Source organism: Setaria italica, chromosome II, assembly GCF_000263155.2.
Source record: "Setaria italica strain Yugu1 chromosome II, Setaria_italica_v2.0, whole genome shotgun sequence".
Classification (NCBI taxonomy): domain Eukaryota; kingdom Viridiplantae; phylum Streptophyta; class Magnoliopsida; order Poales; family Poaceae; genus Setaria; species Setaria italica.
This window is the reverse complement of record NC_028451.1, coordinates 41,201,033-41,271,638: the sequence shown is the minus strand read 5'-3', so window position 1 is coordinate 41,271,638 and position 70,606 is coordinate 41,201,033. Positions and strand designations below refer to the sequence as shown.

Here is a 70,606-nt window from a genome sequence, read left to right as displayed (position 1 = left end):
GGTAGCCGAAGCCCGTCGTCGGTCGCTTGGGCCTTGTTTAGTTGGTTAAATTGGAAGATGCAAAATTACTGTACCAGCACTGTAGCACACTGTAGCATTTCGTTTGTAATTATGAATTATTGTCCAAATATTGACTAATTAGGCTCAAAAGATTCGTCTCGCAAAGTACAATAAAATTGTGCAATTAGTTTTTAATTTCATCTACATTTAGTACTCCATGCATGTACCGCAAATTTGATGTGATGAGGAATCTTCTTTTTGTATAATGTCAAAGTTGGAAGTTGGGGTAACTAAACATAGCCTTGGCTTTGCTTCGCAGCGCGTGCCTTGGAAGCATCCACTGCTGCTCTCTGCTGCGGCTAGCGATGGTTCTGCTGGCCCTCCGCGTAGCTGATCGACATCGACCCGATCCGGTGCGGTTGCTGTCCGCACGTCGTCGATCAGCCCCAGCCCAATCAGTGCGTGCCGACCTCTAGCTTCTTCTCGGCTCGGTCGCTCGGCATGGTTCGCCAGACCAAACGGCCAACGGGCTGGGTCGGCGTCGACGGCTCACGTCAACTCGTGACGGTCAATTGGCCACATCCTCCGTGTATAGCGAGTAGAGTAATTGAAGGGACACGACATGATTATTTGATTACGCCGAGTGTGCCGGGAGCTCTAGCTAATCATCGCCCGTTGTATGTTCGCATCTACTATTTGTTATATGTCGTGCATCACTCTTTAATCATAATCATGCTTTTTTTAAAAAACAAATGTGAAGGTAGATGGAACTTTAAGTGCTTTTACCTTTTTTCAAGAATAGTATAGTTAATTACTGAAATCAATCTAAAAATAAATGAGTGTCCGTGCTAGTCAAAAACTCCAACTCTGACGGGAGTTACACTCAGTTCGTCATTTGGTTGCCTTTGGTACTCGTCAAAACAGTTAAGTCCCAATCCAAATCGCTGGAATTTATTATTGGGACCATTTACTCAACACTTCCTGGCCATGATAATCCCTAATTTTATTCCACGCAGTACGAATGGCGAATGAGAACGATGGCTAGTAGTGACACTATGAGAGGTTGTTCTCTACAAAAGAAAGGGGGAAGGCATAACGGGCTGAAAGAGATGTCCAAATGCCATGGCCTTACAATGAACAACTGTGACACGACATGTCATTCTCTTAAGAAAAAATGTAAAGCATCTAGCAGCAATAAATCATACATAGTACTGACTAATTAAAGAAAAAGTTCAGTATATTTGGCTAGCTAATTGCATAGCACCATTTATTATATTCTCCTTGCATTGCCCTAACCGTAGGTCTAAAACATGGACGAAGTCTTGGTAGACAAACAATCGTTTGGTTTGTGAACAAGCAAAATATTGGCAGGCAAAGTCCATTCTTTTTTTTTTGGAAAAATGGAGGGGGTTTTACGCAAGCCAAATAACTTTTTAGTTTTTAATAAGGACCGAATGATGGTCTAATTTTCTGATGAACGTTAAAATTTAGCCTGATGTTGACCAAACAAGCTCACATAGTCCTCCAGGATTTGTTTGGCCTGGCATGCAGAAATTTCGTAGACTTTATCTTGTGAAGCTGGTGAGCTTCCATTCATTTTGCTGGAAATTAGGAGCCCCAATTAGGTTCAAGAAGAGATGTGTGGTTCTAAGACCACACTATTCCAGTCACACCTTTAGACAAGTTTGATCCAATAAGGCCAATAAATGTGATTGATACCCGTCTTGTCCTGTAAAAGAATATCTACAACCAAACATGCGGCAGTGATTGATATGCTACCGTGTAAAATTCTTGATGGTGCGGTGAAACCACGAAAGCAACACACCTTACACAGGCAGGAATCCTGAAAAAAGGTTAAAAAAAAAAACGGCACCTTTCTTTGTACTGGACACAGGTAAACATTTGTTCTCCAAAAGGAGGCATAGCCCAACATTTAATTACCAAAAATGGGAAGGCATCAGCACTACCTCACGAGTGCGCCAAGTCACTCATCAAGGCATGGAGCAAATGTAAACTGACACGCAACTTACCGTATCTCTCCTAAATTACCTAATACAGTATGAGCATGCATCCATTTTCCACAATTATCAATTTTCAGAGTGGGTGTGCTAGTGTTGCCAGCCGGTGACTTTGACGGTTATAAGAATAGATGCATGTTATTGGATTGTGTTATCTATATATGAAAGTAACCTTGAACTTCATAAACCGTATCCTTTGACTTAGTTAGTCGTTGGGAGTTAATGTGTGTACTCTTATAATCCATGTTCAAAGCTATCTTAAGCTCATGTTTAGCTAGGTGTGTATTTTCTTCGAAAGTCCCGCATTTCAAAATGAAAAGAAAAGGAAACCCTGAGCATCAGGTCTAGTAATTAGTATCGTACTCCTACTTTAGGGTTACTGAAGAGAAAGAAACAGGCCTGTTCGCTTCAGCTTATAAGCCGGCTGAAAAGCTGAAACGGCTAATTTTTTTGAGAGAAAAACACTGTTTGGTGGCTGATAAGTCGGCTAAATAAGCTGAAGCGAACAGGCCGACAGTCTGCTGGAACATTCACATAACACAAAATCCGTTTCTAAGTTAAAAAAAGGTACATTTTTGTATATGATGATGTTGCATTATTGCATAGACAAAGCGCTGACCGAGGTCCACCGCCGGTAGTCGTTCGGTCGCTGCACCACCACCACTGTTAATTTCCCCCGGAAATTACCACGGTCATTTGGCATCCGAGCCGCGGAACAACAGCAGCACCCCGGCGCAGGGCCCGTCCGGACGTCCGGCCGGCCGGGTCCCTCCTCCGTCCCCGTCCGTCCATCCGCCCCCGTGCCCCTCGTCGTCACCCGCCCCGCTGCACTCCATCGATCAGGGCCACCCTCTCTCCACGGCTCCACGGTACGGCGCCCGGCCGCCCAGTCGCCGGGCAGCAACATGGCGGGGCCCCGGCCGTCCCGGCCGCGCGCGTCAGCTTCGGTGGCGCCCGCCCTCCCGGTACGAAGAAGGAGCCGAGCCAGTCACCGGCCTACGACGCGTCGTCGCTCCCGTACCAGTCAGCGATGAATGCGCCCCGGCCCCGGCCCCCAACCCCACGCATCAAAGCGTGGTACGCTTCGATCTGCGGCTCCCTTGCTCGATCGGCCCCGGCACTCCCTTTCGATCGCTTGCTCGCCCATGTCGTGCTCGTGCGATGCTCTGGCGTCCGGTCTCGCACGGGACGCGGGTAATTTCCGCCAGATGATTGGGAGCGCCCCGTCTCGTCACCGCTGGAATAATGTTGCGCTCTTGTGCTCGATAGCTACGTCTTCGTGGAGTAGCTTGCTAGGCGACCGTGGAATTCCTACGCGACCGAATGGCCATCACCCGGCCGGCTGCCTGCAACCACACGACGACGGTGAAGGAAACATGACGAGATGCGAGCAACTGTAGTGGTGTACCGTCCTATAAGGCTATAACTCCTAGCTGCTACCTCTCTAGTTTGTTTTGGTGCTTCGACGGCTGAACCTAGAGCTTTGGTCTTGCAAGTTGCAGGCAGCCTGAAGCCCTGAAAGACCAAACTCATCAAGAACCCGGCAAGTCCGCAAGTTGAAGGTGGGGCCGAACTAAATCCTAGGTAATCATGTGGTTATCGGCTTAATTCGTGCATGAGTGGTTGAGAACGAACCAGAGTAGCGAGTCTCATCGAATTATGTACTTATAATCATCATGAGAAACTTCGAAAATGCAAACCTTTATTTTAGTCATTATATTTTGTATATCTTAAAAAAAAGAATTATGTTTTGGAGAACCAAAATGACATTCCATGAATCACCCGTCTTAGCTAGTCATAAACTCTAAACCGCTCCACTTACCGACTAGAACGCATCATCAGGTATCTATTATCTTAATATAATAGTATTAAAAGAAGCCACCACATTCGTCGAGAGGATCTAGAAATTACCACATTAATAAAAAAAGGAAGAAGAATATACACCGTTTGAATTTATGAAGATCTAACGGCCTAAACAAATTCAAAGAGTCTGTACCAAATACAACTAATAAATATATCTAATTTCAGAATTTTAAAGAAAGAAACTGGCAGTCGATTCCTATACAAATTGGGAAGCAAAATAGCTGAATAAAGAACCTCAAATACAAATAACAAATAACAAATTTTAGAATAAAAATAATGCAAATATCCTAATTCATGTAACATGCATTCTACATCTTCATCCCTCTCTTTGTTCTGTTGGGGAGTACACATAATGCCACGTAGCTATTTGTCCACCCAATTAGTGTCGATGTTTCGTACCGCCGACTAGTGATTATACGCCGCTCTCTCCTCACTTCCGATGGCTTGGAGCACGCTGTGGAGTTGGGCTAGGAGAATGTGGTGCTTGAAGTGGACTGCCATAGCTTGAAAATTTCTTTGGAGTCCATAGATGATTCTTGTTCCTTGATAGGCGGTCTTTGGCATGATATCATGGAGCTTAGTAGGAGTTTTTCTTCTTTTAAATTTGTATGGGTTCGCAGAGAAGCTAACTCGGTGGTGCACTCCTGCGCAAGTGTGGTGTCATCCACCGAACATTCATGCTTCTGGCTAGACGCTATTCCAGACTGGCTTACATGTTTAGCGGTTGGTGATTGTACTCCTACTTCAGATTAATGAAAGCTCTATGATGCTAAAAAAAACTGAGAGCTGATAGAACCATATTTATCTTACGTTAAAACACAAACATACGGGATAGTTCATGTAGGTATTCGGAACTGTCTCTATTGTTTATGTTGGTGCCGACTCGAGCAGCATCTCTTCATATTGAGAAGATGAGGTATCCCAGTTCATGCCTTTCCATGCAAACTGTTTCCAGACTTCAGATTTCCTATGATAGTGTAAATTTCAAGGTAAAAATAACAATAATAAAATAGTCTGATGGCCACATAGATTCAAGCAAGAGTAAAATTAATGATAGCAAAAGTGGCAATGTCGTTGGTGTACATGGGCCTTGAAAATAAAAATAAAAGCATGCTTATTAATCTATTATCTTATTATATAATAGTGTTAAAAGAAGACACCACGTCGCCGAGAGGGTCCAGAAATTATCACGTGAATCGAAAAAAGAGAAGAATATACACCCTTAGATTTTATGAAGATCTAACGGTCTAGACAAATCGAAAAAGTTCATGTCAAATATAATTAATAACCAATGAAAAAGGTCTCTAACATCTATTTGGTAGGCTATATTTTAAATTTATCAATTCTAACTTGATTGCTAAAAATTCCTTAACATATATTTTTTTTGAAACGAACTGGCAGGGGAGCTGTCTTTTTCAAAGAGAGGCTAGAAAGCCCAAAGTAATTACAGGTGCTATACAAGCTAAGTAAATTACATCTTATACACAAGTTTTGCCAAATGTTTCGCACCTGCTAAAATCCAGTTGGCAGACTCATCCTTGATTCTTGAAGCAACCACTGATGCTGATGACTCTACTCGATCAAAAACGCGAGCGTTGTGCTCCTTCCACACTTCCCAGCAAATGAGAATGATAAGCGATCGTAGTCCCTTACGTGATAGTCCTGTAGTTGCCGCTCTAGCCGTCCACCACTCATGGACCGAAGTGGCCTGCTCCCAGTTTGCTGGGAGAATCTCCGGTATCTCAAGCCAAGTAGCTAGTAGTGTTTATCTTGGACCGTAGTGTTGGAGGCATATCCAAGTGTATCTGGTCACACAGGGAGAAATTGCCTCGCGGTTACTCCAAAATACACACGTGTATTGACTCAACCCAAAGGGAGATGTTTTAGCAAAAAGGCCATGAACAGCTTGCTACATAACAAAATTCTATACCGTTATGTATCCTCTTATTTCTAGTCGAATGTTTGTTACATGATATTGCAAAAAAGAACTAAGCAGCTATACATTGGGACGTTCAGTATCCTAGAGGCACGTTTGGACGACATCAGAGGACAATGCGTCCAGGCTCTGTCCGTGCCCAACCAAACGCTGGCCTGAGCCCTGAGCCCTCAACTGCGGGACAGGTGTAGTGGGCAGCGGCACTGTTCGCCTTTGAACCAAAGAGCCAGGTCCACCTGACCTTTGCTTCTATGCAGTGGCAGAGCTTTGTGATGGCCAAAGTTGACCATGCCCACGACTGATTTACGCAATTTCTTTAAGAATCACTACCACTTAAGCACTAATAAATTATTAATCTAATTCCCTCTAGTTCGCGCTACTGCTTCTATGACAGTGGACCTGTTCGCTTCAGCTTATAAGCCGGCTGAAATGCTGAAACAGTTGATTTATTGTAGAGAAAAATACTGTTTGGTGGCTGATAAGCCAACTGATAAGCTGAAGGGAAGAGGCTCACTGTTTGGTGACTCTAGCTGGAAATGATCGTACGTGTCTAGACACGCAGAGGCACGATGGCAAGGCATGTACTATATATACATGCGCAAGTGTATGCATACATGTTCGTACACGAAGCCGCTGCGATACCGGGCCCACATGTGCGCCCTGCCTCCACACACACGGTACCCGCCTTTATATCCCTTTCAGCCTTTTTCCCAGCCCCCTCTACTTCTTCGTCTTCCACTCATGAGTGCTTAGCATAATTAGCTCTAGCACAGCTCCGGAGCTCCACCCCCCACCTCGCCAGCTCTCGGGCCTCGTCCTCGGTCGCCTCCTCCCTCGCCGGCACCGCCATGGACCGCAAGGACAAGTCCCGCAGGGGCTCCTCGAGCTCGGCGTCGGCATCGTCTATGGCCGCGCTCGCCGCCGCCGCGGCTGCCGGCGAGGGCTCGAGCTCCGGGTCGGCCGGCGAGGCGCTGACGCCGAACGGGGAGGAGGAGCAGAAGCCCGCGAAGCTGGCTGCCGTGGGCGGCGCCTCCAGCTCGTCCCCGGTGCCGGCGAGGAGGGGCGCTGCGGCTGGCGGCGGCGGCGGGCCGAGGTGCCAGGCGGAGCGGTGCAACGCCGACCTGAGCGACGCGGCGACGTACAACCGGAGGCACAAGGTGTGCCAGACGCACTCCAAGGCCCCCGTCGTGCTCGTCGCCGGCCTCCGCCAGCGCTTCTGCCAGCAATGCAGCCGGTAAGCCCCGCTCCCCGCCGAAACCCTCCCCACACGGCGCGCGCCGCGCGCCACATGGCTGGCGATCCGCGCTCGGCCTGCTCGAAAGCGCGCGCCGGCCACTTTCGGTCCGTACTGCTAAATTAAACGAGCTTAATTCGTTGATGAGAGGAAAAGAACATCACCCCCTGAGGTGCATGATTCTCCTAAAGCTTCGAGCTTTTCTTCGATATATCATGGATTACATGATGAGCTAGCTAGCTAGCTGTTAGATTCTCGTCCTGGTCTCAGCTCAAGATCTTGCAGCTAGCCGTTTCTCTCATGCAAGCTCTTGCTCTGACCATGCTCTGTTTTTGTTGTTCTTGGCTCTCCAACACAGCTGCAAAATAACCCCTCACAGAATCAGGCGTCACATAGACATAGCAGGGAGGATTTGGATATAGCAGTTCCTCTTTTGGTGACTGCAGCAGGCACAGGTCTATAGCTAGTGATCTGATCCTGTGAGCCAAACTGATTAGATGGTCCGTACGTCACACACCCTGACGCACTCAAAGAATGGATCAGTGGAACTTACTGTTCTAGTAGTAACTAGCGAGTGGTAGCATCTCTTTTTTTTTAGCGGAATCATGTGTGCATTTCATTTCCTCCGGCAGTGTAGTAATTTTAGAAAAGAGCGAGGAAGCAGGGTAAAGGGACTGACTAGGTTTTCATGCTTTCGCCTCAGCTGATTCTTGCTTTGCTGGTGCACCAAAGCATCGCCGTTCCCATTTCAATTCGTTCGTCTACATGAGAGCGTACATGGTGGACATCATTGTCCTTTCCCCTTGCTTGCTTTGAAAGGCTATAGTGGGTTGTGCTCTCCGTTGGGGCCCTGGCGTTACCTTTTTGTCGGTGGGGGTGTGAGAGCTGAGCATGGCGATGGAAAGAGCTGAGCTTGACCGGCCAAGGAGGAGGGCCGCTCTCCCGGGTAGGCAGATTCGGCCTTCCCAATTCAGCTTCGAACCTGCACGTCTTTGCGATATCTGATGAGTGATGAGCTCGCTTTCTAATCAGTGGCATGTGTGTGTGTGTGTGCTAATCATGTGGAACGTCGCTAGTTGTCTTAGATGAGTCAAGTTGGGGACAACAAATAGTTCCGGTCTCTGCCCCTGATGCTTTCTTTACATATGCTTCTTGGGCCATCTTGTTGCTCTATGTTTCAGTCTTTCAGAGTATAACTGCAAGTGGCAAGCACTTGGAGACTAGGATGCCATGCTGGACTGGATTTTCTAGATCGGATTATGTCACTTCACTGTTGATCTTGTTCTCCTGCATTTCGGAGACTTTTCTAAGTCTTCATGTGCACCACATGAGCAGGGCGTATGCAAACTTGGTGGTAGCTATGTAGCCTGATGCTAATGTGCAGGAGCAGGACTAGTTCTTGCTGGTCCCTGGTTGCAGACTGTGGTACTGTTCATGCTGTCCTAGCGCTGTTGAGGCTCTCATCGATAAGGACATCACTGTGTATGGCGTTTACACTAGTTGCTTCTCGTATTACTAGCTCACTAGTCATCAGGGGTTGTTTTAAGTAGAACAAACAAAATATGTGTGGTCCTTTGGTGGATTTAGTGCTAGAGTGTACGTCCTAGACAGAGTCCATCATGTTCTTTAAGCCTCCATGATGCTCCTAATGAACCTAATTAATCAGTTGCAGGTGCGTGACTGTGTCCTTAAGTCGTAGTGGTTGCTAAGAATAACTTTATATATGCTAAGGTTCTCATCAATGAAAACGTACCCTATTATATAGCATGAAACTAAAAGAAAACTCTAGATGTTAAAGTAGCATGCTCATGCACCATTGAGTAAAGTTTAACAACTTTTTGCCTGCTGGAAACGAGAATGGGAAGCAGACAAGACAACACTTTGCTCTGATCTTCTTCAGGTGCTCTCTATCCAAATTAACGTCCCTGAACTGAAATGCTAAAGGAAGTTTACTGTTGAAACTTGGAAGTTTCAACGTTGCTTGCTTTTCGATCTTTATGCTGATACAGACAGGCCCTTACTTCAGCCCTTGGTTGGAGTTGGGGTCGGTCGTGGATCGTCGATAGGACTGATACGGCCTCCACGCTCGCTTTTGTTGTCGCCGCTTTTGCGCGCACGCGCATGTGCCCACGCACGCACGGCACCAGATTCCGGGCAGTGAAATTGAAGCCCCCGGGATGCCATGGCCGGCAGGCAGATAGCTTTCGGCGATTCGTTTTGAATGCTCGCCGGTGCACTTCGTACCTCGCCGTACGGGAGCTAGCTGCCGCGGCGCAGTCCCCTCGTGGTCGCGTCGCCGGCTGGTGTCGTCCCTCCGATGAGATTTGACGGAAGTAAGTGCGTGCGTTTGGATCGACCGACGACGTACCCTAGCTAGTAAAAGTTACTCATACTGCTTTCAGATAAATGCCCGTGGTTTTCTTTCATCCGTTGCCATCCATGGTACCCATCTGCTGGTACTAATAACTTTATTTGTTGGCACTCACAATCTCTGTTTTTTCTTGTGCAGGTTCCACGAGCTGTCGGAGTTCGACGAGACCAGGCGCAGCTGCCGCCTGCGCCTGGCGGGGCACAACGAGCGCCGCCGGAAGAGCTCGGCGGACACGCACGGCGGCGGCAGTGGCGGCAGCAACAGCGGCGGCGGCGATGGGTGCCGCCACGCCGACCAGGACGGCCGGGGCCACCAGGGGAACCCGCCGCCGAACCACTTCCAGATCAGATAAACCTATCTAAGCATGCTCTCTCTCTTCTGTCATGCAGCTAAGCGCAAATTAATCCCCGTGCGTGTCTCTACCCTACCACTGTGTTGTGCACTACTACGTGCTAATTAACTTGGCAGTGCACATCACCTCCTGTAATAACGTGACGTGCTATGTGTGTCGATCTGCCACAAAATCCTAGTAGACTACGCTGATTGTTGTAAGCTAACCTGCAGGCAAATTAAGCAGGGACTCTTAGAGTAATTCTGTGTGTGTGAGTGTGTGTGGATGGATTGCCGGATGGCCTGTGCTAAACAGTAATCCGTGCAGGCTGTGTGTTGATGATGATGTTGTGTTCTGATGATAATCGTGGTAATATGTGCTATTTGTTCCAGTGGTATATTGGGTGGCTCTCACGCGTATTGTTTTTGGTACATGTCAATCAGATGGGTACCAAAGTTTTTCTTGTCCATCCATCTAGCTGCTGTCCAGATGTCAGATACATAACATTTTGCTTATCTAGATGTGGTGAATGAAATGGCAGCAGGGAAAAGACTCTGCAGGTGGTCGAGTGATCTGAAAGTAACTTCACAGCTTTTATAAACGTCAACGAAAAGGTCCATGTGTTCTGTTCGTTTGAAAAAGGAAAAAACAAAGGTCCATGTTTTACTGAAAATAAAGGGCTAGACTACCGGAGCAAGCTGATGCGTCTATGTTGAGCAAGGTCATCTTGGAGCTCAAGAATTGCCTTGCTCCCATGAGATAGCCAAAATGGCTCGCAAGGTCCTCGTTCCCTGCGCCAACAAAGTGAGGCGAGACGAGGCTAACTTGCGCAAACAACCAAATATGCTCTAACTCTCCACTTGTAGACGGCAATATAACTTGTTACTCCATGTTTTATTGTCAACATCAAGTCCTTGAGTCAATCGATAAAGGTCTGCAAGGGGCGTCATGATCCTCAATGGTGACTATGGGGTGTTTTGAGAAGTTTAGCTCGGATCACATTGAATGCTTGATGCGAATTAAAAATATTAAACATAGCCTAATGATAAAAAAATTGCATAAATAAGAGCTAATTCATGAGACGAATCTATTAAGCCTAATTAATCTATAATTAGCACATGTTTACTGTAGCATCACATGTGCTAATCATGGACTAATTAGGCTTAATGGAATCATCTCGTGAGTTAGCCCTCATTTATGCAATTATTTTTATCATTAGCCTATGTTTAAACTCCTAATTAGTATCCAAACATCCGATGTGACACCCAAGGATCCAAACACCCCCTATACTAGCATGAAGTAGATTACTATGATGCGTAGGGTTTACATCTATCGTCGTAACTACATTTAGACTCTGTTTGAATCCACCAGCTAAATTTTAGCTAGCTAAATTTAGCTGCTATGAAATCCAAACAGGACCATGCTAAATTTTAGCTTTAGCTAGTTGAACCCAGCCAAACCACCTAAAGTGATAAAAGACCGAACTGCCTCTCCACCTTCCTCGGGAAAATCCCCTCCCACCGACTGTCTCATCACCAAGAGATAATATAGATGAGAGGTGGGAGGGATAAGATAGACAAATAACTCCTCAACCACCATTTAGCTGGTGGATCCAAACACACCTAGCTAAAATTTAGCTAGTTGACCTTTTAGCTAGCTAAAAAGAAACACTAAACTTTAGCCAACTAAACTTTAGACCCTGTTTGGATCTACCAGCTAAACTTTAGCAGCTAAAGTTTAGGTGCTAGGGATCCAAACGGGAGCAGCTAAAACTCAGCTAGTTGGAGGTCAAAATGTACACAATCCCTTTAGCTGTTGCAACCTAGCTAAACATGTTTAAAGATGAAATTGCCCTTCTATTTTTCTGTGTCCGTATCAGGCTCAACAAAAGTAAGGGCAGCATGGTAAATAAATATCAATTAGCTAGATGATCCAAATAACCCCAGTTAAACTTTAACTTGCCTTATTTAGCCGGCTAAAGTTTAGATGGGGTGGATCCAAACAGGACCTTACAACTACTCTTTTACTACTCCACACACCTCTTGCCACATTGTTGGCAACGGTTAGCGCGCTTGTTTGTGAATCGCAAGTGCACGGATCATCATAGCTTTTTGTCTTAGAGTATTCCATCTAAAGTTTATCAATCTATGGAATCAGCAACGAACTGGCTAGGGTTTTCCATCTAGTCTAACGGATCTACGCTAACATGATGCATTGATTGCATACGAGGGGTAAACCTGATGTAAAGATGAGTGATAAGAACACAAGTTGATCACATCCTACCATCTTCTAGTTGCAGATCTAGCCAATAAGCAAGTACATCATGCATATCATCCAAAATAATCTTTAAACTACTACCTCCGATCAACCTCCGAAAATCCCCACCTTACACGGAAGCAGACCCTGTCACGATCCCTCCTATCAGTGCAAGCTGTTTAAGGGCACAACCACAAGTGAACATGTCTAACTATTATGAAGGGTCGACATACAGATCTAATCACCATGATTACACAAAGCATGCTAGATAATCTAATCTGGAACTAGACTAGGAACAAATATATCCATGATAGATAGAAAGCATCAAAGGAGGCACTAAGTTGCTAACAGATCGGATGACATGAAGAACATTTCTCACATAATAGATGTATTTAGATCATCACCTCCGATTACATACCATCGATGATCTACTACTGCTCCTGAACTCCTCCATGGTACAACCACACAAGGAGGCCATGACGGCTAGGGTTTGGCCCAAGCCATCTCCTAAACAACTCCGAAGACTTGCGGTAGCCCTCAGCTCCCTCTAGTGAATGTTCTAGGTTTCGTCAAGTTTTGGTGGATGGATGCACATGCCGATGGAGAATGGGGATTCTATAGTCTAGAGGTGCCTTGGGGCGAAGGCCACATCGATCAGGGCTGAAAATGGGCCAAGCAGATCAGCTAGGACCCCATAGGCTGATCGTTCTTCCCTCTACAGGCCTCCAATAACCGAGTGCTTCATACGGAAGTTGTAGATCTTTTGGAGGCATGCAATTTTCTTTGTAAATTCATCCTAATCGGAGTTCGGATGAGGAAGATATGGCCCGTGCAAGTTTAGTTTTTTGCGGGACTGTAGTCCAATGTTCCTGATTTTGTCTTCCAATATCCAAAGTTCGAACCCAAATCCAATCTTGTAAAAAAAACTATTGATTTATATTGTATTTCCTGTGATTTTGCAATATGATCCAAAATACAACACATATGTAAATATGAAGTTATTTCAGGTGCCAAATGGCGGGTTAGTATAAGATTTAGTGGCAATAACGAGCTCCAACACACATCCCTAAAGATCCATCCTTGTGAACGTCAGCTACATATTGACATATTGTGCGGAAGATATTGAGATTAACAAAGTCCATTATTGTCGTTTTCCGGATTGATTCAAAAAAAGAAAAACTAACTGTTAGCTCAATTTGCACTCTGTCGGTTCCGGTTGCTGTCTCACGTACGTGCATATTAGCGGCCAACCATCTTTTTCAGGTGAAGTACAAATTGTATATCTTCTACATTCTTGAGTACACATTTGAGTTTTCAGACATTGCTCTTCAAGTAAACAATTTAAGCCGCTTCAACTGGCGGTAGGTTACTACGGGTATCGATTTGCAAAATTTTTTGGACACATATTTTTACAAAATACTAAAATAAAAACAAATTCACTGTCTCTCGCTAGAAGTGAAGCCCAAACAATCGATCTATTCCATCACGTTTGCTCGCATAAAGGCCCTTTTCATTCGATTTGGATGGCCCATTTGGGCATATCTTGGCACATGTTGTCCTTCGATTTGCAGTTCAATTCATGGACCACACCTTGCGCGTCACAGAAAAAAAAAATTCTTGATGGTTTTTATTGCCCCCCTTGTGAACATAAGCCACCGTTACGAAAATTTGGTCTCCTAAAGTCATGCAACATTTATCAAAGACAAGTGTCTATCAGTCTATGTGCCACGAGTGACAAAAAAAAAACATACGGCATCACATAATGTTTTGCGCTTGTGCTTTGTTTGGGGCAATCAAAACCAATGAACCTTAAAGCAAATCTAGTGAAAAATGGTTAACGAGGACAACTGATTTTTCTAGTCAAAAGACAACTGAATTCTCACTTGAGAGATAAACAACAAAGTAGTTACGAAGTACCATCGGTGACAAAGTTGAATATCCATACATTCTCAAGTTTATGCGTATGTGCATGCTTCCTATACGAAATTTTGAGCTTTGCACAGTCGAACGTCTTTTTTCCTTTTCTTGTGAAACACACGGTTGAAATGTCGAATTTCCTACTCGCAGATTACGGCTGCCCGTTGGAGATAAGGGAAGAGACGAGAAAGGAAAACTTACGCAACTGATTGCGAGGAGGAAAAGGATGCTTTGGTGCTTGGATTTTCATCCAATGGTGGATATCGATCAGCTAATAAGATTGGTGCGGCATGAACATAATTATTATCATCTCCATTTATTGTGCAAATATTATAAAAAATATATATTTAGAGATAGGAATGAGCCGATTTCAGGAAAACATATTATGCATGTGTAATAACAAACACATATATGATCAGTGAAATTGCACTCTACTTTACCTGCGGTGCGATCACATAGGCTTGGGCCATTTTCGATCATATATATACGTTGACAATTCATATCCAATCTTCATATATCTTCTGCTGGTTTTACTTGGGCGCGTAGCTTTCTATCATATCCTGCACCACTCTCTGCGTGGCAGCGTACGATGTCCCTCCCTTCTCCACGGCGTTCCTGCACGCGGCCTTCGTCTCCATGGCCTTCTCCCTCGCCTTCCTCCCCTCCTCGCCGCCGCCGACCAGCTCCTTCACCGCGCGCTCCACCTCCGCCGCCTCAACAAAGCTGCCATCCTTTCCCGTGCCGACACCAAGCTCGACGGCGACGCCCATGCACGCCACGAGCTCGAACGCGTTGAGCGGCTGCTCGGCGTACAGCGGCCACGGCGCCATGGGCACGCCGTGCCACAGGCTCTCCAGGATCGAGTTCCAGCCGCAGTGGGTCACGAAGCCGCCCACGGCGGCGTGGGCGAGGATCTCCGTCTGCGGGGCCCAGCTCGGCCACACGAGTCCCTTCCCCTTCGTCCTCTCCAGGAACCCGTCCGGGAGCAGGTCGCCGAGGTCTGCGTCCGTCGGGTACATCGAGCTGCTGCCCGCCGGTGGGCCGCGCAGCACCCACAGGAAGCTTCGTCCGCTGCGCTCGAGGCCGGCGGCCACCTCGCGCGCCTGCCTGGCGTCCATCCATCCCCTGCTACCAAAGCAGAGGAACACGATGGACGCCGGCGCCTGCGCGTCGAGCCACCGCACGCACTCGTGCGGAGACTGATCACCATCAGCGCGCGGTTTATTCAGCGAGAGCACCGGGCCGATCGAGTACACCGGCGGAGCACGGTCACCAGGCGTGCACCGGGCCGGCGGCGATGGCCGCAAGGACGCCTGGCTCGAGCTCGGCCGCCGTGTTACGACGATACCTCTGGCTTCCATGAAGCGGCGCCGTAGTACACGACCACGCGTAGTCATTCAGCTCCGGCGACGGCATCGAGCCACCGGCACCGAGGGGCATCCCGGCAGTCGATACCCCTGCTCTCATCCCGGAACGTGGCGGACCACCTTCTCGTGGATTGCCGGGCAAGCGCAGCATGAGCGCGAGCGTGGCGCCGTTGGACGGGAAGTAGACGTAGGCTGGCACGGCGAGGTCGTGGGCGACGTCGAGGAGCGGGGTCCCCGAAGAAGTCGACGACGACCGCCGCAACCGGGGCCGCCAAGCCCGCGATGGCCGCCTTGACGTGGGGCGCGTAGAGCCGGATGTACTCCGGAAGGGTGGCGGGGGAGGTCGGCGCGGTGCTCGACGGCGGGGAGGTGGTGGAAATCGATACCACCGCCGGAGACCATCTCACAGTGTCCTCTGCTGCTGGCATCGGACGGCGAGACGGTCGGCGGGGGAATGACGAGCACGGTGAGGCTGAATGCTGCAGCGCCGCTGGCGCCGCAGAGCAGCAGCCTCTTGCCGGCTTGGAGCATCGACGAGAAGTGGCCGGAAGCCCACATCGGGAGGAGCACGACGGTTGGGCTTGGGCTCGTCATGGCGTCCATTCCTCTCCGCTGGTGTTTCGTCTTACCGGGCACCTACCTATATGGAGGCGATGGGTTTCAGGGCTCTCTCGAAAGAAGGGACACGTGTGTGTGTGTGTGTGTGTGTGTGTGTGTGTGTGTGTGTGTGTGTGTGTGTGGATTGGTCATCCGTGAAGTGGCTCGTTGCTCTTGTCGACTCCTGAGCCGGGGCGACGCGCAAGGGAGGGACCTCGAGAGCGGCAGATCGCAACAGCGCAATGCAACCCGTACACATCCATCGTATTCAGACACGTCTAAAAAAACCAGTAGTACAAGTGGCCACGCACTGTAGCGCTGAAAGCACTTGCCCGGCTAAAAATGGGTTATTGACGTGTGGCTGTTACGAGCCAGTCTGTCCACAACGCGCCGCGGTCTTCTTCACTAAATTTGTCAAGGAATTTATGCTGATAGGAAGGCATCAGGTGAGTACTAGATGATTGATGAGTAGGAGTACACCGTAAATAGAGCTTCGCTTAGTTCAAAAAAAAAAGAGCTTCGCATGTCTATTTTTGCCCAAAATAAATGTGATGTGCAAGTGGAGGTGTGTGGCAGGCAATCTAGTTTCCCTCTAGAAGACTAGAACATGCCAAATATGGTAGAGCAGCCGCTAAGTATTTTATCTAGTTATGAGGTTGAGGTTATTTGGCGTTGGCTAGCCTCAATAGTGTTCCCCTAGCTGGACAGCAATTCTCCTTGAGGGCAAGTACATTGGTGTCGTCTAATAGGCGGTCTCATGAATTGACACGTAATCTTGAGACGATTCAACAGGTAACATGTGCAATGGGTTGTCCTATAAGTTGTCTGGTAGTGGTATATAATTTCTTAATTTGTGCATAAGAAATAAAATATTATGAGTTGCATGGCATCAATAACTCGTACAATGGTTGTTAAGTTATCTCGTAGTCCTACAATTTAGCTCATGAGGTGGTTGTTTCGCGAAGCAACGACCTCTTTCTCTCTCCTCACTCTCTCTCCTCCACATCATCAAAAATCCTACGTGGCACTGCATGAGACGACCTATAAGACCGCTGACGTGTAGCAATGTACTTGCCCTGATATTGATATTAGAATCTCTCCAAATACTAGTTATTAGGAAATGTTTATTTAGGAACTGATGGAGGTTGATGTTCCTAGTTGGGTGTCATAAGAGAATGTGCGACTTGACTAGCAATGTATAAAAAGAAAAAAAGCAAATTACTTCCCTTATACTATAGACAAAAGTCCACATAATGCTCAATAAAGTATTTTTTTCCAGTTACCTCTAAAATATGTCATTTGGTTCAATTTACCCCTAATACAGTTTATCTTTTTTTCTCAACGCACAAGTGGAGTCTTAAGTTAAAATTTTATGACATGATAACATACATCATAATATATGTTAGAAACAATACATCATAAATTTTATCGCTATTTTGATAGGGTGGGATATTTAATAATTAATTAATCCTTATGTACAAAATTAAATGGAAAATAATGGAAATATATAAATTTTTACATGCATTGTGATGTTCACCAAAATTTTAAATTAAAAATCAACTTTTGTATAGAGAAACAAAAAGGACAAATTGTATTAGAGGTAAAGTAAACCAAATATCATAGCTTAGAGGATAAATTGGATCAAGGAATAGTTTAGAGAGTTGTCCATACTTTAATTATACTTGAGGGAAGTAATTTAGACTTTTTTTAAAAAAAAAGATATACTACCTTGAATGGAAAGAGTAGCATATTAGCTCAATGTCAGAACCTGCATCCAGACCCACTTGAACCATCTATATTCCGTTTTGCTCATAGAAAAGAAATTCTCACATTTCCAGATCAGAAAGAACATCAAAATATCAAATAACATTATTACTACTTGAAGAAAGCCTCACAACGTACACTACACAACGACTCAACAGACCATTTATTCAAGCCAAAGTCCCAAACAGAACTACGGAAGTTCTGCAAATGCTGGAGATGCAGACAGTGCACAACAAACCATAGTAGCAAACCGGGCCCGCTTTACAGCCTTACAGGCTTGCAGAATCCTCAGCCTCGCGTCCGCAATGCTGTAACATCTCCCGTGCCAGTTCCTGCAGCGACACGTACGACGACCCGCCCTCCTCCACGGCGTTCCGGCACAGAGCCTTCGCCTCCGCGGCCTTCACCCTCGCCTTCCGCCCCTCCTCCGACCCGCCCATCAGGCTCCGCACCGCACGCTCCAGCTCGGCGGCCTCGACGAAGTTGCCCCGCTTCCTGTCCACCTCCATGGCCACGGCCACGCCCATCACGGACACGAGCTCGAACGCCTTCAGGTGCTGCTCCGCGAACAGCGGCCACGGCGCCAGCGGCACGCCGTTCCACAGGCTCTCCAGCACCGAGTTCCACCCGCAGTGCGTCACGAAGCCGCTGACGGCCGGGTGGGCGATGATGTCCTTCTGCGGCGCCCACTTCGGCCACACGAGGCCCCTGTCCTTCGTCCTCTCCAAGAACCCTTCCGGGAGAAGCTCGTCGACGTTGGCGTCGGTCGGGTACGGCGCACCGCCGGCCGGTACGGGGCCACGGAGCACCCACAGGAATCGGTGCCCGCTGCGCTCGAGCGCGTCGGCGATCTCACGTACCTGCGGCGCAGGGAAGCTACCGCCCATGCTACCGAAGCAGAGCAGCACGACGGACGCCGACGGCTGCGCGTCGAGCCACGTCACGCACTCGTGCGGCTGCTTGCCGGGCGCCTTGACCGACAGCGCCGGGCCGATCAGGTAGACGGTTGGAGCGCGGCGGCCGGGCACGCAGCGGCCCTCGGCGATGGCCGCGAGGACGTTCGGCTCCAGCTCGGCCACCGTGTAGACGATGACGCCGGCGGCTTCCATGATGCGCTTGCCGTGGTACACCAGCCACGCGTAGTTCGGGCCTCTCGTCATCAGCGGCGTCGGCAGGAGAGCAGCCGGCACCGGCGGCATCCCGGGCACGTCAACCGCTTCCATGTCCCCGAGATCCCCCGACACCTCCTCGTCGAGAGCCGGCAGCCGCAGGATCAGCGCGAGCATGGACGCGGAGCACGGCAGGTAGGCGTACACGGGCAGCGCGAGCTCGCGCGTGACATCGAACAGGGTGGTGCAGAAGTAGTCGACGACGACGGCGGCGACCGGAGAGGCCAGGCCGGAGAGGGCGGCCTTGACGTGCGGCGCGTGGAGCTGGATGAAGCGCATGATGAAGTCCTCGGTGCCGTGCGAGTCGGTGGGGAGCTCCACGGCGGGGAGGTGGTGGAAGCGGATGTCCAAGCCGGACTCTGATTCCCGGCGGATGAGGTCGGTGACGTCGGACATCAGGTTGGCGGCCATGGTCATCTGCATGAAGAGCACCGTGAGCGACATGGCGCCGCTGCTGAGCAGCCGCTTGCCGGCTTCAAACAAGGGCGGGAGGTGGCCGGGGACGCAGAGCGGGACGAGCACGATAGTAGGGCTTGCGCTTGCCATTGTGGCTGGAGTTGTTCTTCGCCTCCGAGCACTGGATCGAAGAAGCTGTCTCTTCGACCAGTGCTGAAGCTTTGCCCCTGTTACCCTCACTCTCCAAGAGACCAAAGTATGGCAAGGACAATAATGTCTATGGCCCGGCCTGACTACAAGCAAGGTGGGCTTCAAATATTTTGAGCTATAACTATTCATTTTCCGTGTCTACAGCTAAAACTCAGGTGGAGTCCAGAACACAATAAAGAAAATAGAGCCCACCATCATCAACCTCGTTTCAGCTCAAAACTTCCTCTCGATCCCTACCGTAGCACCGCCTTCTACTATTCTCTTTCTGCCGCGCTTACCAATCCACCGAAATCGGAATCCTTGTTTGGTTTGAATATTTAGTAGTGCTGGGCATTCGGTTTATATCGACGATAATTTGGTTTGATTTATTCGGTGTTACAAAATTAACAACGGATCGGTGTCTAAAAAAAACCCGACGAGTGTAGTGGGGACTGTCTATACAGCACTCGGGTGATTCAGGAGCCCTGGTCACTCGGGTGTTTTTGGCTGCTGAAACACACGATTCCAACCAACACAAAATTCGTGTGCTACAAGAGCAGCTGACACACGAATTAGGGACCCTTAGATTCAAATCTGACAACCCAAAATAAAAGGGAAGAATAAGGCTAATAATTGTACTACAAATTTATATTGATCAAATGACTTGGCTTTCTGAGGGAAACTGGTACAAATCTTATTTGTCAAACAAACAGATTTATATGATGCAACAGTAAATGAATTAGCTGGCATCCATCTTTCACAAACAGATACAAAATACATGAAACAAAAACAGAGATTAAAGCAGTCCACATTTTTATAGTAGGAAATAGATAGGATAACTATATTAATCATAATTTACAGTTCATAACTTAGATTACATAACACTATCCACGTAATGTATGGTGATGATGGCTTCTAGAACCATATGTCATATATAATGACATATGGTTTTCGGATCAGATAAAAGGTTGCTGATAAAAACCTTCAGAGCACAAATGAGCCACTGAACCCAAGGATGCTGGTTAACATCCTCATCAAAGGCTAACAAGCTAACACTTTTCAAAAAGTCAACGAAGATCTTTTCTTCACCAATCATGACATACGGAGCACGCAGGGATTGAGCTATATCATCATCAGGGCAAAGGATGAAACCATGGTTGCGCTGAGGATCTAAGAGTGGAACATCTTTAGATCCAACAATCCTCTCCAGAGCACAAACAGTGACCATGAAATGGTTGTGGTAAGCATTGCCTTCGGACTATGCTAGGACCAGACTTGTCTAAGGTCCTTCTTAATACCAATATAAGTGTAGTTATCGCATGTTATGGGAACCATTTCCCTAACAACAGCTCCAGGTCCAAGAGAACACATCTACAAAGCAAATGTAAGTGTAAAAAACCTAAGAAATGAAGCATAGTTATATATTGGTAAAATGACAGCTTAAAGAGGTGAAATTACAGTGACATTAAAACTGTAAAATCAATAAATTATGATTGGCACCCAATTCATATAAGCAAGAATATCATAAAACATTAGCAGTATGGATCATATGTGAATTTAGAAATAGTATTAAAGAAAAACCAGAGCAATCAGGTTGTGCAAATATTTCATATAACAGAAATGAATAGCATTTGGAGACTTACTTATGAAACAGCACCAAGCTGTAATGAAACGGACGAAATAGGAATTAAATAAGTAGCATATAGTCAGTGAAATAGGAATTAAAGAAATAGCAAATTCAGTGGGCTCCTAACAAACCCACCACACGCAAAAAGAATTCTGAAATCACAGATAAAACTACCAGATTTGCCAAATGGTATCTATGATCAGTAAAATAGCAAATTCTTGGGGCTCCTGGCAAACCCCGACACATGCAAAGAATTAAGAAATAAATAGAGCAAATAACAGAGCAAACAGGGAACCCATCTGCAAACATAGGATCACAATCATCGACCAAAGCATCAGTTGTCTATGGTCAGACAAATAACAGACTTAAGGGGTTCTAGGTAAAAATCAAAGCTCATAAACAGTAAAATCAACAACCTAGGCAAACAAGAAAATGCCAGATTTTTTCTATGTTCAGTCAAATACAAATGTCTAGGGGTCCACGGTGAAACCCGGCAGATGAAAATGTTAAATCACAACTAAAGAATATACAAAGACACAAATGATTTCTATGATTAGTAAAATGACAAAAGTTCTGGAGAGTTAGTGAAACCCGGAAGATGCAAATGAAGACATAAACAACTAAAGAGGTACATGTAACAGATAATTCATATGGCCAACAAACTAAGGGGGTGTTTGGCTTCCACGTGCTAAAGTTTAGCACCTGTCACATCAGGTGTTTGGATACTAATTTAGGAGTATTAAACATAGGATAGTTACAAAACTAATTACATCGATGGAGTCTAATTCGTGAGACAAATCTATTAGGCCTAATTAGTCCATGATTTGACAATGTGGTGCTACAGTAACCATTTACTAATGATGGATTAATTAGCCTTAATAGATTCATCTCGCGAATTAGCCTAGGGGTTCTGCAATTAGTTTTATAATTAGCTCATGTTTAGTTCTCCTAATTAGCATCCGAACATCCAATGTGACACGTGCTAAAGTTTAGTACCTGATATCCAAACACCCCTAAACAACGTGTTTGGTTATTTGCTAAAATAGCACTTATGAAAATTTTACATAATTATAGTTCAAGAACACCAAATTAATAGTAATAATACCACTATAAATCCAGGTGAAGTTAACTGTATCTGAACCTATATATATATATAGAACACAAGCAATGGCAAGAAAAAATTTAGTCTATAGTCAGAAACCACTAAGTTGCAAAATGAACACAAAGACAAGTTTCAAATTTCACAATTCCTATGGTTTACAACATAACTGAGTGCTATATTAATGAAATAATAAATTGCCATGCACCAATAAATGAATCTAGAAGCATATTAAAACAATATCATGGTAGAAACCATGAAAAGTACACGAACCTATTATCCGGTGGTTGTTTGGGAACATCGGCGTAAGGAACCAAACCCAATAGAGCATAAAACCATAGAAGGAGATGACTAGATCGTTAAGAATATTAACACATCTATTACTTCACCATGAATGATTGTACATCATAAGATCACCACCGGGATCCTACCTAAATCTTGATGACTCCTAGCTCCACTCCAGCGTGATCTTCCTCGCAGGGTGATCACGTTGGCAGAGGCTCGCCTACGCTAACCCCTGACAACTGCACGGCCCTCAGCTCTCCGAAGTGGTGTCCCTCAAGCTCTTTCTGCTTCTCTGTTGCTTCACATCAAGTATGTCATCTCCAATCTGGGGGCTTGGTGGTTTTTGGGCGTATTTATAGTCCAGAGGGCGCGTGGCAAAAATTGGAAGGCGAGGGGGCGAAGGAAACCCCATGCCGATCGGCTTGGGCCTTCCTTTTGCCCTCTCGCGCCCTGCTTCATCTTCAAGTCTCCTCAGGTGCTCTGGAATTTTCTTTTCACTTGCATGTGGGCCTGACACGTCGGTTGCTTCGAGATGAGATTGATCTTCAATGACTTTTCAAATCTCCGCTTGATCTTCTCCGATTCCTCTTTGATCCCGAGGCTGTCCTTGTCATATCTTCACAAACTTAGCCCCTAACCAATGCTGGAGGGTTGCTTGCCAGATATAGGCACCAAGGGGAGCCAGAAGATGCCAGGCCGATCGGCCTAGTCCCTTCCTGGGCCCATTGACCTTCGTCTTCATCTGGTTCGATGCTCGTTCAGTGCTATATCCAAAAATATGCTTTTAGGCCCAGTTTCATGCAAAAACACAACATCCTCCAAAATACGTTGCACTTGTGAAAAAGACCAATTTATTTCGTGTGATCGATAGTTTAGGTATTAAATTCATGTCATTATTGAAGATAAATAGGGGTAAAAGTGTGCCAATAACGAGCGTCAACGGTTGCTGCACTAGATGAGCTAGCCACAATAATATCATCAACATATATTAGCAAAAATATAGTAACTGCACCCTTGTGATAATAGAACAGAGATACATCAGCCTTAGAAGACTTAAAACCGAGACCTTGTAACCTCTTGCTTAACCTAGCATACCATGCCCTTGGAGCCTGCTTAAGACCATACGGTGCTTTGTCTAGCTTACACAAATAATGTATCTTACCCTTATCCTCATAACCTGGTGGTTGCCTCATGAAAACATCTTCCTCAAGAACACCATGAAGGAACGCATTCTGCACATCCAATTGACGAAGACTCCATCCTCTAGAAATTGCTATGGACAGAACTAACATGATGGTAGCAGCCTTTATAAGAGGGCTAAATGTGTCTTCATAATCAATACCATACCGTTGTTTGAATTCTTTAGCAACAGGCCTAGCTTTATACATGTTAATGGATCCATCAGCCTTCCTTTTGATCTTGTAGACCCACTTGCAGTCAATGATGTTTCTTCCTTGTTCTGGAGGTACTAGATGCCAAGTTCTATTCTTCTATAAGGCTTAAAACTCATAGTCCATAGCATGTTTCCAGTTGTCATCACTTAATGCTTCACCCAAATCATGAGGCTCACCTAAAGCCGTTAAGAAACCATACCTTACAGTGCCATCCATATACTATTTTGGCCGACAAATCCCACTTTGGGAACGTGTCTTGGGTCGAGGATCAGCATTATGTCCAGGATCAACAGAAGCGACAGCTTCTAGTAGAGGAGTAGCAGTATGTGAAGGAGCATCTGGAGCACGAGCGGTTGTAGAGTCAGCAGCCACAGAGGATCCCTCTAGCTGCAAACACGATGGCGTGTGGGTTCTTGTAGGACCCGACCATAGAGGCGACATGGCGGGCGATGACTAGGGGCCATGGGCACGCGCGTGCGCAGGCCCCAACCAGGTGGACAGTGGAGGCGACGTGGCCACCCCAGATTGAGTAGCAGATGGTGTCGGAGTAGGCGGGTGGGCATGCGCAGGTGGGACCGCATCGGTACTGGATCCCAAGGGTGATATGCCTGCAAGCGAATTAGTTGCAACACCTGAATGAACCTCGTGCTCTGCGTTGGCGCCTCCCTACATAAAATGATGCCCTGAGGTGTTGTTTACAGGGTAAATTAGCTCAGATTGCTCTGCAAAATTAGGAGAAGGATCAGGGGCATCAGGAGAACATTGAGGCATGTGATCAAGTACTGTAGCAGTCCTAGAAGTATTAAGTAATCCAGGAGAGTAACATAATTTCAGAACAATGTAAGGCGCCGGCATTGGGATGCAATTCAAAGAAGGCAAAGATTGTTTCATCAAATACGACAAAAATATAAACTCAGCCTGTGGAAATATCCAAGAACTTAAAACCCTTATGAAGATTGCTATAACCAATGAAGGCGCATTTCTTTGAACAAAACTGAAACTTCTTGGTGTTATAGGGGCGAAGATTAGACCAGCATGCACAACCAAAGATGCGCAGGGCAGAATAATCTGGTTTTTCATGAAAAAGGGTTTTGAGGGGTGTGGAGTAGTCTAAGAGCTTGGTTGGGGTTTGATTGATAAGGTAAGTGGCAGTAATAAATGCCTCATTCCAAAATTTGAGAGGCATGCTAGCATGAGATAAAAGGGATAGCCTGACCTCGATGATGTGTCCGTGCTTACACTCAGCAGATCCATTTTGCTGGTGAGCGTGAGGGCAGGAGACATGGTGGGTAATGCCTACTTGCTAAAAGAAAGAGTTAAGCTTCTCATATTCACCGCCCCAATCTGTATGCATTGTAAGAATCTTTCGATCAAGTAAGCGCTCAACTAGAGATTGAAATTCATGAAAGCACTTGAAAAATTCAGATTTATGACGCAATAAGTAGATCCAAGTGAATTTGCTAAAATCATCTATAAAGCTAACATAATAATTCTTCCTTCCAATAGAATCAGAAGCAGGACCCCATACATCGGAATAAACAAGTTGTAAAGGAAATTGCGACACACTTGACGACCTAGGGTAGGGAAGCTGATGACTCTTAGCCTGTTGACATGCGATACAAACTAGGTCTTTATTCTCAAAACCTGAACAAGGTAAACTATTATGACTAATAATTTGATGAACAATCTTAGATGATGGGTGTCATAGGCGATCATGCCATCTTGTGGAAGAGGGAGCAGATGCGGCTAGGGCTTGTCTGCTGCTGGTTGTGGGCATTCTGGAAGGAAGAGGGTAGAGGCCGCCTCTACACTTGCCTCGAAGAAGTACCTTCTTCATTGCCTGATCCTTGATTAAGAAAAAATCAAAGTGAAATTCAAAAAAAGCTTGATTATCAGAAGCAAGACGATGTAAAGAGACTAAGCTTTTGCGAGCATCAGGAACATGCAAGACATTTTTGAGATGTAAATTACGACTGGGAGAACATACAGTAGCATGACCAACATGATCAATGTTCATACCTATCCTGCTTGCTGTCCTGATTTGCTCGTTGCCGTGGTAGGTGTCATGCATGGAAAGCTTGTTCAGATCTCCACTGATGTGGTCCGTTGCTCCAGAGTCGATGTATCAATTGGTGTCTACACCATACGAGTTGACGGCGGCTCCAGCACTCCTCTCATCTGGCACGTAGTCCTCATCGCACATGTACCAGCAATATGTGGCCGAGTGACCGCCCTTGAAGCAAACTTGACACTTCACCTTGGACTTGCCATGATTGTCTCTGTAGTTGTTGTTGGAGTTGTCGTTGTAGTCACCTCGATTGCCATTGCCATGCCCGCGGTTGTTGCCACTGCGAGCACGGCCACCACCACGTCCATTGTTGTTGGTGTTGCTATTGTAGCCACCACTGCCACGGTTGTAACCACGGCCACCACCACGGCCATCCCTGGAGGCGACATTATCCGACGACTGAGACTCGCCACTCTGCAGATTGACACGCTGCTCAAAGGTGAGGAGCTACGTGTAGACTTTTACACCGTGAGAACGTTAGCGTGTTATGATGGCGGACACCACCTGATTGTGGTCGGAATCCAGCCTGGTGAGGATGTGGCCCATCAACTCCTCATCATCCATTGGCTTGCTGGCAGTTGCCATCTCATCTGCTAGAGATTTCATCTTGTTGAAATAATCTGCCATCGACATACCTCCTTTTACCGTGGTGGTGAGGGCGATCCTGGTGGTCACCAAGCGTGCTCGGGTTTGAGATGCTAGCAATTCCTCGATGCTGGTCCATGCTGCAGTCGCCATCTCCTTGGTGGCAACGTGCGTGAGGATCTCCTTGGAAATGGTGGAGAGCAAGTAGCTCAACACCTGCTGATCAGATGCAATCCACCTGGCATAGGCTTCATTTGGGATCTTGGCCGCCTTCCCATTGACTTGAGCTTCGATCTCCTTGGGAGGGCCCGTCCAGGAACCCCTCAAGCTAGGCGCCCCGGATAGCCGGCATGATTTGGGCCTTCCACAATGGGAAGTTGTTGTGCGTGAGCTTCTCCGTGACCGGGTAGCCTAGCGACACAGAGAAGGTCGACGAGCTCGCCATGGATCGGATGGATTGGATATGGATTTGAGGTTGTGTCGGTGTCAAGAATCACGGGTCAAGACTCCGGCAAGTAAATTTGTTTTCTATGCGCGTAAGGCTCGGATGGTTGCACGAGAGGACACAATACTTATACTAGTTCGGGCAGGATTAGCCCTACATCCAGTGTGGGAGGCTGCTCGTGTTACTCGTGCCAAGTTTGTAGTAGGGGTTACAAACGGGCGAGAGAGGGAAGCTGGTCCCAAGTCTCTGTGGGTGTTTTTCGTCTGGTGGTTCGGTTGGTTCGTACTTGGGTGAATTCGGGGTTCGGTCTCTCTCGATCCCTTGCCCTCGGGCCTCCCGGTCTCCTTTTATAGTGCAAGGAGGATATAGGGGTTACAAATGAGCCGGGCGTAAGGAAAGTAAAAAGGTAGAAAGGTAAGCAAGGAAGGCAAAGCATAGGGAGACGGGCCAAGCCACCGGTGTTGCCGCCTTCCCTTCTGATTTTTGTGTCCTGTCAGTATGGCCACCGAGGAGGGGTGGTTGTCGTTGGGTCCCATCGATGACCCAGCGGTCGGCCACTGTAGCCGAGCACGCGAGACGTGCGTGGCGACCGACCACTGTAGTCGTGCGAGTTGATGATGATGACTGGCCACTGTAGCCGTGCACGTCGCGGGCGATGCTGACCACTGTAGCCACGTGTGCTAGCCGGGAGGCGCGACCAATGTGCCCTTCTTGCCAGGCCGAGCGGGAAACCGGGCGGCGCGCCCTCCTCCATCAGGTAGCATGGGCGATGAGTGCCCTATGGCGGACGTTACAATAGGGGGTTAGGACGGTGCAGTCGTGGCAACAGTGCAGTCGTGGCAACAGTGCACTGCCCAACATTCCGGCGGGTCGCATCGAGGAGTGCGGGCGCCTCTCCGTGTGTCAGAGCCGTATTCCGGACATGCGCATCCCATCTGTATTTATGGCGAGATCGGTGAGGGCCCATGAGATATGCGTCCTCGTATGCAGGTCCGCGCATGTCCTCGATCGAGACGAAGCTTTGACCTATGGGGCTGGATGCGTCTGACCCCTTGCGCCCGGGGTCGGGCGAGGTGGAGCCCTGCGGCGAGGGGTCAGGCGCATCCGACCCCTTGCGCCCGGGGTCGGGTGAGGCGGAACCTTACGGCGAGGGATGTGGAGCGGTCCTCGGGCGGTCGGGCGTGTCCGACCCTAGGACCACGGGTCGGGCGAGGCAAAGCGGAATATTCCCTGGTCGTGCCAAGTCGGCGGAGGTCACTGTCGCTGGAGGTGGGCCCGGGCCCTTACGACCGTCGAATAAGGAGAATAACAAGGTGTTGTTAATATTCCCCCCCCCCCTCCCCCCGACAGGTTGGCTCTTGGTACCATGTAAAATGGTGAAAGCGTGTTGCCCCTTAGGGTCACACCCCGACCTGGTTTACAAGTCATAGGTTAGTTTGGATATGGCCGGCTCCTGATTACAAACAACAAAGGAGATCTATCTCTAACCTCTATCTACAGCCAGTGCAATATCTCAACTAACCCGTGTTATACACTTGGTTACAAGTTGTTTTATCTAACATAACGTTCACAAGTTGTTTGAGTGACGCGAGTCGCAAATGTCCTTTAGGCATATGACCATTCTTTTTTAAAAAAAAGAAAGAACATATGACCATTCTTCCATGTACTTTTTGGTGGTGTGGTCCGCCCCTACCATAGTGAGCAGTGAGCACACATCACAACTGACTTTCAGGTCATCAATGAGATTCCAATCCATCTGGCTCTATCTTTCAGCGGGAGGAAAGATGCACTTTCAACTCAAATAACCTTCCGCCATCAAAATTGGGAAATTTTGTACTTTCAACAAAGATGTTAATGATTCAGTTACATTATTCACCTAGAGGGGTTGGTCTACTCTATTAGTACATTTTTTTCATTTTTTACGTTCTTCTATGAAGCTCTTTTTTTAAGAATTGATTTATTTTTCTTCGAAAGGTACTAGCATATGTCATGCATTTTTTTTTTGTGTGATACTCCATCCGTATCAAATTATGTGTCATTTTATATTTCGTAGGTTCATATATTTTACTATGCATCTAGAGTGAGTAGAAAAATTTATGAATCTAGAAATCTTATAATTTGGGACGGAAGGAGTAGCAAAATTCCCGAATTTCTCTCTTACTACGAATGCTTTAAGGAGAAGCACACGTTTTCTTGCGCGCTATTTGCATCATCAAAACCGGAACCGTCATGGCTGTGGTCAGAATGTCAGATGCTCAGATAATTCAATGTCTGGTCGTGCCAAATATCGTACATGGTTACACATGAGCTCATGGTCCCAGAAGGTCACAACTATATACACTATACAGTACTACATGAGCTCATGCAGTTGCCATGGACCGCTAGCTTGAGCTTACCACTGATGCGCTCCTGAGTCCTGTCCCTCCACGGGCAACGGCAAACTAGTGGACCCACTGAACCAGAACCCATTTATGAGCCGTATTCCCAGCTGCACCACACCAAAATGCAGGCGCAAAGCCCATGTCGCCGAGAAGCCCTTCTTCGGTCACGTTCTCACGTGGGCTTCTCGGTCCCTCGTCGTCCCTGAACAACATCGGTGGGCCGGGTGATCGGATCCGGGTCGTGCTTGAACTTCCCACTATTTTTTATTGTTAAATAATTAAATTAAATTGTCAGAGTGGGTTCAGGTCGATCCAATATTTTTCGGACCTGATTTATGGACCAAAGCCATATGGGCCTGGGTGGGGCCTAAAATGCTCCGATCTAGCCATACATATCAGCACGAGGATTTCATTATCCTCAAAAAAAAAAGCACGAGGATTTCATATCACTCGAAGCCCGCTTGAGAAATTTTTCTTTTAACGAACCGCACGGACTGTGCTATTTCTATTAATATAGAAGAGATTTACAGGTGTTTAAAAAATAGGAAAAAAAAGGAAAACATGGTGCCAGCGCGCGAGAAATATGAGATTTGGATAGCTTTCTTCTACAGAATGCGACTCATTTCGATGGATGTTGGATTTTTGACCTCACGTAAATCTGAGTCCATATCAGTATATCACACTCGGACCATCAGTTCAAATATTAAGTAAGATACAATCTAATGTAGTCTGATAGATCTAGCATCTTTTGATCCGGGTCGATAAAAAGGTCGGTTAATTTCGGACCTAATGCTCAGTCCAGCAACATCGCACTGATGAAATTATGAGATTACAGTGTCAAGCAAGACTCGGACCGATCTGAAATTTTCTCTGCCCAAGCCTGGTGCTACATGTTGGAAATATGTGTTTAAATCTATCAGAAATAAACATGAGCCATATTATATAACTCAGTGCTACTACTATGCAACCAGATTCAAACAAACGGGAGTAACCCACAACATACTCATGTAATGTAAAAGCAGCATAAGCAAAACAGATGTAACCAAAACTTCTAAGTATGTAACCTTTCTACGCATGATGTAATCCAAACTGTAACAGATCCAAACTATGGACTTATAGATCAAACGCTCTGTCCTCGTGTAGACTTGGATGCAGGGTTACTCGGCACAGTGCAGATCGTCGATGAAGACAGTGCAGAACGTAGTCGATCGATTCGAGCGCCGCGCAGTTGCGCTGTCCAAAAACCTTATTGTCGCCTCTCGTGCAGGCTTTCCGACGGCAACGGCTCGGAGATACCGCTCAGCCTCCTCCTCAGTGCACGCTAAGGAGAAGAGCCGGCGAGATTACACGCAAGCGCGTGTATTGTGTAACCAAGTCCCATTCTCTCTTTCAGTTACATATTTAGAGAAGTAAGAAAGTTCTTCTATTTAAATTAGCTTCCACAAGATTATTGAATGCCACTGGGATTCCATTAAATGGCCTCTTCATTCCAACACTACATTAGACAGGGACGGCCAAAAGTCCAGCAGGAGAGGGCCGAAAATTCTCAGAGCTAGAGTGGAAGAAAAAGAAGTCGATAATCGAAATTCAATCCAACTCTAGTTGACGATAAACACAGAAATAGCGAGCTATAATAAACATTCTCGATTATTTTTAACATGGCAAACACGCCATTAAGCCATTAGATCGCACCAAATTTGATTATGAGTTCATGACACATACCCGACGTGCTATTTCCGACCATAACACGGCGAGCCTCTCCCCAGCCGTCACCCCGTCACCCCGTCACGGAGGCGGTGCCCCCTCCGCCAGATGAGATCTCGCTCATGAGCTTCCGAAGCGCAATGTACGAGGACCCGCCTTCTGTCACGGCTTTCCGGCACGCGGCTTTCATGTCCGCTGCCTTCTCCCTCGCCTTCCTCCCCTCTTCCGTCTCGCCCATCAGGCCCCGCACCGCCTGCTCCAGCTCCGCCGCCTCCACAAAGGGCTCCACCTCACTCACCTCCATATTCTTCAGCTGGACGGCGACGCCCATGACCCTGACGAGCTCGAACGCGTTCAGGTGCTGCTCGGCGTACAGAGGCCACGGCACCATCGGCACGCCAAACCAGAGGCTCTCCAGCGTCGAGTTCCACCCGCAGTGCGTCACGAAGCCGCCCACGGCCGGGTGCGCCAGGACCTCCTTCTGCGGCGCCCATGCCGGCCACACGAGCCCGCGCCCCTGGGTCCTCGTCAGGAACCCCTCCGGGAGGAGCTCGTCAAGGTCAGCGTCCGTCGGGTGGCTGGACCCGGCGGCCGGCGGGCCCCGCAGCACCCAGAGGAACCGATGTCCGCTACGCTCCAGGCCGGCGGCGACCTCCCCGACCTGCTCCTTGTCGATGAACCCCTTGCTTCCGAAGCAGAGGAACACGACCGAGGCTGGCGGCTGCGCGTCGAGCCACCGGACGCACGCGTGCGGCTGCTCGAGCGCCGAGAACCAGAGCACGGGACCGATGGCGTAGACCGCCGGAGCCGGGCGGCCCGGCACGCAGCGGCCGTCCGCGATCGCGGCGAGGACCCCGCGCTCGAGCTCGACCGAGGAGTTGATGACGATGCCGCTGGCGCCCATGAAGCGGCACCCGTAGTCCTCGAACCACTCGTAGTTGCCGATCTTGTTCCTCGACAGGCACGCCGGCATGTAGGGCAGCGGCACCGGTGGCAAGCCCGGCACGTGCACCGCGCCTTCCGTCCCCCTGAGCCTGGCGGTGAGGTCCTCACGGAACGCCGGCAGGCGCAGCATGAGCGCGAGGAACGCGCCCGTGGAGGCGAAGTACACGTACCGGGGCACGGCGAGCTCGGCCTCGGCGGCCACGTCGAGCAGGGGCGTGCAGAAGAGGTCGACGACGAGCGCTGCCACGGGAGATGCCAGCCCGGCTATGGCCTCCTCGACGTGGGGCGCGTGGAGTTGGGTGTACCTGAAGTTGAACTCCTCGGGGGCGACGCAGCCGGTCGGCTGCTCGACGGTGGGGAGGTTCCGGAAGCTGATGTCAAGGCCGGACGCCGCCTCACGGCGTACGTGGTCGTCGACCTCGGAAGCCTTGGCCGCCGTGGGTGCCCGCATGACCAGCACGGTCAGGGAGAGGGCGCCGCCGCCGGCGTCGAGCATCCGCTTGCCGGCCGCGATCATGGACATGAAGTGGCCGGATTCCCAGCACGGGATGAAGACGATGGTGGCAGCCATTGATCGATTGATCATGGACTGGGATTGTTGTCGCCAAACGTACCAGCGCAGGACTTAAGTGGTTGAGGGACGCAAGAAATAGAGAAGAGTGGCTTTGTTTATGCGAAGAAGCAAGAGACGTAATTCGATTACACAAGATTTTAGTGAGTGTTGTTCTTGTCGATGATAGCAGATTGGCATCAAGCGCAATGATATCAACCATTTGCACTGGAGATTGGTGAACTCTTCATCAGGCCGTGGAGTTTGATTCTATGGTTCGATAGCAAAAAGTGTCAGCATGCATGGTTCTTGCTGTGAGATTTTGTCCGCTCACTTGTGGCTCTAACCATCCTTGGACTTCCGTGGCGAATTGTCCGAAATATACATCGTTTTCTATGGAAAACCGCCTCTAGTTTTTTTTCCCTAGAAGCTGCTCCCTCTTTCGCCATTGGCTCCATCCGATCCCACTGCTGTTATCCGTTTTGTCCTGTAGCTTAGACAGCTGATCGATTGGAAGCCTATGCATAGCAGACTAGCTAGTGTGTCGGCGTGTCGACAGCAACTTGGCCCTTGGATCAAAGGTCGACCTAGCTATGTGTACAGTACCGTTGTCGCAGTGTGGCCTTGAGGTGTTCGAAATACCTCGATTTCTCCCTAGCTAGGTGTATAGTTGGTCAAACCGCCGGTCCAGCTCGCCCCAGGCACGATTTTGACCCAGCACGTTTAGGCTCGGTCCGGTGAAGCGTGAATCGTAACTGTGCTATACCGTGCCGTATCGACCCATGGCTAAAGCAGCGGCTCGGATCCAGCACTAAGGGCTGTTAGCCGTGCCGTGCCACACCGGTGGCCCAACGGGCTCACGAGGGCGCACCGTGCCCGTGTAAGTCCGGCTCGGTCATAAAAGAATCTTTCACCAAATCAAATTTTTAAAGGTAAAAAAATTAGAGGCATTGCACATACAAACACGTATACATATACATTCAGTGGCATTGCACATACAAAATACAACTAGGTTCTCAAAGACAATAACAAATACATTTGAAGGCATGCGGGCCATAATAGGCCACGCCGTTAAACGTGCCTCTAGCGGATCCTAGTGGACTACCTGTTAATCGTGCCAGGCTGGGTCGGCCCGTGGGCTGACACAGCAGCCCAGGCCCTGCATTAAGCACGGTCCGAGCCAGAATGGGCACGTCAAAGGCTGTGTTGGGCTAGATTTGTACCGAGCCAAATTTCCTTGTCGTGGGCTAGCCTATAAGGCTTGTGCCTTATGGCCAGCTAGGTGTACTGTATCGTTGTCACAGTGAGCATAATCCCATAAGTATATCGGAACTACACCGTTCGATATACATCCAACGATGTACGACAACCTAGAGGGGCACGGGGTGGTGTTGGAGCACCGGAACCTCCTCCCCTCAACCAAATAAGGCTTGTGATACTACTGCGACGAGAACTAGTGCATAGTCCAGTTTGGTTGGGTGCAGGCGGGGAATTGCAATGCAAGCCCACACCGGTAGTTGCGTATAGCTTTCAGAAGTTTGATAAGCTAATATAACTTCCGCTTTGACATTTGCGACCATGTGTAAATCGAACATCTATAAAACTAGGAGCCTGTTTGGCTTCAGGGTGTTAAAGTTTAACGCCCGTCACATTGGATGTTTGGATGCTAACTAGGAGTATTAAACATAGGCTAATTACAAAACTAATTGCACAGATGGAGTGTAATTCACGAGACGAATCTATTAAGCCTAATTAGTCCATGATTTGACAATGTGGTGCTACAGTAACTATTTGCTAATGATGGATTAATTAGGCTTAATAGATTCGTCTCGCGAATTAGCATAGGGTTCTGCAATTAGTTTTATAATTAGCTCATGTTTAGTTCTTCTAATTAGCATCCGAACATCCGATATGGCACTGTTAAAGTTTAGGAGCTCGTATCTAAACACCCACGTAGATTGTAGGTGCAGCATGCGGGTATCCGTGCTTTCCATAAGCAGTGGCGTGGCAGCCCCTGATTGCTCCAGTCTGTTGTGAATGTTGTTATCAACCGGACGTTCAAATGATTTTATCTCTTAAATTAAGTATCTGTTTTAAATTCCGTTTGAATCTAAATGTTGTTTAAAATTAATACAACGAAGTGAGATCCAATTTGAATATATATTTTTGTTATTTATCTATTTAAAAAGTTCAACAAATTGGATGTATGGTTTCAACATTGTCAATATATTGTTTCAACATTTTAGACATACTATTTCAACATTATCTTATAAATTGTTGAACTATATTTGAAGAAATGTTGAATCCACTATTTTAAAATGTTCAATATACTAGCTTTGCACTTACTCATGTTCTTTTTAGAGATAAAGGTGAATATCACCAGCATTAAAAATATAATGAGGCTGAGAAAAAACAAAGAAAAGTTGTAACATGCACACGTGTGCTCTCATGCGTCCAACAGCCATCGTGCGGATAAAAAGAGAAATCAGCAGCAATGACTGCTAAACAAAATAGACGGAGGATGGCCGGATAGTATTTGGGCTCAATTGGACCTTATAGCTAACACGCTTAAAGAACTTCCATAAGCCACGTAGGAGGCCCGAACCCACACAGTGCTTGATGTTTCGGCCCTTGAAAAGTTGACCCACGCAAGCTACCTACCCTCTAGTAGTGCAGAGTGCAGACCCAGTATGTTACAACCGACACATGTTACATGCGATAGTTAGAAAACAATTTCTCTGCAACCAGAGTTAAAAAGAGAGGACAAATGTTCCTTTCAAAAAAAAAAGAGAGGACAAATGAAAGGATCTAAAAAGTCACAGCATGGAACATTCAAAAAGTGTAGAAGAATAATAGGATTGTACTAGTAGGTTTCGCTATTGGAGCAATCTTAAATATAGCATGGAACATCTTAAAAATTATTACATCATAATTAGAAGTAAAACAAGATAACTGAAAATGTCAAGTACTGGAAAAATTCATCTAAAAACATACTCTTAAAAGGAAGGCATGTGTTGCATAAAAAAAGGAAGGCATGTGCAACTAGGTGCAGACTGCATGCCATGATTTGGCAAGGATTTTCAGCTACTACATCGCATTTTCCCATTTGAATCCTGTTATTGATGAAATTTCTTGCTCTGGCCCGTACATAAAATCAATGGTTCGAGCTGTGGGCCTGATAAACAAATCAACGTGAGCTTCAGGAGGGCGATTACTGAAAACAGATTACATGGACTACATCGTCATTCGATGTTTGAATGCTGATGCCGTGAAAGAAATGGACAGAAGCCACCGAACTCTGTCGGCAACTCGGCGTCACTTTGTCGGCAGCACCGCGCCAACGACCAGCGCCTCACAGAGCCTCTGCAGCTCCACGCTGGATGACCCACCCTCCTCCACGGCCTTCCGGCACGCAGCCTTCATTTCCATGGCCCTCTCCCTCACCTTCCTTGCGGCCTCGCCACCGTCGTCCATGAGTGCCTTGAGCGCTCGCTCCAGCTCGCCCGCCCCCACGAAGTTGTTCCTCTTCCTGTCTACCTCCATGGGCACGGCGACGCCCATGTCGGCCACCAGCGTGAACGCATTGTAGTGCTGCTCGGCACCGAGCGGCCATGGAACCATCGGCACGCCGTGCCAAAGGCTCTCGAGGATCGAGTTCCAGCCGCAGTGCGTGACGAAGCCTCCCACCGCGGCGTGGGCGAGTATCTCCTTCTGCGGAGCCTTCGCGGGCCACACCAGGCCTCTCCCCTTTGTCTCCTCCAAGAAACCCGCGGGGAGCAGCTCGACGAGGTTCCCGTCCGTGGGCAGCTTCGTGCCGGGCTCAGGCTGCCCGCGCAGCACCCACAGGAAGCGATGCCCGCTGCGCTCCAGGCCGTGTGCTATCTCGTGCGCTTGGGGCGCGGTGAAGGAGCCTGTGCCTCCAAAGCAGAGGAACACCACGGAGGCCGGTGGCTGCGAGTCGAGCCACCGCACGCACTCGTGTGCTGCGGCCTTCTCGCCGGTGGACGGGGTGAAGGGGATCACCGGCCCGATGGTGTACACCGAAGGGGCGCGGGTCCCGCGGGTGCACTGCCCATCAGCGATGGCGCCGAGGACGCGCGGCTCAAGCTCGGCGACGGTGTTGACGACGATGCCGCTGGCTTCCATGTAGCGCCTGCCGTTGTACACGAACCACTTGTATGTCGGGATCTTCCTGTTCTCCAGTCCCGTGGGTAGGCAGGACGCCGGCACCGGCGGGAGCCCGGGCACGTCCACCCCGCCCTCCTCCGACTCCTCGAACTCGACCTCGGCTTCCAGCTCCTCGTCGAGCGCCGGGGAGCGCAGCAGGAGCGCGCACATCGCGGCGCTGGTGATCAGGTACACGTAGGCCGGCACGCGGAGCTCGTGCGCCGCGTCGAACAGCGTCGTGCAGAAGATGTCGACCACGACGCCGGCCACCGGGCACGTCAGGGCGGCGACGGCCGCCTTGACTTGGGGCGCGTACAGCTGCGCGTACCGGGAGATGTACTCCTCGATGCCCGAGTGGTCGGTGGGGGGATCCACGGCGGGGAGGTGGTGGAAGCGGATGATGCCGAGGCCGGAGGCTTCCTCCTGGCGGATGTGCTCGGCGATCTCGGACGCCCGCTTCGACATGGGCTCCGGCATCACGAGCACGGTGATGGTAAGGGGCCGGGCGCTGCGTGCGAGCAGCCGCTTGCCGGCCTCAAGCATCGGCACGAAGTGGCCGATGCCCCAGACGGGCACCAAGACGACGGTCGGAGTAGCCATTGCTGTATCGCTACTTCGCTAGTGAAGTCCGCGCTGATGATGACCTGATCGGCTGACCTCGCTCGGGACAGAGAGGGCAGAGGGGTGAGGAAAGCGTTATCAATGATAGACTTGGTCTTGTTTTTCTTTTTTAGTAAATAAATAAAATAAAAAAGGACGCCAAAGAAAACAATCAGGCCTGGGACCCAGATACTAGGTTGCTACGAGCTACGAGCCTACGGCTAAGGTTGGTAGGTTGGGAAGGTCAGATCGACGATGACGATCTCTCGACATAAAGAGATTGACGATCACTGCAGTTGTAACGTCGCAGTCGGATCCGGGACCCCTGCTCAACTAGTTTGTCTACTCCCTCCGTTTCAAATATAGTCGTTCCAAATATAATTGGTCATATGACCCGTGGCACGTGGGTCGGCTCACGGTACGAGATTTTAACCTAGTTCAGACTAAGCATGGCACGGCAGCTGTTATGCCCGTGCTGACCTGGCCCATGCCACGGGCCGTGTCTGGGCCGCTCTCTCAGCCCGCGTGCTGACCCAGCCTGGCCTGCCGCCGTGGGCATATACATACCGGCCGGCAGCCGCCCCCTCCCCCCACCCCCAAACCCTACCTCCATTCCGCCACCTCCCTCGCCCCTCCGCCTTCCTCTATCTCTCATCGACTGCGCTCCTCGCGTCCTCCCCTTCTCCCCTCGCAGATCCACCGCCTCCCTCGACCACCACCGGCTCGCCCCTCCGCCTCCCTCATCGACTCCTCCCATTGGCCCTTGCTGATCCGCCGCCTCCCTCGCCCGCCGCCGTTTCGCCTCTTCGCCTCCCTCGTTGACTCCGCTCCTCCCCTCGCAGATCCGCCACCTCCCTCGTCCGCCGCCGTATCACCCCTCCACCTCCCTCATCGACTCCTCCCCTCGGCCCTCGCTGATCCGCCGTCTCCCTCGTCGACTCCGCTCCTCCCCTCGCAGCTGCCTCTCGGGGACTCACCTGAGTCAGCTCTTCCCCTCTTCTCCCTCTCAGTCTCCGGTGCTCCGGGTGTGCATGAGGACGAGGTAAGCCAAACTCCAGTGCTTCTCTGCTTGTCCTCCACCATGCTCCGGTGCTTCTCTTGTGGGTGGATAGACGACATCGAATGTGACTCCGGTGCTCCAGGTGCGCTCGAGGATGAGGTAAGTCAAACTCCGGTGCTTCTCTGCTTCTCCTCTACCGTGCTGATGTGCTTCTCTGCTTCTCTGTGTGACTGTCTCTACAGGTCTTCAGTGCACACCCGTTGAGGAGCCTGGGAGCCAACGATGGCAGACTATCCAACCTACTACAACGGCGAGTTGAGGTTGATGGGGGAGACCGGAGATGATGAGTCTAACTTGGAGGCGGATCGGTGTGAGCTGGTCAACATCCCCGTCACTGATGCCAATGGTCAGCCCGGTGGTGGAGATCTGCCACCGCCTCCAGCTGGTGCTGTAGGTGAGACGAGGAGGACAGGGACGAAGAGTACGGGCAGCAAGAGGAGCCGTTCTTGCACCTCTAAGGTATGGGACGACTTTGAGCCACTGTACGAGATAAAGAGTGGCAAGAGGGTAAGAACTGGTGCCCGATGCATCCATTGCAAGAAACTCTATTATGGTATTTCCTCTAGTGGTACTAGACACTTGCATAGGCACCTTCCAAGGTGCCCAGTCTTGCAAGGAGCTACACGTATGGCTCAGTCCCAACTCAAGTACAATCCTGATGGCTCTCTCCATCTCTGGGAGTACAATGCTGATGTTGCTTGTACCCAATTGTGTAGGTTAATTGCTAGACTAGATCTTCCCTTATGCTTTAGTGAGTCTGATGCATTTGAGGAGTATATTTAGAGGCAAACCACCATCAGGGATTTTGGTAAGTATTTCGATGAGTATCGTACTAATCTTGTAACTTCTTTGCAATCTGTTTCCTCTATTGCTCTTACATCTAACATATGGTCTAGTAATGCTAAGGAAGATTTGCTTAGTGTGGTTACTCATTATGTGAATGCTGATTGGCAACTGGAGAAGAGGATCTTAGGTCTTCGTTTAATTAATGTATCTCATAATGCTGATAATATTGTTGAGCGTATTACTTCTGTTTTTTATGATATGGTTTAACTAATAAGATATTTTCTGTTACGTTGAATAATGCATCGGCAAACATTGTCACCATTGGTAAACTCAGTCCTTGACTGTCTGGTTATGTTGGAAAACTGTTTTTGCATCAATGTTGTGCTTATCACATTATTAATCTTATTGTTAAGGTTGGCCTTGATGTTTTCAAGCTTATGCTTAATGCATTTAGAACAGCAATTTCATTCCTACATTTTTCTAACCAATGTATTGCTTCATACAAGTCCTATTGCATTGTTGTTGGTGTCCGTCCTCATAAGTTTGCTTTGGATATGGATATGAGATGGAATTCAACTTATCTCATGTTCAAACATCTAATGCCCCATAAGAACACATTTTCTGTGTTTATAACCACTCAGCAAAGCTACTCCTGACAGAAACGAACTGGTATTTTGCTGAAAAGATTCTGTTATTTCTTAAACAGTTATATGATTCTACTGTTGTTATGTCTGGTGTTTATTATCCTACTACTCCATTAGTATTGCATCATGTTCTTGAGATAGCTGGACATCTTAATACCTATGAGTATGATGATGATCTCAAAAATATTGTTGCACCCATGAAGGCTAAGTATTTAGATTATTGGTGTGATATACTTATGCTTTATTCCTTTGCATTTATATTGAATCCTAGAGCTAAGATGACAGGTTTTAGCAATGTTCTTTAGCTATTATCTCAGCTCAATGGAAATGATTATTCTTGTTACTTAATTCATGTAAGGATTGAATTGTCTACAATCTTTTCCAAGTATGATGCTAAGTTTGGTTCTGTGAGGTTGCCAAGGGCCACACAGTCAGGGTCTACGGATAAGAAAAAGACTGTTTGGGGTAAGATTTTTGGTAATCAAGGTACTTCATCTGGCTATGCTGTTGCTAGCCTTGGTGCTGGCCTGGATTCTGGTTCTGCATCCTCTTCCCTATCTAGGAGAACAATTGCAAGTGCTTTGTTGTAGGCTGCTAGTATTGGTGCATCTCTTGTTGCTGCATCTGAACTATCTGCCTATCTAGACAGTGACATTGTCAACCAGTACGATGATGACTTCAACATATTGCACTGCTGGCATGAGTATAGGTTATCCTATCATGTTCTTTCTATCTTAGCTAGGGATGTTATGACTGTGCCTTTTTCTACCATACCTTCAGAGTCTGCATTTAAGTACCACTGGCAGGATCATTGAGGAGCGATGATGTCGTCTGACCCCTAAGATGGTGGAGATGCTGGCTTTGATCAAGGATTGGGAGCAAGGAGATTACCGTGGACGATCTAGAACTTGAAAAATCATTTGAGAACTTGTATCTTGATGATTAAATGTAATGCAACTGTGATGTATCTGAACAATTATAGAGTTGGCTGTACTCTTTTTTCCTTTGTAGGGTTTTCTCATGACGTGTGAGTTTTTACCTACAAAGTTTTTTAGTGAGGCAGCAAAACAAACAGCTCAAAATAATATTGAACTCTTTTAAATTCACACGTGTTTGTGTTATTGTGCATGTGTATGTATGACTTGTGAGAATTGTGATGTCGTTAGCACAATAATTTATTTGATTTTAAACCTATAAAATTTGAATTGCTACGGTGAATCTGTTCTTGGTGAATCTGTTCTTGATAAGTGTAGGATGATGTCGTGCCCGCGGGCTGGCACGAGCACGGCGAGGCCGTTAAGACCCACCGAGCCAGCATGCCGGCATGGTCTGCCTAAGAAGGCAGTGTGTCGTACCTGGGCCGCTTCTTCGGCATGTATAGTTGGCCAGACGGGCCGCCTGGCACGGCACTGGCACGGGCACTATCTGGCACGGCACTATATGGCACGATTACTTAGCCGTGCCGTGCCGTGTAGTGCCGTCGTGCCTAACTGTTGGCACAGGCACGACACTAACAGGCAGTTGGCGTGCCGTGCCATGCCACAGGGCACGGCGGCACTGCAGTGCCCGTGCCGGCCCTGGCACTAAGTGTGCCTACCACAGTACCACTCTTTTTACACAGAATTACAAGCACAATTCAAAATTAATAAGATTCACAAGCAATTTAGAACTTATCTTGTTGTATTCACAAATTTGTAAGAAAGTCACAAGTCACAACCCAGTCACACAGAGTCATAGAGATAACAAAATAACATTTTATTGGGAGCTTTAGTGCAATGGCTGCCTCATTAAAAACCTATCTAGGTAAAACTCACCCTTGTGAGAAACGCTAGACAGGAAAAAAGAGTGCAGCCCAGCTCCAATTATAAAGTTCATCACAGTCCATGAGTCCAGTACTTAATATTACAGTCCCATTACATAAATGATAACTAATCAAAATAAAGTTCTTCAAAAGCTTCTTCAAGTTCCTTGTCCTCCACCATGTGTTGCAGCCTTGCTTCTGCAGCCTCCCAGTCTTTGATGCAGGTGAGCATCTCCACCATGTCAGGCTTTAGCTTCCTCCGCCGCTCCTCGATGATCCTGCCAGTCATACTAAAAGTGGATTCTGAAGATATGGTTGAAACAGGAACAATTAATATATCCTTAGCCATGGTTGACAACACTGGATATGTGAGTTTGTATTGATGCCACCAGTTCAAGATGTTAAAATCATCATCTAAATGGTTCACTGTGTCACAATCCAAGTAAGAAACAAGTTCAGAAACATTACCACCTGAAGAACTGGCAGCATGCAGAAGGGCAGTTGCAGATGTATCTCTAGCCATGCTTAGAGTAGCAACTAGAGAATGCATGCCACCAGCAGAACCAACATCATCATCATCATAAATTTCATCCCAAGCAGACCTTTTCTTACCAGATAGGTTAGGAGGTACAGTCCTCCTCAACCTAACACCTCCATATTTCTCCTCATACTTGTTGTAGACATCAGTAAGTCGAGCTCTAGTGCTAACCTAGTAAGCACTGTAATCTGTACTGGTAAGGGTACCCAACCTCCTGAGCACTCTATTGAAACCTTTCATTTTAGCTCTAGGGTCCTGGATGAATGCAAAAGAATAAAGCAAAGGTATGTCCCTCCAGTATTTGTTATACTTGTCTATCATAGGTTGAACCACATGTCTGATGTGAGTATCATTAGCATAATTCTTTAAGTGCATAGCAATCTTAACAAGATAATGAATCATAAGTGGAGATGTAGGATAGTACACACCAGATAATGTAACTGTAGCATCATAAAACAGTTCAAGAAATCTTAGCACTTTTTCTGCCATAGCCCAATTATCATCAGATAAAAGCAACTGATCACCTTCAACCCTAGGATATTGAGCAATGATGAAAGTTGTGAATGGGACCTTATGAGGAAACAAATGCTTAAGCATTAGATATGTAGAATTCCACCTAACTTCCATATCTAGCTGAAACTTTCTAGGCCTAACACCAGTGGCAATGCAATAACTTTTATATGCAGCAATTCTCTGATTAGATGAGTTTAAGAAAGATATTGCAATTCTAAACTTCTCAATCAATGGCTTAAGAGCAGTTAGAGCCTCCTTAACAATCAGATTGATAATATGGCATGCATAACGCTGATGCAAGAACAAAGAATTAACTGAATGTGCATTGTCATCCCTATCATCATCCACAACTTCAATACCAAGATATTTAGAAAGAACAGGTCTAAGCTTTTGCATGGCTAAAACATTAGATGATGCATTGTCCAAAAGTAACAGCAAAAACTTTTGACCATTGTGTGAACAATCAATCAGCCTAAGACCAAGCACTCTCTTCTCTAGTTGCCAATCAGAGTTTATGTAGTGAGCAACAACACTGAGGTAGTCCTCTTTGGCATTACCAGACCAAATATCAGAGGTTAGACACACACAATTAACACCAGCAGATTTCACAATCTCAACAAGCTTAGCCTTGCAATCATTGAAGTATTTTAGCAGGTCTCTAGTGGAGGTTTGCCTAGATACTGCAACAAATTTAGGATTATGAGAAGTTCTAATGTAATCTTCAAATGCATAAGATTCACCCAAAGAGACAGGAACATCAAGCCTAGCAAGCAGTCTAACAAGTTGAGTACGGGCAACTATAGGACAGTACTCCCAATTACGAATACTACCATCAGGATTAAAAGAGATTTGTGACTGAGATATGTGAGTTTTCTCACGCCTTCTAGGGCATCTATCCCTATGGCGGGTGAGGTGACCAGTGCCACCACTAGAGCGCCCAGAGTACTCCTTAGAGCAATGGATGCATTTAGCTCCATACCTTACCTTCTTACCGTTCACCATTTTGAATATCTTCTTGAAATCAAGCCACACGGCCGAGGTAGAGGGGTGTGAGCGCTTACCGTTGTTCTCTTCCCCGTCCCCGTCCACTGCTTGGTCATCGCATGGCTTGAGGACGATGGGAGGTTGAGCCACACGGCCGAAGAGCTCGGCGGCATCCTCGCGCATGTCATCCTCGTCATCATCTCCGGCCAACCCGCAAAGCCGTCTCTCTTGGTTCGACCCACCCTGAACCGTCTCGTCGTCGTCGGATCCGGCCATCGTCACACGCCCGCGCCCCGGTTCCTCAACGGCTACACAAAAACAAGAGTTAGGATTAGCCGGTTAGGGATAAGGGGTCGATTGAGCAAGGGTTAGGGTTAGGGTTTCCTACCTTGATAGCCGGAGCACCGGAGTCGCCGGCGACGTTGACGAAGCACAGACCCAGCGAGACCGACTACGGATCCGGCGAGTTCTAATGCGGATCCGGCGAGATCGACGCGGGGCCGAGACCTGGCAAGGTCGACACGGAGATGACGAGAAGGACGACGCGAAGCGAGAATGCGAGATCAAGAATAGCCATAGGTGATAGGAGTATACATGGTCGTGCCGTGTGCAAGTGCCAGCGGAGGCCGGAGGCCACCGGAGGGGGAGGAGAAGGGCAGAAAGGAGGGGATCCGGGGAGGGAGGCAGATAGCCAGAGAGCCGGAGAGAGAGAGGAGAGCGAGCGAAGAGAGAGAGAGGACCGGCGCAAATGAGCTAGGGTTACGGATGGGGGGTGCACGCGCCTTCGGCCTCCCTTATATACGCGCCCCTGCCAACGGTCGGATCCAACGGTCGGATGGAGCGGGGGCGGAGGATCCGACGGCTGATAGCCGTTTGAGCCGTGCCTTATGCGGGCCGGCCCATTAAGCGTGCCGTGCCCGTGCCGGCACTACGGGCCGAATTGGCGGCCCAGACACGGCACTAACGCCGTGCCGGGCCTGGCACTGGCACGATGGCTCACGGGCCGGGCCGTTTTCGGGCCGTGCTTCTTCATGTCGTGCTCGGGCCGGCCCGTAGTGTTAGTGCCAAATGGAAATCTATATCGGCATGTAGGACGGGGCGGCATGGTCATTATACGGGCCTAAACGTGCCGGGTCAAACCATGCTCGTGCCATGCCGGGCCGGGCCGAGCCACCTGTTTGGCCATCTATAGTTCCAAATTGTAGGTTGTTTTGACTCTTCCAGATTCATTAATATTATTATGCATTTAGACATACACTATTTAGATGTATTATAATATCTATGAATATAGAAAAGCTAAATCGACTTACAATTTGGAACGAAGGGAGTAAGTTTTAAAGAATCGGAAGAATGTGAAGGGATACTGATGATATGATATCCCCCATTTTAGCTATTATGCATTTGTTTAGTTGGCATCGCTCTATCCTGATTTGGTTTGTGCCCAACTACCAAAATGTGCCGACCTATCCTGATTTGGTTTGTAACCAACTACCAAAATGTGCCAACCTAAAATTTGCTATAGTCTTTTTTTTCTTTTTTTTCTTTTGTTTGTTAACTCAGTTGGTTAGTTCGTGATAAAACATATTTATTGGGTTCTGAGTCCTTAGACTCAGTACATGTGGCCATAATTTTCTAGATATATACTCCCTCCGTTAAAAAAAATGCAACTCTTTAAACTTTAGGTGACGTGTTCATTAAAAATTAGATAAGAGCTAAGATGGTTTTGCTAATCTCAATGCAATATCACTATGCTAATCTTTTGTAGGTTCACATAATCGTAGGTTTAGGGTGCGTGGGTACGACACTACTGTAGAAACACATCCACGACAGCTCATTCGTTCATGCCAGACTTTCAAGAATCCGTAACTTTTGCATTTGTGTTCGAATGGAGATAAATTTTATATAACAATTGTATTTTTTGATGAGATCTACAATTGTAGGAACAAGATAAATACGCCGCCACAACCATCAAACAACGATCGGACGGGAAAAAATTGAGTGAGCTATAGCTTTTCCTTAAATCAACGTAAGCTCCGAGACCCATCGAAGAACGAAGCACAACACTCAGACACATAATTCCGAAGCACCGGCACCGTGGCATCACACTTTTGGTTCCACCGCGCCTTGGATGAGCGCATCATACAGCCTCTGCAGCGAGACGACCGACGATCCGCCCTCCTCAACGGCCTTGCGGCACACGGCCTTCATCTCCGCGGACTTTTCCCTAATCTTCCTCGCCACCTCGCCGTCACCCATGAGAGCCTTCACCGCTCGCTCCAGCTCGGCCGCCTCCACGAAGTTTCTCCTCTCCTTGTCCACCTTCATCCCCACTGCGACGCCCATCTCGGCCACCAGCACGAACGCGTTCAAGTGCTGCTCGGCGGCTTGCGGCCACGGCAGCGTCGGCACGCCGAACCACAAGCTCTCGACGGACGAGTTCCAGCCGCAGTGCGTGACGAAGCCCCCCACGGCGGCGTGCGCCAGTATCTCCTTCTGCGGCGCCCTCGTGGGCCACACCAGGCCCCTGCCCTTGGTCCTCTCGAGGAAGCCATCGGGGAGCAGCTCGGCGAGGTTCGCGTCCGTGGGCACCTTCATGCCGGGCTCCGGCTGCCCGCGCAGCACCCAGAGGAAGTGGTGCCCGCTGCGCTCCAGGCCCTGTGCTATCTCGTGCACCTGGGGCACGCTGAAGTATCCCCCGCCGCCTCCGAAGCACAGGAACAACACGGAGGCTGCTGGCTGCGAATCGAGCCACCGCACGCACTCGTCCTTCTCCTCGGAGGGCGGGGCAATGGCGACCACCGGGCCGATGGTGTACACCGGCGGGGTGGGGATGCCGCGCGTGCACCTCCCGTCGGTGATGGCAGCGAGAACGCTTTCCTCGAGCTCGGCGATGGTGTTGATGAGGATGCCGTTGGTTTCCAGGTAGCGCCTTCCATTGTACAGGAACCACTTGTACGTCCGGATCTTCCTATTGTCCAGTCCCGACGGGAGGTTCGTCGCCGGCACCGGCGGGAGGCCAGGCACGTCCACCCCACCCTCCAGCTCCCGGAACTCGACCTCGGCGGCCACCTCCTCGTCGAGCGACGGGGAGCGCAGCAGGACTGCGGCCATGGCGGCGCCGCAGGTGAGGAAGACGTAGGCCGGCACGCCAAGCTCCAGGGGCGCGTCGAGCAGCGTCGTGCAGAAGATGTCGACGACGACCGCGGCGACCGGGCACGCGAGGCCGGAGACGATCGCCTTGAGGTCGGCCACGTACAGCTGCACGTAGCGGGAGACGAACTCCTCGATGCCGGTGTGGTCGGTGGGGGGCTCGACGGCGGCGGGGTGGTGGAAGCGGATGCCCTGCCCGCTGGCCTCCTCCCGGCGTATGCGCTCGAAGATCGCGTCCTCCCACTTCCCCGTCGGCGACGGCACCAGGACGACGTTGACGGTGAGGGAGCGGCCGCTGAGGTCGAGCAGGCGCTTGCCGGCCTCGACCATGGGCGCAAAGTGGCTCACGCCCCATAGGGCCACCAAGACCACCGTCGGCTTTGCCGCCGGTTCACCGGACTGGGACGACGGCGTTGAGATGATGGCCATTCTTTGGCGCCCGCGTCGTGGTGATTGGGAACAGATGTTGGAGGAGTAGGAAATCGAGCGCGGGTAGATTGCAAGCGCGCCTTGGTTCTTGTAGGCTGTGGCTTATAATCCCCTCCGTTTTGGGTCCACTATTGGAGGCAGTCACAGGTTGGCGCCAAGCCGAGAGCATGGTTTGGTGCGATGGACGGTGAGATCTTATTTCAGGGAACGGATCGACGGTGAGGGTGATGGTTCAGTCGCATTCGGATCGCGTAGCGGCGGACTTCACGTGTCAACACTAGGGCCTAGCATCCAAACAACCTCCATCTGCTGTACTATCCCTTTGTTTTCTTTTGTTTGTCGTGTCTACTACTATAGACATTGGCAAGAGTCCATAACGCACAGCAAGTTTGAGCATTATTATTGGGAATTGCTAAACCATATTCGAGCAATTTTATTTTTCTCCACGTAAGAATTTCGCTAACCAATCATCCTACGCTGGTAGCATGGTCTTCAGCTTCGGTGAGAGCTTGATGGGTTTGGGCTTAAGGCTCAGGGTTAGGTTCAAGATGGCTCGTCAGCTAGCAGTTGAGACAAGAGAGAGGGCGGGAACAGCGACGGCTAAGAACAACTTTAATATTACTCAGTTAAAATTGTAACACGCAATATTAACATTTTTACAAACATAATATTACTCCTACTTGAAATTGTAAACATTTTTACATCAACGATCAACTTTAATTATTACTCAGTTAAAACATGGCATCTTATCTTACTATTTTAATTGATGGCTTCTTTCAAAATCTTCACATTAATCCTCGCGAGACGCTTTAGAAAAAATAAATTTTAGAAATTTTCACAAAAAGTTAGAAACATGCGTCAATCAATGATCAATCTATAGACTCAATCATCGTAGCTATTGGATCTATTATATTCTAAAAAAATTATCCACTTTTTGTTGTTATGAAAATAATCTAGAGTAACCCCTCAATCTATAGCAGGTTACCTGCCTCTGCCATTTTATGAAAAATAATCTAAGTAACATCCTTATATTCATCTAAATTACCCATCTATATTATTATAAAAATAACTTAAAGTAACCCTAAATTTACAACTAAATTATCTACACCTCCCATTATTAAAAATAAGTTACATATGTCATTATATAAAATATCCTAAAACACACCAATATATGATTCTAAATTACTAGTTTCTACCATTAACTTTTAATATATAAGATACTAACTTAAGTATGTATGTATGATGTGTATCATTATGGACAATATGTATACATGTATAGAGGAAGCGACAGGAACACCAAGTTCCATGTTAAGCATGTTGGAGTAGCACTAACTCTCAACGTGCATCTAAATTAACCACATATGTTATCTTTAAAAATAACATATCTATGACATTATAAAAAAATTATCCCAAGTATACCGACACACAATTCTATGTTACCTATTTTCACTATTATTAATATAAAAATACTAACTCAAGGTATATACATAATGTATGTTACCATGAATACATGTATAGATGATGTATAGATGAAGCAACTAGAATGGTGATTTCCATGTTAAACATATAGCTTGAATTAAGAGTAATTGAACACAAACCAAACACATATAGAGGTGTGAAAGGGTCTCTCCTAGTGGTTAGATCATCTAAGTAGCACCCTAGCAGGTCTGGGTTCGATTCCCAGTGGGAGCGAATTAAATGAGCTTGGAATGAATAAATTATACAAAAATAGGTTGGGGCTTCCGTTGCTGACTTCGGTAAAAAAACACATATGGAGGTGGGATGCAAAATGAAAAAAAACTATGAATAATGATGAAAATGTGTAATTACTTACTAAAGTATAACACAACCGCGTATCCATAAGAGCATTGAGTTAAAATATTTAATAAATGAGAGATAGTTGTAAGGTAAACAATATTTATTATTAGCCGTAGATGCTAATTTTTTAATAAATTTTTAATATAAGTTTCTCAAAATTATTAACCTACGTGGAAACATATGTTGATATACTAGTTTAGTATGACAGGCGGTATTTTTTATTCGCAAATAAAAATATATGATGCCTCCAAACAAATCGTTTAGTATGAGAGGCAGTAATTTTTATTGGCAAATACAAAAACATGTGATGCCTCCAAACAAATCACCCAATGTGCCATTGTGCAAGCATAGGAGAACACGACATTGATGAAGCTGCCTCACTTAATTCGTGCCGACAACCACTGCGCCTTTGTAGAGAGCCTCGGATAGACTCTGCAGCGCCGCGTAGGATGAGCCACCCTCCTCCACGGCGTTCCTGCACGCGGCCTTCATCTCCTTGGCCTTCTCCCTCGCCTTCCTCCCCTCCTCGCCGCCGCCCATCAGCTCCTTCACCGCTCGCTCCAGCTCCACCGCCTCCACGAAGTTGTCCCGCTTCCTTTCCACCTTCATCGCCACGGCGACGCCCATGACGGCCACGAGCGTGAATGCGTTCGTGTGCTGCTCGGCGTACAGCGGCCACGGCGCCATCGGCACGCCGTGCCACAGGCTCTCGAGGGACGAGTTCCAGCCGCCGTGCGTCACGAAACCCCCCACGGCGGCGTGGGCGAGTATCTCCTTCTGCGGCGCCCACGTCGGCCACACCAGGCCTCTATCCTTGGTCCTGTCCAGGAATCCGTCAGGGAGCAGCTCGGCGAGGTTCGCGTCCGTCGGGTGCCGCCCGCCGCCGGGCGCCGGAGGGCCGCGCAGCACCCAGAGGAAGCGGTGGCCGCTGCGTTCCAAGCCGTGGGCAATCTCGCGCGCCTGCGGCGCGGCGAAGAAGCCTCCGCTCCCGAAGCAGAGGAGCACCACGGAGGCTGGGGACTGCGCGTCGAGCCACCGCACGCACTCGTGCGGCTGCTCGGGGGGCGGCGCGAACGAGATCACCGGGCCAATCGGATAGACCTTCGGGGCACGGGCGCCGCGCGTGCACCGCCCGTTGGCGATGGCGGCAAGCGCGCTCTGCTCGAGCTCGGCGGCCGTGTTGACGATGATGCCGTCGGTCTCCGCGAAGCGCCTGCCATGGTACACGAACCACGTGTAGTTCGGGTTCTTCTTGTCGGTCACCGGTGTCGGAACAGAAGACGGCGGCAGCGGCGGCAGCCCGGGCACGTCCACCGCGCCCTCCATCTCCTCGAACTCGACCGGCACCTCCTCGTGGAGCGCCGGCAGGCGCAGCATGAACGCCAGCATCGCGGCGTTGGAGGTGAAGTAGACGTAGGTCGGCACGGCGAGGTCACGGGACACGTCGAGCAGCGTGGTGCAGAAGAAGTCCAGGACGACCCCGGCCACCGGGGACGGCAAGCTGGAAATCACCGCCCGGACGTGGGGCGCGTTCACCTGCACGATCCGGGAGACGAACTCCTCGATGCCGACCCAGTCCGTCGGGGGCTCCACGGCGGGGAGGTGGACGAAGCGGACGTCGAGGCCGGAGGCCTCCTCCCGGCGGATGTGGGCCGCGACCTCGGCCGCGAGGTGCTCCGTGGGCGCGCTCATGACGAGCACGGTGAGCGAGAGCGCGCGGCCGGCGCGGGCGAGCAGCCGTTTGCCGGAGTCGAGCAGGGACATGAGGTGTCCGGCGCCCCACACGGGCACCAGCACGACTGTCGGGGTCGCCATGGATGGGCAAGGATTTGGACCTCCAGCGTCGCGAATTCTCGGAACGAGATGCTTGGATTGGATAAGCACCAGAAAGTGCACCCAACTGCAGGATGTTTATTATTCAGGCACCCACCGTGCTTGAAAAATCATCTAAAGGCAACGAGATGCCGCACGAGACGTCGCTTTCTGCCTTCCTGGGAAGTTTAGAATAGCTTTATGAGGCGAGTGGCGACGTGAGGCAAGCATCCAAAATGAGTGCTCTTGCTGAAATCAGAGGACCCGTCATCCGCTGTCTCTGCTTCAATGGCGCGACCTCTTTTATCAAAAAGGCACGGCCTCGAGCGTGCAAAGGAGCACGGTGGAATGTCGGCCTCATGGGCGATGGGTCGAAGGTGCAGTGTCACGGTGTTGCAGTACAAAGCTTGAATGGTGACGGTCGATCAGCTGTTCGATTTGCTCACTGATGGCCGGAGCCCGGAGCTCACTTGTGGCGCAGTAGCAGTAAAAATTTTACATGAGCAGGAAGGCACGGTTGAAGCACGTTCCACGAATTTGTATAATCAATCCACAGTTCCGCACTTCTCCAGCAAGGATGTTCATGTCTGCGGCAGGGATTTACCAACATCTGATCCTGTCAGTTTCTAGTAAGGTTATTACTGCATCCACTGTGGCTTCAGCTTCTGTACCCTTCCAGATAGACACCATGACTGGCATTTCAGTTGAAACAAACAATCGTGGTCTCGGACGTTTTTCCAATGTCCATGAATATGATTTGGACGAACACCTAACGCCATCACATGTCACCCACTGGTTCCAGATCGGTAGGATTCTTTGTACTTGGCCTCTCTACGGACGGACGAGAAGCAGAGCCCCACAGGCCACAAGGTATTGTGGATTTGTGGTACACTGCTTGGTTCTCGGCCACCCTTTGGCAAGCCACAGGTGTGGTAGCCATAAAAAATTAGGCAGGTGTTTGGTTGGCCTGCTCAGTACTAGCAGCTACATGTAAAACAGGTGATTTCCTGCGCCACACTGGCAAACCAAGGCTGTCAACCAATAGTATGATATTCCTCGATGGCACATGATTGAGGACCCGGGAATGCACGCGCAAACCAAGACACTCTTAGCTCACCGATAAAACCTAGATAAAATTCCCTGTAGAAAAAATGACTCGTTCCTTTCTTAATTTTAAAATTTCTCTCCCGTGCCTTTCTCTCCCGTGCCTGCTCTCCGTTTCCCCTCGATTCAGGACGGGACTCGAACCCTAGACTCACTCGATTCCGGGAGCAAGGCTCTCGAGTTCCTGGGGATCCATGGCGAGGACAGCAGCCCAGTTTCTGTTCATGCGGATCAGCTGGTAAGAAGACGGCTTCCTCTCCTACTTCCTATGATATGACCTGATAAAATCAATAAACCATGTGTAGTTGTGTTCCTAATCTGAAGAAAGGTTTCTGATGTATCTTGGTCCTGCTACTGCTTTGTTGATAATCAGGAGGTCGCGGTGAACCTGATAATCACAGACTACTGCATGCCTGGCATCACAGGATATGATCTTGACAGGATATGATCTGCTCAAGAAGGTCAAGGTAACTACCATATTCTCTCTAGTGTTTCTTGGTATGATCCGCTGAAGAAGAAAGATGTACATGCTTGTTTTGTTCAAGCAGGAATCATCGTCTCTAAGAGATATCCCAGTGCTGATCATGTCATCCGAGAACATTCCTTCAAGGATCAATAGGTGAGAATTCTTATGGATCTATATAATATTTTTCGGATTATCTCCTGATTTTTGAAGAACAAATCAAAGTCAAATGTCAAGATATACTAATCAGTGGCTGAGTAGAAGTAAATCAAGAAACCAAATTTACCGTTTAAGAAAAAATATTAGAAAATTACTTCATGATTAGAAAACTGTTAGAGAGTTAAAGTTCCTTTTCTTCTGTATGGAGGCATAGAAATGAATATGTTTAGCACCAAACTGGATATGGATATCTCTCCGAATCCTTGGTGATTTGGCGTCACATGTGTTGTATAATAGAGAAACCGCCCCACACGACACAAGCTCACACCGTCCTACTATAATCTCGACATATCTGGTGTAAAATAACAAAAAAGATATGGAATGATACGCATGCTGATCTCGTAGATATCCGTATTACGTACAGACAGAAACAAAAAAAGTAAAAAAAGAACTTAATTGCATCTTGATCTAGGACTCTAGGTAAAATCACTGACTTATTTTTCATGATATTTTGAATCAGATGCCTGGAAGAAGGAGCGGATGAGTTTTACCTAAAACCAGTGAGGCTATCAGACATGAGCAAGCTGAAGCCCCACATACTGAAAAGCAGATGCAAGGAGCACTACCAGGAACAGCACCAGCAAAGCGACAGCAACAGCAACGAATGCAGTAACCCCACAAACGACAGCAGCAGCAGCAGCAGCGATAACAGCAACAGCCGCAAGAGAGAGGCAGAAGACAACGAAGAAATTTTGCCCCAGAGAAACAGATCAAGGCACAGTTAGCTGCAAACTGATTATAGGAGAATTAGCCCCCTTTTTTCTCCCTTTATTCTTTGTTTTACTTAGCTTTTGGCAAACTAATTTGTAACACAGGAGAATTAACCCCCTTGTGTATCGAGTTCATTTTTAACATTTCCTTGTGTATCTGTGACCTATATGCTGGAGGTTTGTTATAAAAAAAGCTTGTGTATCTGTTGAAATAAATGCGGTAGAAATGTTATAAAAAAATGCTGTAAAAAATGAGGGAAAAAAACAGTAGCCAGGCAGCCAGGCTGCATGCGCCCAGCCAGCGAGTCTGCATGCGAGCGCCCAGTCTGCATGCGAGCGCCCAGGGGCAAAAGGGTTTTTACAGGGACTTAGCTAATAGAATGAATCGTGGTGTCATATTAAGGATGAAAGTTGAAGTACGGAAAAATTCAGGATCACGAACGGAACAGGTTATTTTCCCGAGGTCAAATAGGAAAAAAAAAGGTTTTTTTTTTAACATTACACTGGCCGCCCTTGCCCCGGGTGTTCTTGGGCCGCGCTCTCTCCAGTTGGGCTGCTGGCAGACCTGGGTATAATGGGCCAATTCGGCCTGCACAGGTTGGGGCGCTGACGAGCAAGCTCAGCTCATTGTGCCTCCTTTGATATCAAAATAGTTTAATTTGGTTTCTTAGAATTTTGGAATGCTCCGCTCTAGGAAAAAAAGTTTCGCTTACGAATTATCTAGCCAAACATCAATAGCTCCAACAATTTTTTTTTAAAAAAAAAGTTAATCTAAAGACCAACCGCAAAGTTCTCTTGGAGCTCCTCAAAAGATACTCCAAAAGCACAAAATTCCTATTTCTTCATGAAGTTCGGTGGAAATTACCAACCATTATCGTATAGTTACACGTACCATTTCGTGAAAAAAAAAACTCCCTGCCCTCCCTCGAGAATATTCTCCTACCACCGCCCCTTCTCGCTTGCTCCGGCTGCCGGAGATGGAATTAAGCCTTGTTTAGTTGCCCTGAATTTGGATGTCCAAAATTACTGTTGTAGCACTGTAGCACACTGTAGCGTTTCGTTTGTATTTGTGAATTATTGTCCAAATATTGACTAATTAGGCTCAAAAGATTCGTCTCGCAAAGTACAACAAAAATGTGCAATTAGTTTTTGATTTCGTCTACATTTAGTACTCCATACATGTACCGCAAGTTTGATATGACGGGGAATCTTCTTTTTGCATAGTGTCAAATTTGGGAGTTTGGGTGGAACTTGTTAGGCTAAGCCACGCGCTGGGCTTGGCTGGGCTGGCGGCAGCCACCCCCTGGCACGCGGATTTGACGTATAAATTGAATGACATGTTTATTTCAACTAATCAAATAGCTCATAAACTTGCCTTGCAAACGTATGAACAAGTTGAATCGGATCAGGAGTCTTACGCTTTTCTACTTAGCTCTATGCACAGGGGCGCAGGGGCACAACACGAGCAGGACAGGAGAGCACTTCTTGCTCGTCTGCCAGTGTGTGTTGCATCTATCTCGGACAGGTTTTGTGGTTGGGGGGGCGGCGCGGGGCGGGCTTCCCTCACGACAAGGAGAGATGCGGCGAAGGGCGTTTGGTGGTGGCGGCGAGCGGTGAGCCGGTGAGGCAAGGGTATTGCACAGATTCGGGTCAAATTAGGCTGCTGGTGTTGGTGCCGCATCGCGTCTTGGTTCGCATCATGCCATCTCCCAGTCAGCCCATGTCTGCCATGTGCCAACGCCCCCACCGCACATTGGCTTGCCGCTGTGTGGCACGGCACAGTACGTAGGATCGTTGGAACAGATCGATAGCGTGGAATCACTGTCCGTGCCCACTGTAGTTGATGCAAAGCCCGTGGAACTCGTGGATGCGGATGACACGCGCAAAAGGCAACCGGCGTTTATTATTGCGGACTGATGATTGAACACAAATCAACTCTGCCGCATCCAACCTTTACCTCGCGAACAACTGGTAAAATCCTGAAAAGAAACACCACGAGCCCGTGATCCATGGACGCGCCATGATCGAACGATCGACGAGCACACGGCTACGCTGCCGGGCCTTTCACTTCTTGGGCATCGCCGCGCCGTCGTGGAGCGCCTGGGCGAGCCTCTGCAGCGCGGCATGCGACGACCCGCCCTCCGCCACGGCCTCCCTGCACACGGCCATCATCTGCTTGGCCTTCTCCCTCGCCTTCCTCCCCACCTCGCCGCCGCCCATCAACTCCTTCACTGTTCCCTCCAGCTCCGCGGCATCCACGAAGTTGTCCCGCTTCCTGTCCACCTTCAGCGGCACGGCCACGCCCATGTCCGCCACCAGCTCGAACGCGTTCAGGTGCTGCTCCGCGTAGAGCGGCCACGGCGCCATCGGCACGCCGTGCCACAGGCTCTCCAGCACCGAGTTCCAGCCGCCGTGCGTCACGAAGCCGCCCACGGCCGGGTGCGCCAGGATGTCCTTCTGCGGCGCCCATTTGGGCCACACCATGCCCCTGCCCTTGGTCCGCTCCAGGAATCCCTCCGGGAGGATCTCGTCCAGGTTCGCGTCCGTCGGGTGCTCCGACCCGTCCGGGGAGCCGGCGCCCGTCTCCGACGAAGGCGGGCCACGCAGGACCCACAGGAAGCGCTGGCCGCTCCGCTCCAGCGCGGCGGTGATCTCCACCACCTGCGGCGGGTCGAACCAGCCCATGCTCCCGAAGCAGAGGAACACCACCGACGCCGGCGGCTGCGCGTCCAGCCACTTGACGCACTCGTGCGACGGCGAGCGGTCGCCGAGCGACAACACGGGGCCGACCGGGTACACCGGCGGCGCGGGGCGCCCCGGCACGCACCGTCCCTCGGCGATGGCCGCGAGGGGCCCCGGCTCGAGAGCGTCCGCGGTGTTGGCGATGATGCCCGTGGCGTCCATGAAGCTGTCGCCGAGGCGTACGAACCACGTGTAGTTGGGGCTCTTCTTGTCCACGACGGGGCACGGCATGTTGGCCGGCGGCACCGGCGGCAGGCCCGGCACCTCGATCTCCCCCTCCACCTCGTCGAACTCCACGGTGACCCGCTCGTGGAGCACGGGCAGGTGCAGCATGAGCGCGAGCATGGCGCCCGTGGACGACATGAAGACGTAGGAGGGCACCCCGAGGTCCCGCGCCTCGTCGACCAGCGTCGCGGCGAAGAGGTCGAGCACGAGCGCGGCGACGGGGCACTCCATGCCGGCGATGGCATCCCGGACGTGCGGCGCGTGGAGGCTGAGGTAGAGCGCGGAGAACTCCTCGACCCCGAGGTCGCCCGCGGGCGGGTCCACGGCGGGGAGGCGGTGGAAGCGGATGTCTAGCCCCGACGCGGCCTCCCGGCGCACGTGCGCCTCCACCTCGGAGGTGGCCTCGTCGGTGGGCGGGCGCACGACGAGCAGGGTGATGGAGAAGGCCTTGCCGCCGCCGCCGCCGCTGAGGAGCACGCGCTTGCAGGACTCGAGCATGGACATGAGGTGGCCGGAGCCCCACTCCGGCAGGAGCACCAGCGCCGGCGTCGCCATTATCGCACCCTCTGTCGTCGCTCGCTGCAGGTGTGATCTCTCTGCTGATTTGGTGCTGACCGCCGTGCGTCTCTACTGCACTGCGCTACTAGCTAGTAGGTCGAGCAGAGTATGATGATTGCGTAGCTTCTCGAAATTCACCGGACTGATGAGCTTAGTCGATAGTGACTGGCACTGATTTTGGCAGCTGAAGGCGTCGGAGCGAGGGACCCGGTTGCTCGATCCCTTCAAGAGTCAAGGTAACATAATTGGTGAGCACGCGGGAAGCGTGAAGTGCTTTCTCCAGTCCAGCAGATTCCGCGATCGGTCGTTGTAAACAATCCGCTAAGATCTGAATACCGATCATTCATTTTTTTTTCAATAAAAAAAAGATTCCGAATACTGATCCATACCACAGCACGTTTCTGCGTCTGCTTGGCCTGGCCAAGTGATGCTGGCGTGGGGCCTAGCGAAGGCATCGGGATTCAAGGTGTCGCAGTGCCGGTGAAGCCACGCCGCGACGCCCCCAGTTTGGACCGTCGCTGCCCGTGCTTCAAAGCCGGAGTGATTCGGTCCTCGCGTCACTGTCCGTCCGTGTCAAATGTTTCCACCCCGGCAAATCCTATCCGTTTGACTCGCCGGCTGGCGTGGAATTCCGGCAGCACCAGCCAGACGGGGCAAAGTGATTTCCGGCCCGAGTCCTCAACCAGTTTCGGGCCCGGGAGGTAGGAGGATCCAATATCCAGCTGCAGCCCATTCCACGCGATTTCCGCCCGACAACAGCCGGCCCGATGCACGCGCACGAACCTTTTGGGCCATCTTCAAGGTAGTAGGCGGCCGTCGTGGTGGACAACTTATCAACAACGACCTGAGGCCCAGAGCATGAAAAACTAACAAGGCCGTTTATCTTTTCCGTTTTCCTTATATAGAGAAGTCCACGGTACTCTGTTCATTTTACCTTGTCCTAAGTCAAATAGTTATATCTTTAATTGTAAATTTATAGAAATTCATATATAGTCTAACAGCATGCAAATCATTTATTATGAAAGTCCTTCTACCGGTGAACCTAAGAACACAAATCCTATGATGTAAAGCTATACTAGTTTTAAGGAACTGATGTCCAAAGATAGTAGGGAGATTTGACTTTAGAATAAAATTATTACAATAACAACGAGACAGAACGAGTATCAATACATAATGCACTCGATTCGTAGAGCTGCAGCACTAGTAGCATGCAGGCGGTCATTGAAAATTATAGTTATTCCTTCTATGCCATCAAAATTTATTCATCGTTTCAGTGCCATCAGATTTTATATTCCATCCCTTACGGTGCCATTGCCGTTAATTTTTACCCAAAAATCAGTGACGCCGTTAAAACTTGGGCACCTGGACTCGTTGGCGGGTCCAGCGACGCCGCCGCCGCCGACACGGGCCCCAGCTCGCGACGGCGCTATCTCACGGAGACACGGACGGCCGAGCTCGCGGCATGGCAGAGCTCGGGACAAGATCGGGGCAAGCCCTACGCCCACGGTCTCCTCGCCTAGCGCGGCCGGCGGCGAGGCATCCCTCCTGCAGCTAGTAGCGGAATATTGCTGCTCGTGCTCGCCAATTGCCTCCGCTACTACAAGCCAATCAAGCAGTCAGCGACCATCAATGGCTGCCTCTGTCGCCACACTTGAGCAGCAGGTGGACACCGTGGCTCCCCGCCTGAGCCGCTCCTCGACGCGATACGGCCGTCAGCAGCAGCGCCGCCTCCTTCAGCGGGCCCGTCCGGAAGTGGTGCAAGGCCTGGGAGCCCCTCGCCGGCGCGGGCGCCGCCGGGTCCAGGGGAGGGGCGTCGCGGGGTGACAACAAGGTGGTGCTGTTTAGGAGGACGGCCCGGTGAACGGCTCGGATACAAGGTTCAGATATCCGTATCCACGAGCAAAAACCACACCCGCGCCCGCTATCCGCCACGAGCACAAAATCGTGCCCGTGCCCGCTATCCGCGGATAGCGCTTGCCCGCGGGCATGCCCATATACCCGCATAGGCGTTTATACAACAGTCAGTCAGTGACCAGACAATAAAGTAATAGACAAAAACCATCGAATAACAGTTTAACAGAAATAAATAAGTCTAACCAAGTAAATAAATAGTTTTACACTGTTACACACATTAAGTCATACAAGTCATTATTCAACACCATTACATACATAAAAAGTTCAACCAAACTTAGTCGGAATCATCAGCAGTGATGCAAGATTCTAAACTCATCTCTTCTTGAATGTCTTGAAGGCATGACCAGAAGCTATCCATCCTTCCATCAGCATCATCTACAATAAAATTTCATATATTTTAGTAGCAGCAGCAAATAGTTCTTATATTACAGGAGTAGTGTAGTACCTTTTAGAGTATGACAAAGCCAACTTTGGCTACACATCAAAGCTTCCAACATTTTAGGAGTAAGACGGCTGCGATGCTCACTTAAAACCCTTCCACTAATACTAAAAGCTGATTCAGATGCTACAGTTGCGATTGGAATAGCCAAGATGTCACGAGCAATTTGCCTCAAAGTAGGATAACGAGTTCCCTCTAACTTCCACCAACCAAGGGCATCAAAATAATCATTCTCTTCATAAGGAAGGGTTTCTTCATCCAAATAACGATCTAGCTCATTCTTACTTTAGTCTTCTTATTTGCTGAAAGGGTTTTAAAAATAGACAACACAGCAGCTGTACCAACTGAAGAAGAAGCACCACTGGATGATGTACCCACAAAGTCTTGCTCTTTGACATGATAGTGTTTCATCAAATCAGTTAATAATTGATGAGCCTCTGTAACATAAGACCCATCATGTTCCTCACCAAAAAGGGCAACATAGCAAGCATGTAACATCGTCATCTTAAGACGTGGATCAAGAATGACAGCAACAGCCATAAGACCATGTATATCAGTCCAATACTTGTCATACTTTGCTATCATGGCAGCAGACATATCCCTAATAGTATCATGTTCATCATGCTCCTAAGATTTGAGTTTAAGTTTAACCTCACATACTTTAGGAAGAAAAGGTTGGCTGTCACATATTTAGTTCCAGAAAATAGCTCAGTAAGGTCATAAAATAATTCTAATTTCTCACAAACTATAGAAGCAAATATCCAATCATCCGGTGGTGGACAAGTATAGTTCCTATCAAGCTCATCCAAACGTTCAAAAACCTTCCTATAGGGTATAGCAATATTGAGCATGATATAGGTTGAGTTCCATCTAGTTTTGCAATCTAGTTGCAACTTCTTGCCTAATTCAACATTTTCATCTAGAGCAGTTTTCTCAAACTTTTCATACCTCTTTGGTGTAGCAACCCAATAAGCAATGCTTTCTCGGATGTTTGAAACAACAGTTGCAATGACTTCCATGTCATCTTTGACTATGAGGTTGAGGATGTGCGCGCAGCAACGCATATGCAGCCATTTCCCTTTCAATAGCATGTTACTTGCACCAAGTCTTGTCTCCATTAAGCCAATTATGCAATCATTGATGCTGCAGTTGTCAAGGGTAATGGTTGACACCCTCCGATCAATATCCCAGCTTTGGAGACACTTGTGCAATGAATCACAAATTACTTCTGCGGTATGGGGACATGGCACATACATAAACCTGCACATTTGAATCACACATAAGTTGAACAGGTTCACAAATTACAGAAAATTCAAATCTGAACAGCAAGCAACGAAATGAAAAAATTGACAGTCACCTCAAAATGCAGCTTTTAAGCGTCCATGTGTCGTCAATGAAATGTCCAGTTACTGCCATATAGCCTCTTTTTTTATTATCGGCTGTCCACAAATCAGTTGTAATAGCAACACGATAATTGGTCCTTTGCAAGAATATCCTAGCTTTCCTTTTTCTCACCCTCATAGAAATGCAAGATGTCCCTTCTAATAGTGTTTCGAGTGCCCATTTTAAACAAAGGCTGCAGTGCACTAACAAAGTTACAAAAGCCATGGTGATCAACAATAGACAGCGGGTACTCATGTAGTATGACCATGGAATAGAGAGCTTTTCTAGCTACTTCTTGATCAAACACATAGTTTTCTACACTCACTGCCCCAGTTTCAGAGGTTCCAAATCTTAAATTAGTTTGAATTTTATCTCCTGCCTTCTTTTTGAAGTAGATGCAAGATTTCAGATGGGTTTTTAGATGTGTTGTACCGTTTCTTAAAACAGCTGAAAGCTTCTTGCCACAGTGATTGCATCTGGCCTTCCACACTCTATCAACACACACCTTCTCAAAGTCATTCCACACTTTTGAAGTGAGCTTCCTCTTTGAACCAGTACCAGTACGAGCTTCTTCCTCACCATCTGATATGTGCACAACATCATCCCCGTCAGTACCAGTATCAGCCACAACAGCACCAGAAGTTTGGGAGGGTAGCACACGCGAGCTACTAGCCATGGCAACTGCAAAACAAGTGCAGATGATCCATATAAGTACAATGCAAATCAGAAATTTAGAAACTCTGAATATTAAATCTCAAGTACCAAATTAGAATTGTTTTGAATTCCATCTGAAGTCAAATATATTTTAATTTTGACATACAAGAAACATGCAGTTGTTCAGTTCAACAAATTACAATTTTGCATCATTCATATGTCTCTAGATTGCTCATGAAACAACACTGGTTAGTAACCAATGTTATAACTACAGGCACTAGATATATATCTAAGAGACTAAGATCAAACATCATCAGTCTTTTCCTTCAGCAACTTTTACCAACCTATATATATCTAAGCTTCCTTGCACCTTGCGATGATGCACTAAACTAAATAGAAGGGATAAAGGAATGAAAATATTGATTACCTTCCATGCTTAAGGTGAAGATGGGGGCGGCGCTGGGGGAGATGGCCGGCGGCAGGACTGGAGGGAGATGGGGGCGGTGCTGGGGAAGATGGCCGGCAGCGCTAGGGGGAGATGGCGGCGGGCCGGCGGCGCTGGGGGGAGATGGGGGCGGGCGGGCGGCGCTAGCAGGCGGCACTCGGCAGCACTGCGGAGAGCCGGGGAGATGGGGGCGGCGCTAGGGGGAGATGGGGGCGGCGGTGCTGGGGGGAGATGGGGGCAGCAACGCGTCGGCAAGGGGCGGCAGTAAGGGGCGGTGGTGGCGCTGGATCCGTGGGGGAGATGAGGCCGAGAGCCCGAGAGAATGAGAGATGCGAGTGTGCTGTGTGCGGCCGGCCGAGGGAGAGAGATTGAGAGTGAGACTGTGAGAGGGATAAATGAAACACTAGATTCCGAGTATTGGCTTGGGGCCACATGTCAGATATTGGAGCGGGTTTGGCGGGTTTGCGGGTGCGGATATTATTTTTTCACGCCCGCGAGCAAATATCCATTGGGTTTAGGGTCATGCCCAAACCCGTGCCCGCGGGCACGTACTTAGACCCATATCCATGCCCATCGGGTTTCATATCCGCGGATTTGCGGGTATTTTCTACCCGTTGCCATTTTGAGCTCGGGGTAACAACAAGCGTGTGGTTTGAAAGGATGTGAGGAGGGTAGTGGGGACCACCAGGCATGCATGCATGGACTGGTGTAGTGGTGTGCTTCATATGCATGCATGCATGCATGGTGATGGAGTATCTACTATATAGGGACTTTAGGATCCTCCAATTATATTGCTCGCAGCAAAGCTACCGAAGACCATTCTCTGCCGGCTCGCTGGAAGAATCCTGTAACCTACACGCTGTAGAACAGTCAGCAGTGTCGTCACTCATCACTCATCACTCACCATAGCTTGTTTAGCTCGGGCGCTCGGCAGAAGCTTTTTGCCATACCGGAGGCAATGGCGAACGTAAACGTCGTCCTCCTCCCTGAGCCCGGCTCTGGCCTCCGGCCACCTGATCATGTGCTACCGCTGACAGAAGCGGCGGGAAGTGGCGCTGGTGTAGTGGTGTTCGGGGAATCGCAGGACGGTGGCGCTGGGCTATCCATGCTAGCATGGAAGCAAATAAACAACGGGTGAGCGACAACACTACAACAGCAACCGACCAACCGCAACCGTGCTCTTATTCCGGCCCCTACGGCCTACCGGCAAAGAGTCATTCCTCGTGTTATCTTGGAGCCATCGCCGTTCAGACCATTCCGGAGAAGGCATATACTCACTCTTCCAAATTACAAACTAATTCCAACTTTTTTGGAGAGTCAAACTATTTATGTTTAACCAAAATTATAAAAGGTATCACAAAGATTTATTACACCAAATAGATATACTATGAAAATATATTTAATGAAAAAACTAATGGTATTTATTGGTATCATGAATTTTAGTACTTTATTGTATAAATTTGATCAAACTACTCTTAAAAAAAGTTGGAATGACTTATAATTTGGAACAAAGTGCAATTCGGTTGCACACGTCAAATTTGATGCTTCTACTTTGATTCCCTGTGGACCTGGACTGGACAGAAGAAGACTGTTAGGGGGTGTTTGGATCCTCGAGATAAAGTTTAGTCCATGTCACATCGAATCTTCGGAGGCTAATTAGGAGGACTAAACATGAGTTAATTATAAAACTAATTACATAGATGGAGGCTAATTCGCGAGATGAATCTATTAAGCCTAATTAATTCATGATTAGCACATGTTTACTGTAGCATCACATTGTCAGATCATGGACTAATTAGGTTTAATAGATTTGTCTCGTGAATTAGCCTCCATATATGCAATTAGTTTTATAATTAATTTATATTTAATATTTCTAATTAGTATCTAAATATTCGATGTGATAAGGATTAACTTTAATCCCAGTAACCAAACGGGGCCTTAGCTATCCCGTCTGCTCAGTGCTCGCTCGCCGCGATCATTATTAGCGCAACTTGTCGCTAGAACAGACAGCCACTACGCCCGCTTGGGATCGAAGCTCGATCTTTATACTCTGCGCCGGTGGTTAGCAACGTACTTGTCAACCATAGGTATAAGTAGTCACTTGATCGATCTCAAGATTTGTTGGTTCAATCTCTTCAGTATACGTGAGTGTTTGTTAAGGCGGAGCTAGGATTTCACATGAGAGGGCCGAGACACTAAATAGAAAATGATCTCATATTTTTTTCAAGAATTCCGATATAACATGGATTACAAAGGTATTCTAGAAACAAGTCTGCTAAACTATATATTAGATTTTCTACGTAGAATGAGTCTTATAACCTAAATATATTTATATAGATAGATTACACAGTGATGCTACTAACTGTGATCATCCATCGAGTGCTAGTAAAAATAAACCTAGGATAACAGAGAATATAGATGGGTTTAGTGAGAAAAAGAAAATCTTATTTGGGCCAATATGGTTTCTTTAGCATGGTAATGATTCGTTCTGGCCTCCGGTAATCGTGAGTCCTGTTTGAGGGGAGGTGTTAATACCGCGATTAGCAAAACATTTAAGCGCTCATGTGTGTGGTCTTATGACAGCAGTAGGGGGGACCAGACCCTGCGTGCCCCCGGGCTCCGCCCCTGGCGTCTATGTCTGTATTTTTTACGTGCCTGTCATAGCGAGGTGTTGACGATGACTTTATCAATCTTCGGATCCATCACCTTAGTTTTTACAGGCGATTATAGGGATACGTTGTACGTGTGTATACAAGCGATTGTGTAGAAAAACAGACTCTTTGCCCATTTTTCTACTAGATCGGACTGGAATGGTGAAAATTTCAGGATTCGAGGTGTGTGAAAATTTCAGGATTCCTTGCTAGAAGCTTGTCAGCTGTGAGTATTTTCTGATGCATTAGCAGCCACGTAAAGAATTTTTGTTTTCCTTCAGTGTGTGCTCGCCATATGTCATTCCCATAAAAGGTGGATGGGTACCAATGAACTATGCTTTATATGTAGATTTTGCTGTGTAATCTCCATTTGATGTCCATTTCTAACGAATGCAATCCTCTTGATCATTGAGTTGGTAATCTTGCACAAGGTCCCAAAGGTCCACAAATTCTGTCATTTGTTCAGTTGTATTCATCCTCCAGAGCCCCCTAGTCCAATTTTGGTTGTTTAGTTCCTCATTGACCTTACTATTTTTTCTCCAGGCTAATTTGAATAAGTTGGGTGCAATGTCTATTGGAGCTTTTCCATTTAGCCATGAACTGTGCCAGAATTTTGATTTGTTTCCATTGCCGACAGTTGAAAAGTTGTTTGTCAATCTCATCACAAGGTGGTTGAGTTCCCACCCAAGGTCTTTCTTCATCTGTCCACTCATACCACAACCATCTCAACCTCAATGCTCTACTGAACCTTTCCAGGTCGAGAATGCCCAATCCTCCTAGATTTTTGGGTAGCATCACTTTCTTCCAAGCAATGAGACAGTGACCCCATTTGCCTTATCAGTGCCTTTCCATAGGAAATTCCTTCTCAGCTTGTCAATTTTCTTAATTGCCCATTTCCTGAGTGCAAAAACAGTTAGAAAGTAAATAGGAATTGAGGATAGGACTGTCCTTACAAGGGTCACTCTTCCTGTCCTGCCAATGAGTTTGCTGCATTCAGTATCAATGGACAGTGATCCGATACAAGGGAAGATTCAGCCATAAGCGTTGGTAACATCATCTCCCATTCCAGTGAACAGAAAGCCCTATCAATCCTTGTATGAGTGACATTGTTAGTCCAGGTATATTTCCTTCCTCTCAGTTTGATTTCCTTAAGTTCTAAATCTTCAGCTAGTTTTCTAAATGCACCCATCATCCTTCTGTTGATGTTAGAGTTGTTCTTATCTTGGGCTGCCAGAATCATATTGAAGTCCCCCATGAGAAGCCATATGTCACAGTCCATTGGCTTACATGTTCTTAGTTCATTCAGAAATTGCAATTTATCTGCTTCACCTTGTGGCCCATACCTATCATGCACCATGTGATAGGCGTGATCCTTGCTTCCAATTTAACGGTTACAGTATTATATCCAAGATGATGTGCTGTCATTGTATAGTAATCTTCATTTGCAGCTATGAGAACTCCCCCTCTAGTATCCTGTGCTGGCAAATATGCATAATTTGTTTGGAATTGCATCCCAAGGTTTCTGTGACCATTAATGGATCAATCAACTGCATCACTATCTCTTGCAAACATAAAATAGTGCATCTGTGTTCCTCCACAAGGTCCATGACAACCTTTCTTCTTGCCCGGTCATTTAGCCCCCTTACATTCCAGTTCAGTACTAGACAATTTTGTTCATTCATCAGCAAACAATTGCTCTCTCTGATAGAAACTGCTCCATAGGAATGTTGACATTTCCCTTTTTGTGTTCTGGGTAATCCCTCTGTTGACGACGAGAAGCCCCTCCAGACACTGCTCCTACCCAGCAAAATAGAGAAACAAACCGAAGACAATATCTAGCACTGAAAGAAGGATTAGAATTAAACATACAGACACCCAACGACCACAAGCTACAGACACCAGTCCAAACTAAAAACGAACTACACCACAACACACAACATAGCAAGTACATGGATACAGCCCCACACTCTCCCCCACCCCCCCTCCAGATGTTGTTGGAGAGGTGTCTATTCATCTACCTCTAATGCCAGCGCATTGAGAGGCCCATCTTCCATATTGTTCAGACCAAAAGCTTCTCTGAACCCATTCACTGTAGTTTCCACCAGTGGGTCAACAAATTGTGTCCTGAATTTGAGGTTGTCACTGGCATCAGCTTTCTTCTTCTCATTGAGTATCCCACACTTCTTCATTAGTAGTTGTGTAGCTTGCTCTTGAATAGAAAGATCAGAATGCGGTCTGTTGGCAATTCTATCGCTCCTTCTCTGGGAGGATCTTCCCTATTCATTTTCTTTTCCATGTAACCCCTTGTTTCTTTTCTCTGTGCGAGGTGTGAACTGGCCACCCTTCAAGTCCGTGCTCTTAGGACCATCCTTGTCAGAGTTTGTATTAGCCTCCTTTAATGGTAAGCTCATAATTGGCTTTAGGGTTGGTTTGGTGATGAGGATCCCTGATTTTCTTATGGCTTCAGGAACTATTTGCGGTCCGGCAAGAGCAGGATCAGTTGTTTGTGCTGCAAAACCTTTTGCGATTATCTGCTTCTGTGCTGGCTCATCAGTCCGTTGACACTCTGAGATGTTGACCTATCTTCCTTCGTCAGATTCCCTCTACCCCTGATCACCGTTTTGGTAAATTCCTATGTCTGAGGCGCGAACAGTTGCCTGACCGACAATAGGCTGCTCATCTTGGCTTAAGGTGAGGTCATTAGTTTGTCCACCCTCTGTTTCTTCCATCAGCTTATTGTCAGCTTGCCCCTCCACTTGTGGCTCCCAGCTGCTGATCTACCTTTCCTTTTGGTGTCCTTCCCGGTGTTGCTGCAAGTTTACGTCTTGCTGAACATTTAGTAAAGTATCCTCTCCACTGAAGGTCGTTTCATCAGCATTCCTACTTCCTGTCAAAGAAACACCCTTTGCTTTCTCACTTGGATGGATTGATGCTTCTATCTGCAACATTTGAAAATTCCGGGAGGCCTCTAGAACCATTGGGTCGTCATACAGGATCTGTACTGGCATCCTTTGTGCACTCGGGCACTCCATCTCCACTGTAACAGTGCTGCTCCTCTTTATTTGCTTTTCATAGCACGCCATCTGCATCTCCTGTCCCTGTAGCTGCAGCTGCATTAATGCCTCCTCTTGCATAGGATCCTCAACTTGCCTCAATGCCATTGTATCAAAGAGATGGAAATCTTCATCTGCTCGAGGGAAAGGAGACAGCCCCCTTTCCCATCTGACCTGAACAGTGCAGGTACAGTGACGCTACCCCACCCATGCTATGGGCCCCTCTTCTGCTCCCCCATACCGTGTTCCTCACCGACAGCATGCCGACGACCTCCTCTGTAGCTTTGAGTCTGATCATGGCGTTGACCGGCACCCCCGCCACCCGGCACGTCACGCCATGTCGCCGTAGGAAACTGGCGGAATGGGGGGCCGCCAGTACCCCCAGAGCCCCCTCCAGCCGGTGGTGATCGTTCCCGGCGGCCACCAAGGCGGTCACGCACCGGGACCCGACCACCCATGATAGGAAGACGCTCACCGTCTAGAACCCCCGGATACCATACCAGGTGAACAGATGTCTCGCCGGCCACTCTTCTTCCAACTTGTCATTTGGAATACCGCTGATATCACTCTCAAAACTTGCATGTGATGGGCTGCTTGGTAGTGGTGCATAATCTAGCACTCTCTCCAGATGAATCAAGACCTCATAATGTAAAGTTCGAGTAGCTTCATTTCTGAGGATTGGTAACCCAGTTGGCCCAGTTCTAACATATGGCTCCTCTATTTTCAGTATTGCTTTCTTAGGCAGGGAATTCAGATCGGCCAACCAAACCCACAGATTGTAGCAGAATCTCTCTACCTCTCTAAGCACTTCGTAATCGACCTCATCTATGAATGAAGGAGGACTGAAAAGTTGAATACCGAGTCCGAATTGCGGGCATGACTTGGGACTCACTAGTAGAGAATTGGCCTTTAGTCCCGGTTGGTAGGGTGCAAATCTCCCGAAAATCCATCCGGGATAAACCAACCGGGACAAAGGGGGGTCTTTTATCCCGGGTCACTCAACCGGGACAAAAGACCCCCCCTTTTATCCCGATTGGTAATACCAACCGGGATAAAACGGGTCACCACGGTCGGCACTACAAAAAAACCCGGGATAAAAGACCCCCCTTTTATCCCGGTTGGTAATACCAACCGGGATAAAACGGGTCACCACGGTCGGCGCTACAAAAAAAAACATCCCGAGCTCCCAGGAGGCCTCCCACACGCGCACGTCGCAAGCCACAAGTCACGCGAAATATGCGCGTGCGCGCTGCGTGGGATTCGAATCCACAACCTCCAGCCTCGCGCGTAGCTTCCTTGCCATCCCACCTACACACCACATCTGACTATGGAGGGGATGCTATCCTTTTGTATTAACTCGTGGGGATCCTTTTATCCCGGTTGGAAACACCAACTAGGATAAAAGACCCCCTTTTATCCCGGTTGGTATTACAAACCGGGATAAAAGGGTTAGAGAGATTTAGTCCTGTTCTAGTGACCTCGTTGGGGACCCTTTTATCCCGGTTTGAAACACCAACCGGGATAAATGACCCCCTTTTATCCCGGTTGGTATTACAAACCGGGATAAAAGGCTCTCGACCCTTACCAACCGGGATAAAAGGGGGGTCTTTTATCTCGGTTGGTGTTTCAAATCGGGATAAAATGCCGATTTGAATCTTTTTTTCACACTAGCCTTTGCAACCGGGATAAAAGGTCCCGGTTGGTGAGCCCCCCACCAGTGACCAAGCTTTAGTCCCGGTTGGTGAACCTTTTGTCCCGGGCCAACTTTAAACCGGGACAAAATGGGGTGCATCGAAAGCCAATTCTCTACTGTGACTCCTTCCAAGCAAACTCTTGCCCGGTAGCGCAGAGAGCCGGCAGCAGCACGCACCCGCCTGGACCATGGCATGAGGCGCAAGCCCGTGCTCCCTGCCGGGATGGCGTGCATCGCCAGCACCGAGTTCCTCAGCTTCGGCGAGGCGAAACTGAGGATGAAGGAGGCCGGGCCCATAGCCTGCACCTCCAGGGTGTGGTCCGGGATGTGAAGCTGCTGTCGAACATCCCGGGCCACGTCGCCAGCTCCAAGCGGGACGCGAGCATCAATCTGCACTCCCATGATGGCATGCAGTTCGCACTGGCGCTCCACATCTCTGACTTCCTGGGACCTCGCCGCACAAGCCACCACCAACTGAGGGCGGTGCTCCGGCGCTCCCAAAACAAGTTCAGGGAAGTCCATCCTCCGCTGACCTTTCCGCTCCCGCTTCCTTTCTTCTTCAGCCGGCGCTCTTGTCGAACCCCTCTCCTTACTCCTGGTTTCCACCCACTTCGCCTCATTGCACTGCCTTGCCTTGTGGCCGAACCGTGAGCACAGGAGACACTTGGGGGGGGGGGGGGGGGGGGGGGCCGACGCCAAGCAGTTGAAGCAGCGATGCCCCGCTTTTGCCTTGAGCAGAGCAAGTAGATGTCCCTCCCTCAGGCCAGGTTGGAGTCGATTCCACACCCCACCTGTTCCTGACCTGCTGTCTTGAATGCTTGGCCTCACACTGCCTAGCCGGGACCAGACCGACCTCTGAATCCTGTCATCCTTCCGCGACTGCACCTCATGCCACTGATGGGATGCGGTCGCCGAGCTGGGGATGTGGCGTGGTTTGTAGGTTTTGCTCTTCAACAGCGCATCCTTGTACGACACACGGTGTCCCTCCGGCTTGACGATGACAGAACATAGCTGGCCGCGGCGCTCGTCGCCGCTGACACCCGCCTTACCTTTATCAGCGTTGGTTCGGCGTCAGACTTCTTCAATGGGGTGTCTCCAAACTCCGGTGAGGAGTAAAGGAGTAAGTCGATGTCTTCTTCCTGGTAGGTGTTTGAGGTTTTGGAAGGTGGAGTGAATGGTGGAGCGATTGGCAAGCAGGGCTCATGGAGGAGGGATGCGCTGTGTTGCTTGGTTGGCGTGGCGGTCACCGCCGGCGAGGTGCCGGAGTGAGAGGTGGCGTCGCAGGGAAGCAGCATCGGTCGGCCCCCGCGCCCAGATTTCCGAGCGAAACGAATCCACTAGAAGCAGATTTAATTTGCATCGGTGCCGGTATCGTATCGTCTGCGCTGCTTGACGTCCCCTGGCGTAGTGTGCGGTGGAACGGGCCAGGAGGCCCGGTCACCATGCGTGCACATGCGTTGAGGCATGTTCTTTACTTCTTCGCATGTGCATGTCAAAGCCATTAAGCTCCCTCTGCATTTATATCAATTTCAATTGTAAGCGTGAAATTGATCTTCCTTA

At 48.6% G+C, this 70,606-nt stretch overlaps 7 protein-coding genes and 2 pseudogenes across 7 annotated transcripts; 2 read left to right on the top strand and 7 right to left on the bottom strand.

Moving 5' to 3' along the window:
* The first annotated feature begins 6,532 nt into the window (after positions 1-6,532).
* LOC101766432 (squamosa promoter-binding-like protein 13) lies at positions 6,533-10,150 on the top strand. The gene is made up of 2 exons (XM_004957739.4): positions 6,533-7,051; positions 9,561-10,150. The coding sequence occupies exons 1-2, from the start codon at positions 6,666-6,668 to the stop codon at positions 9,772-9,774; spliced, it is 600 nt and encodes a 199-aa protein (XP_004957796.1). The 5' UTR covers positions 6,533-6,665; the 3' UTR covers positions 9,775-10,150.
* A 4,067-nt stretch (positions 10,151-14,217) lies between these two features.
* LOC101766025 lies at positions 14,218-16,014 on the bottom strand (annotated as a pseudogene).
* Positions 16,015-17,671: 1,657 nt separating this feature from the next.
* On the bottom strand, positions 17,672-19,503 carry LOC101765612 (anthocyanidin 3-O-glucosyltransferase 2). Its single transcript, XM_004957738.2, has one exon. It carries the CDS (start codon positions 19,367-19,369, stop codon positions 17,924-17,926), a length of 1,446 nt encoding a protein of 481 aa, XP_004957795.1. The 5' UTR covers positions 19,370-19,503; the 3' UTR covers positions 17,672-17,923.
* An 11,349-nt stretch (positions 19,504-30,852) lies between these two features.
* On the bottom strand, positions 30,853-32,854 carry LOC101765208 (anthocyanidin 3-O-glucosyltransferase 2). Its single transcript, XM_004957737.4, has one exon. The coding sequence runs from the start codon at positions 32,525-32,527 to the stop codon at positions 31,070-31,072; it is 1,458 nt and encodes a 485-aa protein (XP_004957794.1). The 5' UTR covers positions 32,528-32,854; the 3' UTR covers positions 30,853-31,069.
* Positions 32,855-35,568: 2,714 nt separating this feature from the next.
* LOC101764806 (anthocyanidin 3-O-glucosyltransferase 6) lies at positions 35,569-37,635 on the bottom strand. Its single transcript, XM_004957736.2, has one exon. The coding sequence runs from the start codon at positions 37,256-37,258 to the stop codon at positions 35,807-35,809; it is 1,452 nt and encodes a 483-aa protein (XP_004957793.1). The 5' UTR covers positions 37,259-37,635; the 3' UTR covers positions 35,569-35,806.
* A 7,816-nt stretch (positions 37,636-45,451) lies between these two features.
* LOC101764406 (anthocyanidin 3-O-glucosyltransferase 2) lies at positions 45,452-47,256 on the bottom strand. The gene has a single exon (XM_004957735.2). The coding sequence runs from the start codon at positions 47,161-47,163 to the stop codon at positions 45,685-45,687; it is 1,479 nt and encodes a 492-aa protein (XP_004957792.1). The 5' UTR covers positions 47,164-47,256; the 3' UTR covers positions 45,452-45,684.
* A 1,920-nt stretch (positions 47,257-49,176) lies between these two features.
* LOC101763994 (anthocyanidin 3-O-glucosyltransferase 2) lies at positions 49,177-51,207 on the bottom strand. The gene has a single exon (XM_004957734.4). The coding sequence runs from the start codon at positions 50,794-50,796 to the stop codon at positions 49,363-49,365; it is 1,434 nt and encodes a 477-aa protein (XP_004957791.1). The 5' UTR covers positions 50,797-51,207; the 3' UTR covers positions 49,177-49,362.
* A 769-nt stretch (positions 51,208-51,976) lies between these two features.
* LOC101778881 lies at positions 51,977-53,433 on the top strand (annotated as a pseudogene).
* A 1,730-nt stretch (positions 53,434-55,163) lies between these two features.
* LOC101763594 (anthocyanidin 3-O-glucosyltransferase 2) lies at positions 55,164-57,219 on the bottom strand. Its single transcript, XM_004957733.4, has one exon. The coding sequence runs from the start codon at positions 56,809-56,811 to the stop codon at positions 55,354-55,356; it is 1,458 nt and encodes a 485-aa protein (XP_004957790.1). The 5' UTR covers positions 56,812-57,219; the 3' UTR covers positions 55,164-55,353.
* Between the last annotated feature and the right edge of the window lie 13,387 nt (positions 57,220-70,606).

Coding starts and splice junctions, on each gene's coding strand:
- LOC101766432 (XM_004957739.4), top strand. CDS start 6,666: ATGGACCGCAAGGACAAGTCCCGCAGGGGCTCCTCGAGCTCGGCGTCG. Junction 7,052..9,560: donor TTCTGCCAGCAATGCAGCCG/GTAAGCCCCGCT, acceptor TTTCTTGTGCAG/GTTCCACGAGCTGTCGGAGT.
- LOC101765612 (XM_004957738.2), bottom strand. CDS start 19,369: ATGGCAAGCGCAAGCCCTACTATCGTGCTCGTCCCGCTCTGCGTCCCC.
- LOC101765208 (XM_004957737.4), bottom strand. CDS start 32,527: ATGATCAATCGATCAATGGCTGCCACCATCGTCTTCATCCCGTGCTGG.
- LOC101764806 (XM_004957736.2), bottom strand. CDS start 37,258: ATGGCTACTCCGACCGTCGTCTTGGTGCCCGTCTGGGGCATCGGCCAC.
- LOC101764406 (XM_004957735.2), bottom strand. CDS start 47,163: ATGGCCATCATCTCAACGCCGTCGTCCCAGTCCGGTGAACCGGCGGCA.
- LOC101763994 (XM_004957734.4), bottom strand. CDS start 50,796: ATGGCGACCCCGACAGTCGTGCTGGTGCCCGTGTGGGGCGCCGGACAC.
- LOC101763594 (XM_004957733.4), bottom strand. CDS start 56,811: ATGGCGACGCCGGCGCTGGTGCTCCTGCCGGAGTGGGGCTCCGGCCAC.